The sequence below is a fragment of the Pelecanus crispus genome, chromosome 1 (genome assembly GCF_030463565.1).
Source record: "Pelecanus crispus isolate bPelCri1 chromosome 1, bPelCri1.pri, whole genome shotgun sequence".
In the NCBI taxonomy this organism is placed as follows: domain Eukaryota; kingdom Metazoa; phylum Chordata; class Aves; order Pelecaniformes; family Pelecanidae; genus Pelecanus; species Pelecanus crispus.
Window position 1 is genome coordinate 125,430,219 of NC_134643.1, and position 72,089 is coordinate 125,502,307.

Here is a 72,089-nt window from a genome sequence, read left to right on the forward strand (position 1 = left end):
ATTGTTAAGGCACTCTTACTAAGATGCATATGCATGCACACAGACCAAACACAGAAGAATGCTCTTTTGTGACAACTGATTTGACTATCATTTTGGAAAAATCATCGAAAGAAATTCTCAGTACTTGTAAGATTTAGTATGCATTTAATGAGGGTAGAAAAAATGCTTTTTAAAAAAATGTTTTAAACAATCCATATTTCTAGAGTAAAGATAAGTTGATGTGCTTAACTACATATCAAATAAAATAATTAGTTTGTGTATATTCCTGGCAATTTCATTAGTGTTAGATGCTTTACATTATAAACTAGTTAGCAGAGGTGGTTTGAAATTTGGCTTGCGTAATCCCGCGTCCCTTCACTTGTCTTCATTCCTCTCATGTTAGAACTTGAATGGTTGTCTCTTCAAACACAGCCTGGTCCAAACAGTTCTTTCATAAGACTGTTTTTCCTGTCAGCAAATGTCATATGAGCGCAGCCTTCCGCTTCAGTGGAACCATCCTTCCGCCTCGTTTTGGTAACTTTACCAAAAGGTGGTTCATATATCCCAAAGGAATTTTTCACTTTTGATTCAGCTGTTTCACTGCAGTTGTGACCCGCATGTCTATGGTCACAAAGACTGCCTTTTTTGGATTTTGTACCTGCTGTAGGAAGCCCATGATGCAAATTCTCAGTGGCTTCTGAGAATATGTATTTTTTTTTCAGTCTAATGAGTGTTTTGTTTCTCGGACCTGGAGTTACACATTTACTCCCTGCCTTCTCACTGTTATTTAGCTGTTCATCTGGCTTTTTTAATTCCTTTTCATATTCTCCCACTGCATCTTCCTCCTTATTGTTCTCTTTTACACTGTCACTTAGAGGAGTTTGTTCAGTTTTGATCAGTTTTTTCAGCTCCCGTTTAAGCAAATCTGTCTCCTTTTCTTCTTCTTTCATAAATTCCAAGCAAGAGTATTCTTCCATCAGTAGTCTGCCCTCCCTTAAATACTCTAGAATGAAATATTGTAGGTTTTTAGGAATGTTCTTAAATTGCCTAGGAACATAAAGAGTCATGAAGCATTAATGGGAGCAAGTTTTACTTCCTTATTTCATTGCTTAAGTTGTTACTATTGATGGTATTTCAGTCTTGAGGGTTATGACAATGCTATTTACTAGTAAATATAACAGGATGGGGCCAGATTTAAACAAGATCGTTGTGCCATTGAATCCAGGTAAATATCTTTTTTCTTACCTTTTTCATTGTGTTTAATTTTATTAAATGAATTAGCATGCAATCAGTAATGGCTAAATATAGGGCCAGAAAAGTCATGTACAATGCAACAGAGAAACCACATGAGACCCAACCTCTAATTGTAATTTTCTTGCTTTTAAGTGGAACTTAAATATAGGGATGATTTTCTCTCCCTTAATTGACAACACAGTTGCTTGTTGCGTGGAGCAGAATATACTGCAACTCTAACCTATAAATGAGTTGGCTCCACTTTTTAGCAGAAAAAGGTAGGTGTATAGTGAATGCCTACAGTAAATACATTTGTCTGCTGCAGGGGACAAATTATAAAATGTTCTGTGCTTTGGAGAGACTCAGACTACCTCCAAAATGAGACAGACTCCAAGCTTAAAGGAGAAATATGAAGTTGCAATAATTAAAATAGCTCAATAAGACTTTGATAAGTAACTCTAATATCAGCAGTGGAAGAAAGCCTGAAGAAAGTCCGGCAAACAGTGAGGAGAGAGATTCACAGGCAGAATCAGAAGACCTGTGTTTTCTGTCAATTTTAAAAGGGGATTTCAAAGACAAATGGTGACTTCAGTTATCTGGTGGGTTCCGGAAAGGCTGCAGGCTGAAAAGGCGGAGTACAAAATACAGGAGTTAACGCATTCCAGACTACTAGCTCTGCTACTGATCTAGTAAGTGACCTCAACAACCTGTTTCACCTCTGTATATGCGTGACCTTTAGGTCATGCAATGTCTCCTACCATTTGTGAAGTATTTAGCATGATGGCATTCAGATCTTGGTTCTTTCTACAAGCCTCACTATAATGAAAATAACATGAATATTTTTAGAAAGAAAAACTCAGATAAAGGAATAGATGGATTGCTTTCTTCTGTTCTATAGAATCTCTTCAAAATAAAGGTGTTCATAGATGAGTCCCTTGCATATAACCGTTACATGGGAACACAATCAAGGGCTAAGATTTACATAAAATCTATTTACAGCGATCATTGTGATGAGGAGATACTCCCAGCCCTTGAAGAAGTCCTTTTCCTTTCTCAGCAACAGATCCTGAGCCAGAAATGTATGTTGACATCAGTTACGATGAAGATTCACAACCAACAATTTAAGATCAGTATTTGAGTAGCAAGGAGATAACAAACTGTTAACTGAAGTATACCTTTAGAGATAAAGCACTGACTTTTTACCAACATGACCAGGAACTCCTTTTAGAGGTACAACAGTACCGAGATGCCTTATACTGTGGAGCTGCTCTGCTGTTAGTGCAGCACCGCCAGCAGCTGGATTTCAGCGATGCATAATACATTATTTTGTTGAATTAGTTCCTGTCAGTCAGGTGCCAGCTAATGGCTGTCGGACCCATGTAAATTACCGATACCACCGGTTCATTCAACTTTTGAAAAGATCAAATGAGTTTCTGAGAAAAATGTTACAATATACCTCTACGTGTTCTACTAAAAGTTTCTGGCTTTGGTATCTTCTTGGTTGATTGCTTTTCTGTTCTACATTGGGCATCTGTGTATGTTTCATTTGCTTTAGCTTTTTGGTTCTTATCTTCGGAAAACTTTTTCTCCTACAATTGACAATTAAAAGTAAAAATAATGAGGGAATACTTGTTTAGTGACTTTCAAAAGTACACAGTCAGTGCAATACTTATAAAAAGATTAGTAATTTCTATCACTATTATAGTCTTATTTTTTATCACAATGTTTGTCCTACATATTTCCTGTAATATAATTACATTCACACAAAATCTACACCCTAGAAAGTTAAGATGATGATCAGGCTGTTCAGGCACATTATCGAAACTTACAAATAACACACAGCTTAGGTGAGAGTTTAAACAAGGGATTGGAACCAGATCTTTCATACCTTTGTTAGCCGAATTGGGCTTTTTTCTGTTTCCTGAGTTTGGTACTGTGACAGCAGCAGTGATCTAAACCTCTGTTTATCTACTTGTACTGATCTGTTTATACTATGACCTGTTGAAAAAGGACAATTGTTAGCAATACAGTAGTTTCTGGAATTACATTGTTGGTATAAACAAAAGGTATCTTTGTTGACTGATAACACTGGTATGTAGCCTAGGATTTAAACATTTTTTTTCCACATGTCTTAATGCCCTTTAATAAAGAAACTCTTTGTTCTGCCTGATCTATAAATGCTGAAACTGGAACACAAACATAGCTACCTGGACTTTTGAGCGTTTTCATCAGTGCATCAGTACATCATAAATATACTTAAGTTTAGATTGACAAAGTCCTGTTCAGATAGAACATGCAAAATCAATGAATGTGTCTATACCCTAGAGCCCATGTGGGCTTAATTTGTGTGGTAACATTCTAATGTAAATTTAAGAGGTCTGGGATGAGGCCTCAGCTTTCAGGTTCCTAAATTCAGATCTTACGGAGTATAATAAACATGCTTGCTTTTATGCCTTCTGACTTAGTTACTCACCTTTCTCAATGTTAAGCACTTATGTAAGGCTTTATCGAACCAAACTCTTCAGAGGAAATGCTTAACACTGTTTGAAATATCTATGGTCTTTGAAAAGAGATTCCAAGGGAGTGATTGAATGAGATATTTCAAGAAATAGCTGGATGGCGATGGGATGGGATGGGGAAGATGACTATATTGTTCTTTTATTCTGGTTTTAGAATAATTTTGACGTGAGTACAGTAGCTGAGAAAGTTGCCAGCACAGCAGCAAAAATGTGATCTTACCTACATCAACATTCGACCTTATTCCCAGTTTTTGATCTCTGAAATCCGAGGAAGACTATCCATAAAAATGGCGATTTTCAGATGTTTGCAGTTTGGTGGTAAAAAGGATGTTGATAACTAATTTGAGGATTACTCTTGAAGGAATGGCACTGGTGATGTGGAGGGAATTAGTTTTCCCTTTCGAAAGGGAACCAGTAAGTAGTTCCTTCAGCAGTTTTTTCATCAGAAATCAGCGGAGTGTTCCTCAGATTCAGAACTAGGGGGAGCTGTACCCCTAGATGAGCTGGTGTGACCTTCCCACACCTGAGCAAACTTTGCTCTCATGAAGAGCTTATTAAATTAACGGCTTCATTCAATGAATCAATTTTATTTATGTACATAGAGCTTTCTGATAACCTAAGCAAGCCTACCTCCAGCTATTTATCAGGAGTGTTAAAAAATGCAGCACCACCTTTCTTTTTTTCTTTCCTGCTGGGCAAAAATTTTTGCAAACGCAGAGTAGAAAAGAACTACTTGAAGAAGTAGGTCTTTCTAAGTCTGTTATAGGAAAATTCAAGTCAATAAAAAAAAATTTCCCGAAAAGGAAAAACAATTACCAGTAATTCCAGTTCTAGATTTCTAAATCATCTGTTTCCATTAACTGGCAGAGAATTTACTGGCCCAAAATACCAAAAGATCAGACAACTTTGCTTGGAACCTTTTCATTACAAAATATCAGGTCTCTCTCCAAGTAAGCTCCCTTATCTTGCTTAAAGAAAAGAAGAACTTAAATAGTAAACAGTGATTTAAGTACTGTAATTTAAATAATAATATTGTACAAATCTGTGTCTGAGTAAAAATAAAAAACCCACAGCTGGTTAAGTAATTCCAACTAAAATTGGAATTCAGAGCTTCATAAAAAAACGTGTCTGACTTGGAATGAGAAGTAGGAATTTGTCTTTCTTAATTTCACACTTGAATTACCAACCTTTTCCCTGTAGTTTACTTGTAGTTAAGGCAGAGTAATGGATTTGCAAGGGCAACAAAGAGGAAAGAAATAAGCAACTGGCTATGATAAGACTTTGTACTGATACCATAATTTGAAGAATTCTGTGGGCAATATTTCCAGCAGATATGTTTGCTACCATGTAAATTTTATGTGCTCTTCTGTACCCGTATGAAGAAAGTTCCAGTTCCTCCTTCAGTTTAGGAGCAGGAATATCTGATGAGTATTTTAAAGAGGTACTTAACCCAGGAAAGTCAATGTTCAGATCATTATCCAAAATTAAGGGTGTAAGTTCATTGTGCAGAAAGCTCTCCTTTAGAATACTGACAGAATGTTTATGATCCTGAGTAGGAGGCAAAATAGTAGCAACGTGGGGAAAGTACTTGAAATCTGTTTATTAGTTTCTGTATAAAACACATTTATTAGTAAATTCTAGATACTACATCTAAAGCATATCACAATTAGAAATTTAGAAGTGCTTCAAGAAAACTATCTTCAACTTTTTTGTCCCTGATGAATATAGTGGGCACATGGGCAACATAGCAGTTCTTGTCTCGTATGATTTGTAATTGTTTTTAGCTGCTGCTCCCTCAGTTCAAGGGATGGGATCCACTTCTCTGAACACAGGCGCCTAATGCTATTTGAGATGCCTTTGAGTATTCAAGGTATCTGCGTAAGGCTGGCGATAGTACACAGGACCGCTGGGACACCCGTGTCCTTCTGGAACAACAACTACAAGGCCAGGCAGAATGTGCTAGGGCATCTCAAATGGCACTGGGTGGCCTATAATTAGGCAGCTGAATCCCACACAAGGTAGCTGCTCTTAGAATGGTTGATAGACAAGACTGCATATAATAGATAATTCTCTCTGATACCTGTCTGAACATCCAGGCGAAAGAAATACTCTTTACTAAAGAGCTCTTTCTTCCTTGATAGAATTTTCTATTGTTCTTTTCTATCATTCTGCTATACTATTCTAAATAACATCAACTCTGCGGATAGAATTAATTGAGAGGATATACAATAACCGGCTTGTCCATTTAAATTTACTTATGCTAAAAACCAAAGGACTACTAAGGATAAACATTCTCTTCTCTCAGATAAGGTGACAGTAAGATCATCAGACTGGCCTTTAAACTTCCAAACCTTGTATCTGAAAACCCCTCCTTTCCTTTCACCCCAACAAAATGCAAGCTGCAGAAGCTTCAATAATGGACTTCGAAGCATCTCTGCTATTTGTAAGTTACAGGGTCTAAGGATTTTAAAGATGAGAAAACAGTTTTTAAAGACCCAACTAAAATCCTTATTTTTGCTCATATAAAAGCACTTCATATTAAAACTAGGAACTTGCTACAGGCAGGTTGTTTGTGAGGTGCTTTGAGTTAGTGAGCCATGTTGTGGGAATTCTAGGTCTAGGGTGGCCACTTCTCCAGGCCAAGTCAAAGGGAACAGCCTGAACAACAATTAGTCTGCAAAAGCTTTGTGGACTGATGGCTTCACCTTGTTAAAAAACAAATAGGCAAATAGCTCTCGATGCAAACAGACACATAAAATAGCAGCACTGCTTCAGTGTCACTGTTAGTATACTAAAACTGTGTATACTAAATGCTCTTCATGACAAAATATGGGTTAAATATTAAAAACAGGCCATGTATTTGTATTCATAAAATAAATGAGCAAAACACCGAGCATTTCTCCTTATATTACATGTGCCAGAATATTTTTAGCCCATATGAAAGTACCATGTTGGCTTTCATTTTGGAATATATGTCCCAGTTACAAAACAATGTAAGTTTCACATAATTAAACAACAAAGGAAAATGAATATACGCGTACATTTTTCATGAGGTACTGAATCACCTTTGTCTTTTGGGATTTTAGGCATCCGATTTGCATAGATATTTTTTACATAAAGCTGCCGATCCTTTTCCTAAGAAGAAATAAACACTATTAATCTTCTAATATGCATTAAGAATTACTTTTTACCAACTGAATTTTCCCATATTGGGAGAAAACTGTCAGCAATTTTGCTTTGTACCAGGCCACGTGGTGACTTTGTCATTTACATAAATAGGAATCTGTCATTTTCTTTCATAAGCCAAAACAAAATTCTCCCTTCTTAAGGCTAAGAGGACACCTACATGATCTTTTTCATAACACAATAGTCGAAAGATGAAGCCTTCTCTAACGATTTTTTCATTTGTTGTTCTTAGGTTTTTTTTTTTTCAGACTAAGTAATTTCTGGCTTTACTTCCTTTTTAAAATTTTTTAATTTGCTCAGTGCCCTTGGTTACAAGGTGCTCAGTTCTGGTTTACAACCTGTTGCTTGGGAGAGGACATAAGCTTCACAGGCACACTTTAAAATTTTATTTAGCAAGAGTCCTCTTTCCTTACTGAAATCTATCTTAAACACAGAAGAGAGATTTCAGTAACATGCTCACCATATCAATTCTTAGTGTGAAAAATAGGAGCTGCATTTAATGTGGAGATACAGGTTGATCTGAAAAGGGAATTGTGTGTCTGAATACCTTGAATGGTCTGACTAAGCCAGGTGCCCAAAACTATGATTGTGTAAAAATAAACTGTTTTGGCACAGAAACAGGGTTAATAAGCATGTCTGGTCGCCTTTGTGGTAAAGCAATAGCAGGTTTTCTGAATCTAAATATAACATTAAGAGAACTGGACACATAGAAAACTGTGTGGAAAACACATGAAATATTTTGGAGAAGTGTTAAGATGAGACCTGTACTTTAGAATAATTTGCATTTTGGAACAGTTTTACCTTAGTGTTCTTGGGGCTATAATTATTCCTGTCTCTCAGATCTGCACATATAGGAGGAGATCAGACTCTGGCAGGGAAATAGCACTGCAAGTGCTGCTCAGGAGACTTTGATACAGGGCCTGGGAAGAGCACTGTACTTTTTTCATTTCCCAACAGCTCACTAGGCTTTTGCAGCTGGGCAGCCTGGCTGCTGCCAAATATCAGGAGGAAAGTTTCTGCACCTGATACATAGGTAAGAGGGACAAACAGTGCCCAGTACAGAAATGCAGATCTCCATCAATCCTCAGTAGTTGCCTGTTCTGCCCTTAACAATGTCTGGGAAAACTCCCCACAATGACATCTTTCACAGACATTTGATTCCATTTAGAAAGAGAAGGCTTCCTAGTGGAATCAACAGACGGACTGGTCACTTCATATAGAAATAAAAAAAGTATTTTTTAACTGTGTTACAAACACAGTTTAAATTATTAAAAAGACACAAGGATGTTAATGTTTTCTGGAATATGTTCTCTTTTTCTTGTTACCAACTCATATGACATACCATTCATGGCAGTTTTGTTTCTCTTTCTATTTAGTGTCACTTTTAGGTTTTGCTGTATGTTTGTTTTACAAGCATTCAGTAGTGTTGAACTGGGCATATTTGTCCCAAAAATATTTGTCTTAAAACCAAGCTGGAATTTGAAACAAACTATTGAAATATTTACTTAAGTCCTTTTGTTAAACTGCACTTTTGCAGATCGTAACATTTGGCTCATTTTGATTTGCAAGTGTTTCTAAAAGGGAGCTCATTTAAAGTTAGTAGATGAATGTATTGACCTAGCTCTATCAAAATAGTAACAAGTTGGTGGGGATTATTTGTTCAGGTTGTGATGCATTAATCTGTGTTTCGATTAGTTATTGAACTACTTTGAACTTTTGACAAATAGACCCTACAATAATTTCATCATTTTATATTTTGACTTTTTTTGGTAGACTATAGGCTCAACTAGGAAACAAAAATTCCATTACTAAATAATATAAAAAGGCAAAAGGAATGGATAGCATTAAATATTTGACTCTTCTTGTAGGAACAGAAACCCATTTAAAATCTTGAATACCTTAATTTTTTGGTGAAGAGAGTTAATTTCCATTTGCAAGTTCTTTGTAATTATCCCAACTTCCACAGCTTTTTTGTTCTCATTTGCCAACTGACGACCAAAGGTGCTATTGTTCAACTTCAGCTGCTTTTCTAGGCTCTTGAAAAAATTACATAGTTTACAGTATGGATGTACTCAGCATGACTGTCAAAAATCTCAGTTCTTACCAGATCTAAAAAATAAGCACTCTAATATAATGAAAAGTAAACTTCTAATAATTATATTCTATTTTAAACAATGCATGAAATTATGATGAAGTATCTGAAAAATTACTTCTAAAATGAGCAAAACCTGCTTTAAAACCTAATTTTTCTAAACAAAAAGGTATATTTGGCATTCAAACATGAAAAATAAGCCTGTACATTACCTTTCTGATGGATTAATGCATACAATAATCTTTGAGAAATGCTAAGACATTTCTGTTCACACCAAGATCTATTAACTGTGGCAGCATAAGGAGGCTTAGTGTAAATGAAAACTAGGTAATTTATTGATTACTCTATCAAGTACTTTATCATCAGAATCCAGTGCCATGCACTGAAATTATAGTTACTAAAATTGTAAGGTGGACATCCAATCCTGCAAGCTTTTTATAGCTTCTCACTAGGACTTCTGTAAATAGAAAGTTTTCAAAAGACAGTCTGAATTCAGCTGTTTATATTTTCATTTTCTTTCATGTAATAAATGTACTTCAGACCTAGCTGTTCATACGGTGAAACGCCTCTAAGATTACCTGGCTCTTTATTTAATTCTGTGCATAATGTATCCCATAGAAAATAGAAATTAATTCCTGGACGACAATGGAAATGTCACTCTTCCAGTTTTGTATTAAAAACGGTACTTCTGTCATTTTGTGGAAGGTTCAATAAGAGTAAAGAAGCATGAGATATTAAAAGGAGCTGAATTATCTCCTCTTAAACTCCCACCAGGCTTTTACTACAGTTGCATAATAAAACAACAGTAGAACCAACCCTAAAATCTAGGACACCTGACTGCTGCCTAATTCAGCAGCCGCCCTACAGCTGAGTACAGTGAGTGACAGTAATTAGTGAATAGGAGATGTAGGTATGTCCGTATCGCCCACCAGCACCACATAAAAATAACAGTGCTAGTTCCAGATAAGCTAGCTTTGGTTGTTCAAGGTAGTAGGTCAGCAGCAGCCTGGTGGTCTCCACGAATGACTAATCCTTTGCTTTGCCAGGCTAAATCAGGGTCCATGCTATCGCAGCTAGATGGCCCAAGCAAGCCTGGGTACCCCACGCTGCTGGCAGGGAGCAGAATAGATGCTCTGCTGAAGATTGCTCTCCAGCTGTATGCTGTGCTTCTGACCTAACAGGGTTAAGGCATATGACTTAATTCCTAAAAGATCTTTATTGCCAACCTTAACCCACTCATACACTTCTGCCAGAATTTAAAATATTGGAAGGGGATACTACTGCCATTTTTAGTACCTTACACTCAGGACAGCGCTGGATTAAAAAGAAAGTTCAATGTTATGGGATTGTATCAGGATCATTAATGTGACAAGAAGCAGCTAAAAACTTTCCACTACTCTCACACAGAAACCTCTCCTATTATTGTTCCACAAATACAGTGATATGCACATATTACCTGTATTCTCTCATCATTCACTTCCATTTTTTCTGTAAGGACTGATAACCTGTGACCAAGCTCCTCTCTCTCTGCAAGAGCTTTGTCTTCTGAAAGCACGTGCAAGGCCTGCAAAGCATCTTTAGCTTTTAGCAGCTCTGCTTCAACTTTTCTGAGCTTCCTGGATGTATTTCTCTCGTCCTCCTGAGACATCCTCAGGAGTTTCCTTAAAGCTCTCACCTCATTATAATGACTTGCTAAAAGATCCGGCAAGTTACTTTCTGAATTTTCATATCTACCTATTGCTTTTGAGTGCCGACACTGAAGCTGTTTCAAAACGTGGTTTTCTAAGCTTGATGCTTCTAATTTGTGTTGTAAAGCAAATATTTCATTCTTCAGCTCTTTAATTTTGTGAAGTCTTGCTGATGATATTCGCTGAGCCACTGCATTTTTTTTCTGGGAAATCATACTACTCCGCAGGCTTAAAAATGAAGAATTCTGGTATGGTATCTTCTCAACTGGCAATTTTTTTCCTCCTGCATTCAGACCAAAGTAAACTGACATTGATATATAGCAATCATTTGAGACAGCAAAATCACCGTATGTCTTTACTGCTCACATAAGCTCATATACTGCTCATCCAAGCTACTTAACTGTGGTATATTTGATAAAATGTCCAAGTTCTATACTAAGACTCCAATGTTCAAGTATTTCATAGATAAATCCATTAAACATTTTATATCTCTGTGTGTGCATTTATGTGGCTGCACTGGGCCATAGCTAACTAGCTCTACAGGAGGTCAAGGCTCCCCCCTTTCATTCTCTGAAGCCATTTTCATTCAAAACAGCCATCATGCTCACTTTCCATTAATAAGGGTAACTATGTAGGTGGTGTCTTCTGAGGCAAACAGCAATAATACTCTGGGAATAACTTGGTAAAGTATGTTTATATTAACACATTACTCCAGTATGAATGGGAATAAATTTTCTCTCTGTAAATCATGAGGTTCACTAATGTAGGCATGATATGGGGACCAATGAACCAAACTCACCCCATCTAGAAAGATTACCAAGAGGGAGGACCTACACCTTGAATAGGAAAAAAAAGAACCGCCAACATAGTCATCTACAGGTCTGCAAGAACTCAAAAAACAAGGTGTTCACAATAGCACATGGTTAATTTTTTCTGCAGCTAGGATTTCTAATGGACTTTCTACAATTTTCAAGTCAGCTTTGAATTGAACTACATTTTTAACCCTTACATGCTCATTAGAATAGAACTGTTACGCAGTTGTGTACATGGTTTCTATACAGCAATTGAAAAAAATCTTTATGGGCTAGCATTCTAAGTGTATTACTGCCATTTGGCTTTCTTTATGGCCAGCATCCTAAGTGAATTACTCTCATTTTCCTTTCCTGAAACATAATTAGAATTTGAAAATAGTCAAGACTGTAAATGAGTGTGTTCCCCTTTTTCAGGCATATATTCAATTTCACTATAGCTCTCAAGACATTTCAGGCAGTATTTTGCTAGAAGTTGATTATAGTAATTTATAGATCACATAACATTTTATGTCCTAACCTAAAAAACACCAGAGGAAAAGGACGTATCTTTTCAAGCACTTCTGTTGAATCCAATGGGTGTTCTGCACACAAACTCTTCACAGGAGCAGGCCCTAACCGGAACACCCCGTTGCAGATGGGAAACAACATCAAATCGGCGGTAGGAAAAGTAAAGCAGGGCACTGCCACGCCATGGCCAAGCTGCTTCCATGACCTAAGCCAGAATAGTGGAAGGCTACGGGAAGAGTGTTACCTAGGAAGACAGAGATGCATGGGGCAGTGGCTTCAGTGGGGAAATGGCTCTTCTCTGCCACAGCAGTGCCTGTTCCCCTCTCTCCCCTTTCCTGCTGGCAGCAGCCGCAACAACTTTCCTGTTCTCCACACCTTCAGCCCAGCTCTGCTCCTCCCCTTCTCATGGCAGGGCCTGGAGCCTGGCCTGGGCCCTGACACCCACGTGCCTGGCGTGGAAGGCAGCAAGTTCGAGGAAAGTATGAAGGGGGTCAGTTACACAACCGGGCACAACAGGGCAGACTGATGATAATGGAGGGAAGTTGGAATGGCATGGAGGAGCAGAACCACGCTGTCTGTCCTTTGCTCTTACTCCTAAAACACCCGATGCACTCCACCGTTTCTGGACACGAACCAGATGGTCTTTGTTCTGATGGCCCTGCTGACCGAGGAGAGAAAGCAGGGGCGAGCTGGTAGGACCTCGCTCATACAGAGCCACACAGGGAGAATAGACTATCAAATTCAATGGGATAGCAAAAGAAAAAGATAGAAAGAATCTGAGATTAGGAATCAAGAGGAGGAGAGACTGATTTGGGCAGGGCGGTTATTTTTCTTACACAAGTTTTAAATGGCTTAAGAAGGACTATCATGGATGTTCAAGTAAACTGAGAAGAAATTATAGCCGTCAGTTAGGGTCAGACACATTCAAGACTTTCTGCAGTGAGCAAAATTAACAGATACTGTGAAAAAAACTCACCAGAGGTAAAAAACAAAGCAAATGGAAGTTACGGAAGCATCACACCTGCATGTTCTCTGTAGTATGATTCCACTGTAGGGTGACTACAATATGACCACAAATGTTGTCACACAAATATTTGCAAAGTGAGAACAACCATTACATTACTATTTTATTTTGCCAGAATAGAACAAGAGGATGTAAAAGAAATGGGAAAATACCTTCCTGTAAAAGCTGACAAAAATACTGTAAAATCTATACATGTCTATATAGGGTGAAAATGTAGGTTATAATTGTGTTCCTGGGAAATTGATCATTTCAAGTAGCCATGAACAAGCAAAAGTATCCACTTAAAATATCCAACACAGCTAGTAGCCAATAATGATTCTTCTGCTAAATATATTTTTAAAATATGGTTATTCTTTCTGGTCTGCTAGTTTCATGCCAGTATGACTTCTTGACAGCAGCATATAACTCATATAATAGAAGAGATAATCAGTGGTTCCTCTCTTTTTTTGTTTGACTTGCATCTTCTAGATTTGGTAGACCTAGATGAAATTTTGAAGCTCAGCAGGAAAAGGGTCACTGGTTTTACACGCATTTTTTGATGTGGCATGGTGGGATTTAAGAATGTATGGGTCTAGATATGAAAACATTGCAGACATGAAAAGATTCTTCACTTTTAACATTTATGTAAAGGGAATATATTTGTGCTATAGGGTCATTCCGTTGAAGCACAAACTTAATTTTACATGATACACCATGACTAAGCTGGCCAAAACATGGCTTTTTTGTCAAAACTGACACTTTCGTGAGGACATATAATTTTTTAATAACTTTCCTCAGGAAAGGCTTTTTCAGACTCATCATGTCATGCATGGTCAAAGCCAGAAATTGCAGTATATGTGGGAGAGCCATTTTCAAGTCCTCAGATTAAAACTGAGGAATAAGGATTGCAAAGATGCTCCCACATCTCAGGTGATTATCCTGCCTCTTGGATCGCTGAGTATTGTGGGATAACATAATTGTGAATCCCTATCTCTCTTCCCTCCCTTTCCTAGTGTTTGAAACATGATTTATTATTTTTCTTCACTGAAAAACTGTTTCCCCTGTCTTCCTAATTACAGAAAAAAACCCAAAGAAAGTGAACAGCATATTTCTCAAGGAGTCTCATTTTACTACTACCAGGAAAAAAAGTACCTTTTTTATCATCTTGGGGGAAGATATGCTGTCCTTTTTTCTTCTTTTCGTCTTTTTCCTGTGTTTTCTGCTCTTCAGTTCCTGCTATTTCTAAATGTTTGCTGCTTCTAGCTGTTTCAGAGCAAGTCACTGACAAAGCCCTCAGAATCGTTAGCGTTGAGAATTTTCGCTTCTGTAACCTCTACTGTGTCGCCTACAATCATTACCTCTGCTACAGCTGCTGCTTCTGGTACTTCTGTGCTTTGGGGAATCTTTAGTATCCCTGCTTTTTGTGCCATGTTCTCACTTACTATCTTCTGTTACTAAAATATGGAGGAAACAATCATCTGAGTTCACCACTGTGTTAGGGTATGAAGACGTAAAAGTTGACCTCCGTAACCTATCAGTAATCAGAATATCACTGAGTTGTTTACAGTTAACATAAACAATACTAAACACTATTCACCTATATTAAACAATGGTAAGAAATTATAACTTACCTTTAAAAAAACCCAGTCATTACTCTTTAACCCATTATATAATTGTGTGGTCTGTAGTAAGCAGGTAAGTTTGTTTCCAGAATGAACTGCAATATAAAATACACTAGTGTTTATCTCAGAATTTACTATGATACTGGCATGTGTTTTCTAAAGATCTACAAGGTACTACCATTTAAATGCAAATAGATACCATGGTTTGTTTCCTGTAATGTATAAATTTTCTCCATAATTAATGTAATTTAGAAGAAGTGTAACTGTATTTATGCTCAATACCTACCAAGTGCTGTAATATTAAAAAAATAATTGTTCAAGTCTCTAGAAACTAGATATTTCTAACTGTGTTTTTATGGTATTTTTACCTTTCCATTCATGTTATAAAAATACTATTTAACCATATTTTTCAATAATTAGATCACAAATCAAGTCACAAAATTAACTTATGCATGAAAATAGAAAAAAAAATCTTCGCTGCCACATTAACATTATAGGTAGACAATACAGTGGCACCTAAAGCTGCACAACAGAGTATCTGACTTAGAGACTGAAATAAAGGTTTTCTTAAACTTTTGGGATGTTGTTTATTTATTTTCAGATCAGAATTGTTTGCAAAACCAAAAAAGCTTGCTAAATAAAACCTCACAATGTAATAAAAGTGTCTCTGCATAATTTCAAAAGAAAACATTAGGGAAAACGTCAGTGTTTTTTAAATGAAAACAATTTCTTCACAGTCTAACAGTGCTTAACACCTTTGTTTGCTTTTGAAAATGTTGCAAGACACTTATCTCCATGTCTATGCACCCATATAGCTTGGAAAATACCACCTGCAATGCACTGTTGTTGTCAGAGATATGGTTCTCTGATGGGATGATAATCTAATTTTGTTTGATCGGGTTCTAAGTAATGTTGCTGCTTCCTCTGGAACTGTCTTTTCTCAGTCGTCCAATCTTAAACCAAAATGAACTCTCCTAACGGTCTGGCTTTTTAAAAAAACATATAGTTAGCATAAAATATAGAATGCTGACTAATTTTCTATGTCTTTGTGAATACAAAGACATGCACCTCAATTTTTTTCCCTACTGAGGCTACTGGAGAGTAGAAGAACAGATTATTTCATACTCCTGGCAGCATTATTTAAACACTGTGGTTCTGGTAAAAATTATTTCTTGGGATACAGTTCAATCCACTTCATTTTCTTAATATCACATGAAGACTACTCAGACCATAGTTTTATAGATGCAGAATTCTACCCAGTAGTAGACTAAGTTGTATATTTGGGGGAGTCTAAAAGGGGCATAGCAATTATGTAAGAGAAATTTGAGGGGGGCTAAAATGGTATTTCAGTTCAGATGGATTTTAACAAGTAGCCCTCACTAAAAAAAAGATAAGATATTTTTAGAACATTCTAACTCCTTTGTTGGCATTTTTGCTTTGTGGTGGCATTTTATTTTACATTAAATTAAATTTCTTAAAGGGGAGAGGGGAATCACATAACTCCCAAAGAAAATTGAAAAGTGTAATTTAAGATTGCACAAAATGTTCTAGGTTGAATCAAAACAGTTTTATTAGTCTTCATTCCCTTAATGAACGACTCCTCTTTGCGGAAGACTGAGGAATGCCCAGGGTCCTACTAAATTTGAGCCAGTGCAATAATCCCTGAGATGAGAACTCACATTTTAAGATGAGTATTAGGCAAAGGACAGCTTGGTACATAGATTTGTATTTCCATTTAAATTTGATTTGGCACTGTCAACACTTTCTGGCCAAATTGTCTTTAAATCAAATTAGCTTAAATTAAACTTAAAACTACTGCTTTAATTTGTTTTGATGAGAAGTTGGGGCTGAACCTCACCATCCAGCTTCAAGAGCAGATGTTGGGAAGTAAATAAAATGGAAAAGGAGAATAAAAGACAGAAAAACAAAAAGTGAAGGACAAGAAACAGAGAAATGAAATGGTAGATATTACTATAGAAATGAAGAAACAAAAGCAGTAGCTGAAGGGGGACTGAAATGGACAAACACTAGGAGAACGTATGTTGAAGGAAGAGATGCAGGAACAACAATAATTAGGGCCAAATCTATCTGTCAAAGATGAAAATGCCATTTCAAGCATCCAGAAACTGCAAAACTGTCACGGGGAAGAATTAATTGTAGTCTGTGTGCAAAAACAAAGTAAATGAAGGGGGAGTCCTGGTGGGAGAACACTGTCTGACTTCCCAGACCAGCAAGGTGCAGCAATCTCTTGGCCTCACAGCCGAGCCCTGAGCCCCAGGGGAACCAAGCTGGGTGCCAGGGCCCACCTGCTCACGCAGGAAGGGCGAGAGCATAGCCAGGGCCCTCAGACCTGCCTCCAGGCTCCTCCAAGGGCCCCAAACAGCTCCCTGGTGCGGTCCACACAAACCAGAGCTCCCCCACCACCCTCACGAGCGCAGGGTTCCCCAGGGTGCTGGTGGGGTCCAGCCGCCACCCTGTTCTCCCCAACCGCCTCAGAGGCCTCAAAACCCTGCAGCCCCCCACCCCAATGCCGTGGCAGCCCCCCCCCCCCCGACACCCTGACAGTCAGTGCCCCTCCCCAACAACCAACTCAGCACCTCCACACCCAGCCCCAGGCCCTGACAGCCACCTCGAGGCCCTGGCACTCAGCCCCCCGCCCTGCCACCTAGCCCGACACCGCCCTGCTCTGCTCTCCCTGCCCAGCGCGGGAAAGCAGCCCCTCGCCACAGGGCTCCCCCAGGCATGGGATCCCACCTTCCCCTCAGTAAATCTCCTCCACCCCTCCCCACCTCCACCCTGCCCCGGCCCCACTGCCCACGACGGCGTGCCCCGTCCCCTCCCGGCCTCCCGAGCGTCTCCCCCGCCGCCATTACCGGCCTCCTCGGCCGACAGGCGCGTCGCCGTTGCCATGGGGACGGGCGGCGGCCGCGGGGCACCCTGGGAGCTGTAGTCGCAAGCCGGGGCCGCCGCCTCGCTCGCCCGCCCGCGCCCTTCCCCTCCGCCCCCTTCCCTCGCCCCGCACCCTGCAGAGACGGCTGCCTGTCTGTTTCCACCCTTTTACTTCTGTGCCCCACCGGGGTGCTAATGGGCATTTGACGATGCGGCGTGCAGGCAGGCGGTCCGCCTGCGCCATGAGCTGTAGGCCGCAGAGCCTCATGGTGGCCGTGGAGGCCCGCCGTGTCCCGTCCTGCCCCGTCGTGTGGTGTGATGTGGTGCGGCGTGGCGCGGTGCGCGCCCTCAGAGCGCGCAGCCCAAACCCAGCAGGCTCCAAACTCACGGTCATGGGTTTACACAAAACGTTTTTATGCTGAAAAAGGGGAAAAAAAATCCCATAGGAGGGAAAGCGGCTGGAGCAATATTTTTCTTCAAGGCTGGACACAAGGGGAGTTGTGCCCTGAAGGCCTCACCGGCCAAGCCCTAGGTGGGCCGAGGCTTTGGGCCGCATCCTGTTTTTTCCCTGTGTAGTTCAGTGTGCATTTCAGGTGCGAAGTAGAACAGGAGAGAGAGTTAATTGGCAATTTTGTCCCAGGCCTGACCGTGGACGTTTGATGGTGCAAACATTTACCGCTTTGAGTATTAATTATTAGTATTGCCATACTTGCAAGGCTTATCAGTGCGCTTTGAACCCAATGACCACTGCATCCTCAGTGTGCACTTCTTCAGAGCACTAGTAACCAAATAAATTAATTTGGAAACAGTATGTTCCAAATGGCCAGTCATTTCCATTGAATTTACTAGGCTATACTTACATACAAAATCTCCCAAGAAACAAGCATGTGTAGCAACTTCTGGCAATAATTTAAGGTTTTGCACTAAGGTGGTGGGTTTTTGTTTGTTTTACAGGAAAATACTTTGAAAATACCCGATTCTAACAGGCTTTTCTTTTTGTTGGACCTCCTGTTGCCTCTCAAAAGAAGAAAGAAATGACAGATGGTGAGCTGCAGTAAACAGTGCAAACTATCCATACTGTTACTTTTAGTTTTCAGTGAGGTTTTTCAGGATCCCGCTTCCATACATGGAGTACTGCATTTCCAGCTTCACATAGTGGTTTGCACAGACAAAAAACTTACTTTCAAGAGCATCTTTACTATTGTACATTCAGTTCTATCTAATCAATCCCGGAAAGAAAGTATTATATTCCATTTTAAGTATTTTCAGGATTGGGCACTGCTATATTCAGTCTTAACATTTGATATGTGTGTAAGCAGTTTCTAAAACCTAAGCCAGTTTCACCTCTGACATTGGGTCAGCTTTACTGAGCTCAGTGGCATGTTGCTCACTTACAGCAGAAACAAACTTGGCCCTTAAAATTTGAAAGTAATCTCTTATCATTTAACATTCTTAAAATACCTCTCATGCTCAGAGACCTCCTTGAGGAAATACACGCAGGCAACCACTGAATTGTGACCACCTCTGGGGTAGAAGGTGACAACCAGATGGAAAAACAGCATCCTGGAGAACACAGTAGAATGGGTTATTTTTTGCTGAGTATTCTGGACATTCTCTTACACCTTGTGCCCTGGCAGTTTTCACTGGTGATGCAAAAAGAAGGAGAAAATACAACAATACGTTCTGGATACATCGAATCAGCCAAATCACCCTCCCCAGTATCAGGAAATGTACTGACATATATTTATTTCAGAGAAGTCCCTGAGCGCTGCAGTGTGGATGATGATTTGAATTCTTTGAAGCTGAGAGCGTTTGTAACCGAGGCTTATTTCAATATGATCTCTGCTATAATTACTCCTGCATCTATGCTTCCCTTGCCCTCCCCTTCCTCCTTCCCCTTTTATAATGTAAAATTTGCAGCTACAGCTCCGAAGCGTCCTTGTTGTGGTCAGGGAGAGGGCACAAGCCCTTTTATGCAGGAGGTAGCAGTGACAGTGCTCATGCAAAGGTAAACATTACCCAACAGCTTTGTGATTGCCCCCAGCACTAAGTTGCCTGCTCCCTGTCCCTTCTCCCTTTTCCCTTCCCCCTCTCCCAAATATTTCTCCAGCCCTGTCTCATTGGTGCACTACTCTCCTTTGCCTTTTTTGGACTGCCACCCTGTCAATCTAATGCAATAAGGCCAGGGGCAGGTGCAAACCCCTTGCTATGGCTCCTCTTACTAACCAATCCTCTACTGGCCTCTCGTCCCAAAATACCTAAGAGCCAATGGAGTGGGAAAACCCGGGAGCCCGGGGAGAGGGAGAGGCCAAAGCTGCTGGACTGCTGTGGCGGGGCATCCATTTAAGACTCGGCTTAGCCCAGGAGCTGCCGAGCACTTGGATTCCTCTTGGGACTGTGGTGACTTGTGGATAGCAGGCGTGCTCTGCTGATTCATTTTCATCACTGTCAACATGGTGATCAAAGTCTTCGTAGCCACATCTTCGGGGTCTACAGCGGTAGGTGTCTCATTTAACGTACTCCTGTTTCTGATGGGATCAGTTTGGTAAATTAGCCTAGAAGATCCCAGGACAACCTGAGTTTGCATGGAGAAAAAAACCCACTGGATTTCTTCTAGTCTGCATTGCGCACCTTATTCTTGAAAGCTACTCAAGATGTAGAGAATTCCTATTAATGCAGGCTTGCTTGCATGCAAGGTTTATTTACATATAAATTATCTGTCATTTACTAGATCTACTTCTGTTTGAAAAAGTATATGCAATATATAGTCACTGAAGAAGGAAACGGTGGATATTGTATTTGCACAAAAGCTAAGGTAGATTGTTTACAGTAGAAATTAATGTATTTCTTTTTAAAAGAGACTTTAGGACACTGCTCCTGCAAAAGGGGAACTCTGTCTAAGAAAGAGCCTGGAGCCAACATAAGCTGAATAAAGTTATGCAGAAAAAAACTCTTCCCCAACCCCCTCCCTTTCCCTGGGTTTGGGGTTTTTTTTTTGTTTGTTTTTCCTTGGATTTTTTTTTGGGGGGGGTGTGTCTCTTGAAATGCTATACTGATGATTTTTAGTATTGAGATCTACTGTGGTAGCTGTCAGCATAGTGTATCAGCTGAAGGGAAAGGCATGTGAATAGTAGGGAGGTTGGAAGTCTGTGGGAGGTGGGAACCGGGGAAGGACTGTTGCCTTTTATATCCAGTTCCCAGATGAGCTCAGATTGCAGTTTTCCTTTGGCAGTCACTCACTCCCAGTGACATGGCTAAACAAACTGACTGGTGCTTGCACATAGCTGTAACTACATCTCTGTCTCTCTGACACCAGCTCCGTGTCTTTAAGAAGCTTCCAGAATTGAAAAGCTCCAAAAACACCCCCTGTGCATGAGGCCATCATCTCTAGGAACTGAACCGGGGGTCATTCACTAAAATTCAAATTGGAATATGGCCGAGGAAGTTTGCAGTTCTCTCATCAGCTTCTCTTGCCAGCCTATTGCTAAGCCTGACGCTCTAAATTTACTATTGACATTTTAGCGTTCCTTTTTTTATAAGAAACCTCAGATGCAAGGGAAAAAAGGAAGAGGGGGTTGGAAACTGTGGGTTTGGTACTTTGTAATCTAGCAGTTACTGCTCAAGTAGCTTTATAAATTGCCATGTGCTGTGCATTGGCAGTCTTTTTGCTCCTGTTTGGTCTCTCCTGTTTGGTCTCCTTTGGTTGACCAAGGAAGAGTTGTCCCCATCTCCTTTGCTACTCGTCCATTTTCTGGGGAAAGTTGTGACCGTGACTGAAATCCCAGAGCAGACATTCAGTAAGTGTGCATGTTGGGGCTGTCATATCTTGTGTGCCTCGGGCACGAGCTGTTGCCATTCCAGCAATGGGATTGGGGCTGTAGTTCGGCAAGGCGGTTGTACGAGTGCTTTGATTAAACACTGACATTCAGAGATCACTTATGCAGTTAAAACTAAGCGTATCATATATTTAGCACTACGTGAACCAAGATCTTTCCTCTGCTATACACATTCCTTGTATCTCCTCCCAGCTAGCAGCTATAAGTAACTCCTTTCCTCTTGGACTGCAGTGAAGGGATGTATACGCTACACTGAGCAACATGCAAGCTTTATCCAGCCGTATCCAGCCATTTTGAGCTGTTAAGCATTGCTATTGTGGGTTATTACTGCTAAGAAAGATAGCTAATGCCAGTGAACTGTAATAGGTTTTAAGCTTATTAATGCCAATCTCCATTGTATGTTAGCAGCCCACAAAAGCTGTTAGTGAGATCCCAGACATATACTGGAAGGAAGGGTGTGGCATCTTTACGCCACAACATGCCTCTGTATTTCCTCCTTTCTGGTGTGTTGGGTGTTATGTATAGCTGTAGCAATCTCAGAGGGTGGCATGTGTTCAGATTACTGATACATAATTGCAACGCCAAGTAAACACAATGATGAGCTGGAGTAGTTTTTCACATTTACTGATTAAAATGGATGGATGGTATCCTTTCAATGAACCTCTAATGAGTTTTGGTATTTATAAAATAAAACTCATTCATGCAAGGAGCCAGCACAAACCCCATTATATCACTAAAATCCTATTAAAAACAAATTTTGTATCAGTCTTGTACAGCTTTTCCTGAGAAGAATTAATTTAATTCCTAAAGAGCTTAAATTGGAAGTCTAAATTGTCCTAGTAGCACTGGTGGTGTCTTCAACATGGCTGATCTCCATCAAATGCACGTTGTTCATTTTGAATTTCAAAATAAGATGGGCCAGCCTCCTCTGGTGTAAATCAGCAGAGGATCATTGGTAATGAATGAAAACTGTTTCTATTCTATGTACTACAGTCACACTACTAATTGCAGCTGGTTATCATGTTAATAAATACTTTTTAAAAGTGAATGCAGTGAACCCAGTAACATTCTTGTGCTCTGGATCAGATGCTTGAATGATATAATCCACTGTGGCTCTAGAGAAAATATGCAGTCTGTATTTTTCCCCTCAATGATTCAGAAATTTATTTGAAATTACTTCAGCTTTATTATCTCTGCTCCAAACTTATCTGATATTGAACTATTCACTAAGGCAAGCAGAAATGGAGACACTTAAAAGTATTAAATGCTTGGCTTGAAGCACGCAGCAAAAAAATAAAATAATTTTGTTACTAGCCACATAGGTGTTTAGAAATGGGTAGTATCCTGCAAGGTTCTAAGGTACCAGGAATCATGGGAGAAAGGGGGTTTGTGTCTTACACAGAGGATGTCTTCCAAAGTCTTGCTTACTGCTGCTCATGGTTAGGGCACTTCTAAAATCCTTTTATTCCCAGCGTTTTTGGTGACATTTTATGAACTTGCCTATTTTCAGATCTGTAGGTCTCAGAAAGACAAAGGAAAATGTAGACTATTTGAGTTATGTCCTCTAAAATACAGGGTAGGGGTTTGTCATCCGTGACTCTGAATCTAGCCATACGTAAACCTGAGCTCAAATTTCAAAACAATTTCAAGTCAAAGCAGATGTTAGAGTGTGATAAATAAGAATAATTATCAGGAATAGGTTGTCCATGTGGTGTTAGAAGCAGAAGCTGCAGCAACTCAGCCTACCAACGTTAATGTTCCTCTTGCTGTAAGTTGTTGACTATGTACTGTTTGCTTCTGCCATAGGCAGCTGGTCAACATGAATGCTCTGTATTGTGAGGATATAGATGATAATATTTAATTATGCATCAGGTGAAACTAATATTATCCGTAGCTCTTACACTCTAGCTAGATGATATTTATTTAAAATAGTTTTTTCTTATTTTAAGGGACTAGCAGCCAGGGGTGGTGGAACTTAAACTTTGTTGGAAGGGAAAATGACATTGATGAAATAATATACCGCTCACCACCACTTTCCAGGGAATCTATACCCAAGTAATCTGAATTCTTCCCATGCCATCAGACACAAGTGAGGGCACAAACAAGCTCCTGCAATCTCATCCATTCTGGGAAAAGCTTTGCATGCCCTCTGTGTTGCTACGCCCTAGAAGATTTCCCTCTGTGAGTGCTGTTTGCTGGAGAGATTCTTTTGGTTGCCCAGCTACCTACTGCCAGCCACAGCAGAGGCTTGCTTTATGGTTTCATACTTAGTATGTGTCCCAAGTCTTTTGCTCTGCCTAAACCTTAGTAATTGTAAGCCTTAAGACATAATACATCTTCTGCATAGTTTATTGTTGTTATCATAATGAGAAACATCTTGCCTTTTCCTTATGCAGGCACAATTGCATGTAACTTTTTATTTTTCCTCAGCATTCATTTTTCACACAACCCTCTCCTAATTTTTGCTTTCAGTCCTGGTGCTGTCTGAGCCTCCTGTGTATTATGAACCTCAAGCTGAAGAAAAATTGTTTATCCAGGTTTAGTTCTACAAGTTATAGCTACAGCCGTAAGCAAGGGAGCACAGAATCTATAGCTCAGTTTCCATTATCTCCTCAGAGGTGCTATCTGTCTGGGGCACTAGCTATTCCAGGAGCCATATCTACTTCAGTGCCTGTGGCCAAAGAGACAAGCTGACGCTGAAACTGCAGCTGACAGCACTTGAGTACACTGGCTTTCAGAGCATGTGGTGAAACTCTTAGTACTGGCTCATGCAGATTTTATTAACCATTTTTACAAACATTATCCTGCCACTTCCTCCAATGAAGTGTCCCTCAAGCAAAGCTTTCTGCTGCCTGAATGTGTTCTGCAAATAACTGTGCAGCTATGTAGCCATTAAGAAAATGACCTCTGTTTAAAAAGTGAAAATAAGAATATAAATAAGCACCTTTGAGATCTGTCAACTACATGGCTTTTGAACACTTTGGATTAGTGTTTCCATTCCAAGTGAGGTACTGGTTTTAGCTCACCATAAATGTCTGTTGTTGTCATAAAAATGTACAGCATTTTATGTTTGTTATTTTTAATAAGCAAGCATAGGTGTATAGATAGATACTTCCTTATTTAAACAAGAAAAAGAAATTTTGTCCTTAATCATGAAAATTCATTCATCCAATATAATAGGCTATCTCTACTTCAGCTTTGCAGGTTTATTAGATGATACAAATGCATAATCCGTGAATTATTTCTCATCTCATTGTCTGTCTCAGACTGATTTACGCTAGCTTGGTGTCACTTTAAATTCAGTTGTTCAGATGTCTGACTTGTGGAAGACATGGTTTCAACTCATATGGTGGCTCGTATGTAAAAATTACCTTGATACATCATTCTAGCTACTGTTGATGTAGGACACTAACTGGCTGCATGGAATAGCATAACTGGGAGAAGAAAGTCATGTCTGGAACGTGATGGTGCTAGATAGTAATTTAGTTGTCTGTGACTGAAGAGCAGGGTGAGAGAATTTGTACAGATCAGTCCAAACAGTGCTTGCTTCAAATGCTGCAGTACTTGTAGGGCTAAAGTTTGGCCTCAGAGCTCTTAGAAAATTTAGACATCTACAAAATGGGGAAGTTCTTTAAATGTTGCTTAGGAGTAGCATTCTGTTAGTAGAGGAGTATAGTCAGTATTACTTCTGCAAAGTAAAAGGAGAAGTTATAAGGTTGTTGCCTGCATCCTAGATGTATACAGCACTAGCATCAAAGGGCTAGCTTTGACTTTTAGCTGTCACAGAAGCTGTGTATAGCATGCTTTATTTGTATGTAATACATTCTTCTTGGTTCAACTGGAACATCATTCTGTAATGTGGGAAATATTCAAGCACAGGAGTTAAGCTGTACTGGATCTTCATCAAGCTTTCATTCATATTTAATTATGCCTAGCATTAAAGAACAGGGACAACGAGAAACACGTGGCTTGTGGAAAGCTAAATGTCATATGTAATGAGTAGGAAAAAGGAGACTGTTACATGTTGGAGAGAATATGTGCATTCTCAGACCTGTGCTCACTTTAGGCAGGATTAGCTTAGGTATCTGTACACCACACTCACAGAGCTGGGAACAGAGTAGGAGGCTTCCTGCTGAGCCTTGTTCTGAGATGGAGGTATCACTGCTTCCAGGGAGGAAAGAAAGAAGCTGGGCGGGGGGCGTGGGGGAGAAGTAATGGCAGCAGTCTGGGTGCTGAGAAGCACTGTTGAATCTCAGCTTCAAAAAGTTTCGGGGCAACTGGGGTAGCAAATCCAGCTTGACCTACTTGCATTAGTTCTGTTTGTAATAGCAATTCCTTTTAGAAAAGCATTTTCATTTTAAAGGAGGAATTATGTTTTTCCTCTTTTCTAACCAGATCAAAAAGAAACAGCAAGAAGTAGTGGGCTTTTTAGAGGCCAACAAGATTGACTTTCAGCAAATGGACATAGCAGGCGATGAAGACAACAGGAAATGGATGAGAGAGAATGTCCCAGGTGAAAAAAAGCCTCAAAATGGAATTCCCCTCCCTCCACAGATCTTCAACGAGGAGCGGTATTGTGGGGTAAGAAGATGTTTGGAAATTTAAATACTTTCAGAGAGTCTTCTTTCACAGAAAGTGACTCTTCCGTTAGTAGGAAGTATCCTCAAACAAACTCCTTAAAAGAAGCTGAGATTCACTTTGGAAGAACAGTTCTTAGAAAGCATTTTTTATGCACAGAAAGGCAATGAAGCTAAAGATTATTCCTTTTTAAGAGAAAAACACACATGGAGGGGAAACTGACTAGAGAAACTCTGCTTAACAGGCTGCATGGATTATCCCCTGCAGACCCAGAGCCTATGCAGGACCCAGAGCTCACTGCAAGGCATCGAGTTTGCTGCCTATGGGGAGCTCTGTGTTTTCCTCTCACATTCTCCTACCTCCTGCTGAGTAGCTCACTCACAAGTTGCCCTGCTGTTGGCTCTCTGCCTGCACTCTCACTTCAGCTCCTGAAGACCAAAGGCACTAGTGTCTAGGTGATACTATGGCTTCTTCACACAATAGCTCAGGATAACCAAATGTAGACTATGAAGACAGCTGAGCTGCACTTGGAGTAGTAAATGCTCAATTATGTGGTTTGACAATACCAAGCTACTCAAGACTAGTGGAATTCCTAGCAAGGCTGATCTAGTATCTCTATCGGTATTGCACTTTGCTTCTTGAACTTTCAGTTAATTTTGCATGGTGAGTATTGATATTTTGTTTGTTTGACACAGACTCATCTGGGCTGCTAGGAAGTCAAGTAAATGTCTGAGGCACCAGGGGCTGTGAAAAGGAACCTTTCTTTTCCATTATATTATAAAAATAAATAGGTATTATAGTTGACTGGAATAGTTCTAGTATGTGGTTTGAATTATTGAAATTATATTGCTTAGTCAATAAATATCCCACACTTCATAACAGAAATTGTAATGCTCATCAGATATTTTTATATTTTCATATATGCTTGTAACAGGTTATTTCTCTTGAGAGAGTTTGTTCAAATCAGTGATAGATAATCATAGAATCATAGAATGCTTTGGGTTGGAAGGGACCTTTAGAGGTCATCTAGCCCAACCCCCCTGCAGTGAGCAGGGACAGCTTTAACCAGATCAGGTTGCTCAGAGCCCCATCCAACCTGACCTTGAATGTTGCCAAGGATGGGGCCTCTACCACCTCTCTGGGCAACCTGTTGCAGTGCTTCACCACCCTCATTGTAAAAAATTTCTTTCTTATGTCTAGTCTAAATCTATTCTTCTTTAGTTTAAATCCATTATTCCTTGTCCTGTCACAACAGGCTTTGTTAAAAAGGTTCTCCCCATCTTTCCTGTAGCCCCCCTTTAAGTACTGGAAGGTCGCAATAAGGTCTCCTCGCAGTCTTCTCTTCTCTAGGCTGAACAATCCCAACTCTCTCAGCCTGGCCTCACAGGAGAGGTGCTCCAGCCCTCGGATCATTTTGGTGGCCCTCTTCTGGACCCACTCCAGCAGGTCCATGTCCTTCTTGTGCTGAGGGCCCCAGAGCTGGACGCAGTACTGCAGGTGAGGTCTCCCCAGAGCAGAGTAGAGAGGCAGAATCACCTCCCTCGACCGCTGGCCATGCTTCTTTTGATGCAGCCCAGGATACGGTTGGCTTTCTGGGCTGCAAGTGCACATTGCCGGCTCATGTCCAGCTTTTCATCCACCAGTACCCCCAAGTCCTTCTCCTCAGGGCTGCTCTCAATCCCTTCATCCCCCAACCTGTACTGATACCAGGGGTTGCCCCATCCCAGGTGCAGGACCTTGCACTTGGCCTTTTTGAACCTCATGAGGTTCACACAGGCCCACCTCTCCAGCTTGTCCAGGTCCCTCTGGATGACATCTCGTCCTCCTGGTGTGTCAATGGCATCACTCAGCTTGGTGTCATCTGCAAACTTGCTGGGGGTGCACTCGATCCCACTGTCTATGTCATTGATGAAGATGTTAAATAGCACCGGTCCCAGTACAGACCCCTGAGGGACCCCACTTGTCACCGATCTCCATGTGGACATCGAGCCATTGACCATGACCCTCTGGATGCAACCATCCAACCAATTCCTTATCCATCAAACAGTCCACCCATCAAACCCATATCTCTCCAATTTAGAGAGAAGGATGTTGTGGGGGACTGTGTTGAAGGCTTTACAGAAATCCAAGTAGATGACATCTATTGCTTTTCCCTTGTCCACTGATGCAGTTACTCCTTCATAGAAAGCCACTAGGTTGGTCAGGCAGGACTTGCCCTTGGTGAAGCCGTGCTGGCTGTCTCAAATCACCTCCCTGTCCTCCATGTACTTGAGCATATCTTCTAGGAGGATCTGTTCCATGATCTTCCCAGGCACAGAGGTGAGGCTGACAGGTCAGTAGTTCCCAGGGTCCTCCTTTCTTCCCTTTTTAAAAATGGGCGCAACATTCCCCTTTTTCCAGTCAGCAGGGACTTCACCTGACTGCCATGACTTTTCAGATATCATGGAGAGTGGCTTGGCAACTACATGAGCCAATTCCCTCAGGACTCTGGGACGCATCTCATCAGGTCCCATAGACTTGTGTACACTGAGGTTTTTCAGGTGGTCTCGAACCTGATCTTCCCTTACAGTGGGAGGGGCTTTACCCCCCTGGTCCCCATCTTTTGGTCCAATGATTCGGGAGGGGTGAGGAGAGAGGTTGCCGGTGAAGACCGAGGCAAAGAAGTTGTTGAGTACCTCAGCCTTCTCCTCGTCCATTGATACAAGTTTGCCTTTCTTGTTCATCAAGGGGGGTACGCTTTCTTTAACCTTCCTTTTCTGGTTGATATACCTGTAGAAGCCCTTCTTGTTATTCTTTACGTCGCTTGCCAAATTCAGCTCCATCCTCGCCTTGGCCTTCCTGACCTCCTCCCTACACAACCGGGCCGTTTCCCTGTATTCCCCCCAGGACACCTGTCCCTGCTTCCACTGCCTGTGCAGTTCCCTCTTACTCTTTAGTTTGACCAGCAGGTCTCGAACCAGCCATGCTGGTCTCTTCCCATCCTTGCCTGATTTTTTACACTTGGGGACTGATAGCTCTTGTGCTCTATGGAAGGTGTCCTTAAAGATCTGCCAACTCTGTTCCGTTCCCCTGTCCCTGAGGACCGTCTCCCAGGGGGTCCTTCTGACTAACTCCTTGAAGAGCTGGAAGTTTGCTTTCCTAAAATTTAGGGTCCTGACTGTACTCCTCGCTTTTCCCATGTCCCTCAGGAGCATGAACTCCACCAACGCGTGATCACTGCAGCCCAAGCTGCCTGCAGTCTTGACATCACCGATGAGCTCAGTTACATTGGTGACCATCAGATCCAGTATCGCGTCCCCTCGGGTAGGTGTATCTATTACCTGGCTTAGGAAGTTGTCGTCTATGCATTCCAGGAATCTCCTGGATTGCCTACAGCTCGCCGTGTTGCTTTTCCAGCAAATGTCGGGGTGGTTGAAGTCCCCCAGCAGGACAAGAGTCTGCAAGTGCGAAGCCTCCTGGAGCTGGAGGAAGAAGGCTTCATCAGCAGGCTCCCCTTGATCAGGAGGCCTGTAGTAGACACCAACCACAAGGTTCCCTTTGTTGCCTCTGTCTCCGACTCTTACCCATAAGCTTTTGACCTGCTCATGGCTGTTCTTCAGGGACAGCTCTTCACACTGTATTGATTTCTTTATGTGTACTTTTCTGTACCAGCATGAATATTAGGATTGTGAATCAAAAGAGATATCTGAGACAGTTTTTTCCCCATAGTCTCGATGGAAATGCATAGTCTGGAAAGTGCTCTATGATCGCTGAAATGAACTTGCAAAGTACTGTGAAACGCAGATCACATAGAATCATAGAATGCTTTGGGTTGTAAGGGACCTTTAAAGGTCATCTAGTCCAATGCCCCACCTGCAATGAGCAGGGACATCTTCAACTAGATCAGGTTGCTCGAGCCCCGTCCAACCTGTCCTTGAATGTTTCCAGGGATGGGGCATCTACCACCTCTCTGGGCAACCTGTTCCAGTGTTTCACCACCCTCATTGTAAAAAATGTCTTCCTTATATCCAGTCTAAATCTACCCTCTTTTAGTTTAAAACCATTACGCCTTGTCCTATTGCAACAGAGCCTGCTAAATGGTTTGTCCCCATCTTTTTTATAAGCCCCCTTTAAGTACTGAAAGGCAGCAATAAGGTCTCCCTGCAGCCTTCTCTTCTCCAGGCTGAACAACCCCAACTCTCTCAGCCTGTCCTTGTAGGAGAGGTGCTCCAGCCCTTGGATCATTTTTGTGGCCCTCCTCTGGACCCACTCCAACAGGTCCATGTCTGTCCTGTGCTGAGGGCTCCAGCGCTGGACGCAGTGCTCCAGGTGGGGTCTCGCCAGAGCAGAGTAAGGGGGCAGAATCACCTCCCTCGACCTGCTGGCCACGCTTCTTTTGATGCAGCCCAGGATTCGGTTGGCCTTCTGGGCTGCGAGCGCACATTGTCAGCTCATGTCCAGCTAGGGAACCCAGTTTTAAGTTACTCCACAAATCCAGTGTGAACTACTGAAAACATTGTTTTGAGAGAGAAGGGATTTACATACCACTAAGTTTTCAGAATTAACTTCAGCGCTCTCAGAGCAAAAGTTGTTAGTATGAGTAATGGAGTGCAATTGTTTCGTCATTTTCTCATAGGAATCTTAAAAGAGAACTTGGTAGGTTAGAGTTCATGTGCATTTCAACATTCAGTCTGCACCAATAAAAAGTATAATTTGATATATCTTACTCTGGATTTTGTGGCAGCCAATGTTGCAATAAATATTTCTGATATTCCTTGGAGAGTTTATATAGTGAATTAAAGAGTAATTGCATTACAAAGTGTTGCAGCTGCTCAGCCTTGCCAGTAAATGATAAATATACCATTTTTACTCGATGTCTGAAGCTATTTCAGGAAGCCAAATAATCTATATCTTGAAATAATTTAAGCTAAGGAAGAGTCCTTTGCAAAGACACCTCCATGTGGAAAGGGGTCCAGAAAGCAGTTGCAGCTACTGATTTAAAAACTATATCAAATTTACAATTAGTCTAAAATCTGCAGAATTCTAATGTACCCAGCTCTCAAAGCTCATAGCTAATGATCCCAGTGGGTGCATAAAAATATTAATTTATAGCATCATTATTTCCAAATAAATAAGGCAAGGAGATCCATATCAGTACATAAGCCTTACCCTTCTCCTCAGGGGAAGGTGCCTTAAGGGAGCTGCACAGTGAGTGTGAAGTGGGATTATGTGGGCTGGTTGAGAACATGGCCCAGGGCTGCCAGACTGGTGCAAAATTCCTCCAAGTGACACGATGTCTTCTGCAACATGTCTACAATATAAAGCTGGGGATTTGCGTTCTAATTCTTTCCCGCATGACCTGTGCAGGTCCAACAGACCCATCGTTCTGAAATCCAGAACTGTTTTACGCTGTTTAAGGTTTACGTGATATATCTTAACTCTTCCCCTGTGTCCCACTTCCTTTATCCTCAACCACTTTATTGAAAATACGGCTGAGAATTGCAGAGGTCCGAGTCATGAACTCCAGTCCAGTATCCTGAATTCATGAAAGTCCCTTTAAAATGTGTTGCTCTTGTTAGTCTTCTTGTTAGTCTTGTACAGTCTTCAAGGGCCTCAGTCTTGTGGCATCTAGAAACCCTTGAATTTGTAGCCTGGGTATATGCAGCTAGTTTATACCCATTTCCTGGTATACCAAAATCACCCTTTAGCTTAAACAGCTCTAGTCCAATGTATTTGTAAATGGGAATGATAGATCTTCTTTTAATCTTTATTTTGCTATGTTAAACAAGTCAAGTTCCTTACACTTCTTTTTTTGTAAGATATTTTCTTTTTCTCATTCCTACTAATTTTTTTCTTTCCTCATTCCCAGGTAGTCCTTTGTTTTTAGGTCAAACTTGTTACATTTCATTTCTGCTCATTCTCCTTTCTGAGATCACTCTTTTCCCTCACTTCCCTTCCTATTGATTGTCCAGTATGTTTGGCTCCCATTCACACATATGCATGTGTATACACATTAGCAGCATGCTGGCCTGGGAGCACTGGCCTTGGGGAGATGAAAATTCAAGACAAAAGACTTCCTTCCTCATGCTGAGAAAAAGGGATTTGGGGAGAGACATGACAACCTTCAAATATTGTAAGGGCTGCAGCAGAGGAATTCATTATTTGTCTGAATTCAGTATTGACCCTGCTTTGAGCAGGAGGTTGGACTAGATGGTCTCCTGAGGTCTCTTCCCACCTGAATTATCCTGTGGTTCTAGGATTTTATAAAATATGTTCTGCTCCACACCCACTGGAGGTGGGACAAGATGTAATGAGCAAAAAATGCAGCAAAGTAAGTTTAAGTCAGACATCAGAAAAAAATGTGTAATGTTCAGGAGATTGTCTCATTATCTCATTAAAGGTCATTACCAATGGACAGGAGAAACACCTATCAGGAATAGTGTAGTGGTTCCTGCTTTGGAGAAATGCTCCTTTGAGATCTTCTCCAATCCCGTCATCTGCAGTTCAGTGAAATTTTGGGGGTGGGGGTAAGGAAAGAGGGGATTCTGCGGACAGGTGAGGAGGCTTCCTTTTCATGCTGGAATAGACTGACATAATGAGCAAGTAAATGCAGTCCTGTTGCTAATCTGCTTTTCTGCTGATACATAAAAGTATCTGCATCTTCTGTCTGACCCTGAAGAGCTGCTTGATTTCCTATCTTGTACTGTACAATGGAGGTTTCTTATGGATGCATTTATGAAAATACACCAACTGTGAGCAGGTTTTCCACAAGGTCAGAGAAGCTTAAAGCTGTCTTACAAATAGTGTGAATCTTATTTTTCTTTCAGATCTTCAGTATTGCCCCTTGAAGAAACAGATTAGAAATGGATTCATTTTGTATGCGTGGCTATAGCACCAATTTCAAGTATCCATTCTAATCCATCAGTGTTGGCAATTATGTTCTTATTTGATCTTTTTCTTAAGCTGCTTTTTTGCTCATGTCTAGACAGACGTCTGCATCTGTGTCACTTTCTAAATATATTGAGCACTCTGTTGCTCTTGTCTTTGCTTTTGCTTAACAAAAAAACCCACTAGAAAACTAGGAAAGAAATGGAATGTAAACTTCTGTTTTTCTCTGTAAGCTGAAATCTATGCTTTTCTCTGCTTCCATGGATTAAAATACCCATGTACATATTTTTTTCAGGAATGTCTGAATTATTAAGTAAGACTTTTATTTGATGCTTCATATAACTGCTAAAGTCAAATATCCAGAAATCACAGGGAGGTCTGGAGGTCTGTAGTCCAGCCTGCTGTTCAAAGCAGGGATAGCTTTAAAGTTAGCTTATGTTGCTTGGGGCTTTGGCCATCTGAGTTTCAAAAGTCTCCAAGGATGGTGTTTCCATGCCCTCTCTGTGCGCTCTGACCTGGTGCCGTACCACTCATGGGGGAAGAACTTTCTGCTGATGTACAATTGGAGTTTGCTGTTTTGCTGTCTGACATTTCCACAGTGGTCATACAAAGGATGACAGCGTAAAGTGTGCATGTGCATATGCACTTACATCATAAAGAAAAAGTCATGGAGTATTTTTTTTTTAAATACGTTTCACTGTATTTTTCGAAGACTAGTTCCAAAGACAAATGACACCACTACCCTCCACCTAGACCATTTATGTCTTCTCATACAGATATAATGTTAGTGCTTACCTGAAATAAATTGTTACTGTGCATTTTTCTTTCTGCCTGGCTTGGGAACAGTTATCTTCGGTCATTCAGCGAATGGAGATGTGAACAAGTCAGCATTAGGAAAGCAAGAGTGCAAATATACAATACAAAAACTATTCCAAGATCACTGTAGTCATGCTTTTACCCCATGCTAAATACCTAATAGCTTGCTCCTCAGTGTAAGCAAGGTAAGTGACCTTCCATTTACTGCGAGATACCACACTTAGAGTGGGATGTCATTGTACACTACCAGTTGCCAAGGAATACCTGATAAGATAGAAGGCTGTATCCTCTTCCGATAAGGAGTTCATCTGGTCACTCACACGTCTTGCTTGTGCCCTCAGGTCTGCTTATCTACAAGGCTATATATTCCTGGAGATTTTTAGTGCACTTGCTGTCTGCTGGTTTTCCTCTGGGGAGGACTTAACAAGGCATAAAAAATATCAAGTCCACTTCATGGCCCTTCCTTGTTATAGTCTTCTCTTTGTTTCCGAGCAATTGACAGGTTGTGCCGTAGTTTACTTAAGCTGCTTTATGAGTATGTGGTATGCAGGAGGACACAAGTTTTCTGTGTTTGTATGGCCTGTCCAAGCCCCATGTCAAATTCCAGCCCTTCAAATTGCAGAAAATCCTCATGTTCTTGTATGCTGTATTGTTCCTAAGTTTATGGGTTAGACTTCAGACACTGGCTTTCTTAAATATATAGGGCAGACCTGGGTTAGATAAGAAGGACAACCCCACAGCAACGTGAAAACAGCAAAGAGATGGTTTGAGAAATTGGTGGCCTGGAGCAGCAGCAGGTATTCTGCCTGGTCTGGCCAAAATGTGATCTCGGGCTTCTCCCAGACGGGGCAGTTCCCACTGCCTGTAGCTAGGTCTGTGCGAAAGCCAATCCAAGCTTATCCAAGTCCCTTAGATAAATCAGTGAGATGGGCTGTCATTTATCCTGTCTGTTAAGCTATGTTGCCTCTTCCAAACTGGACTGAAATGTCATTGATTCCAGTCTTGTTGACATTAAGGTGACTTCTAAACCACCCACTTCAGCCTTTCCCTAGGATTACCCTTGGCCAATAATTCATTCTCTGGAAATACTAAAGGAGCTCAATAAAACAACACAGGTCCTAACCCAGCTTTAGAAACAAGTCTCAAGGATGATTCAGCACCTTATTATTTACAGGCTTCTATTTTTGGAGTTATTTGGGATGAGAGGGAGGATGATAACATGGTCAAGGCAGTAGTGTAGGACGCAGCAGACATCTTTCAGTCCTCTGTCTTACACAGAGCTGCTGTGTGATTGTGGGCCGGTCACTTGTGACCAGAGTTTCTGCTGAGATCTTAAATACATGGTGGTTTTTACTTGTGTAAGATGTGAGTCATGACCTTCCCAGTAACAAACGAGTGATAGCAGAGCTTCCTTAATTGATAGGAAAGTTGTACAGGTGAATACAGTAAAGACCATGCAAGTTCTAGACAGTAGGATAGGAGCCATCCCTCATGTCTTTTCAGTTATATTCATACTGAAGAGAAAACAAGCATTTAACATAATGATTTATAACTTCAGTTCACATGTGGACAAGACATTTTGGCTGGTACATATATGCCAGAAGGAACAACACAGTCCTTTGCTAAGTTTGTCTGAAAAGTAACTGCATTTTCTAACCAGAGTGCCTTTCTTGAAAATAAACAGTTTCCTCATTATCATTTCACTTGTGCCATTATGTTGACTGCTGCCTTTTATTTGGCATAAAGCTGTCCAGGGTTTTGAGGGCCTATTTTGTGTCCTTACTCACAGCAAGTTTTATTTTAACATTTAAACGGCAATAGCTTTGCTTTGGTGTGTACAGCTGAGGCACATTAAAATGAGTTGTTTAATTTTATCTGATTCTGACATAGATGTGATATAATTAAAAGTGTAAGGATCTGGAGAGATTTGCCCATTTGTTCGTTTTGCCAGTCAGTGTGAAACTCCCTTTATTTGAGTTTTCTTCCTGGGGCTTAGATAATGTAGGCGCTTGTACAAATGCACAGTCATTCTCATCAATATAAGAAAGATTTGCCTGGGCTATTCTCTTCCTCCCATGCTTTCTGTTTGATTTTTGTTACCAATTCTCTGTTGTTTGTTTGTTCCTTTTTTAGGATTTTGAATCCTTTTTCTCTGCTAAAGAAGAAAATATTATATATTCATTCCTGGGTCTTGCTCCTCCTCCAGGCACTAAGGTATGCACAAAGGTCCTTCCATGGGGGCTATTTATTCGATTTTAATAAAAGATGAAGATAGGCGGTGACTCAGCATGTCAAATAAGGGGCAGTGACAAGCATTACATCCGATGCTGGTGCAGCAAAGTGTTCTTAAGGGAAAAAAAAAGTGTCTGGTTCAGTAAATACTAGAAAATACTTCTCTTTTCCCTTCTTTCACTGCAGGCTTGTTACCATGCCTCCAGCTGATGATTTTTGTTGTTGTTGTTGATGCAAAGCAGTATTTTATCATGTTCAGCTTTTAAATAATGCAGAGCTTTCTAATGCAGTTTGTAGTTGTGTTAATGACAATAAACAGTCACTTCCCCCTGACTGCACCAAACCTTGCGCAAACAGGGTTTGTACTGGCCACCAGCAGAGGGGCTGGGGTGTGGACCCCTTCCATCCTCTGTGTGTACATGCGCACTGGCACGATGGGGCTTGCTCCCTCTGCCTTGAGGAGGTAACTTAAAGACGTCACAAAGTCCCTTTGGCAAGTCTACCAGTTGTTCTCCATCCGCTGTATTTTGACAATATACTAATATATTTCTGGCAAAGGCAAAAGATGTTTCTTTGTTTGGGTTTTTTTTTTTCTTTTTCTTTTCTTTTTACAGAAAGCAATGTGTTTTATTTTTAACAGAGTCTTCTTCTAATTAGAAGTTTTATAACTGAGAGCATTATAGTTCTCTTACCCTGAGATCATGTTAGATGATAATCAGATGTTGCCATCTTTAACGTGGGTGATTCAACAAAAGAAATGAATCAAGAGTGTGATGAGCCAGAGTGACAGCAGAGAACTGCTGCATTGTGGTGACCTGCCTGAAGAACTGCCCTGGAGCATGAGACCTGCCTTCTGGTCCAACTCTGCTGCCAACTCAACTGTGTAGCAACTTTGAGTGAAACACTGTTGTAAATGTCTCTATTCTTCCTCTTCTGTAAAAGCAGGGAGAAAAAGGAGCCTTTGCTAAGTGCTTTGAGAGCTACAGATGAAGAGATACCCAGGGGAGAGGCACAGTTGCTATAAATGTCTTTGACACTGAGTCTCTGTGTGATAAGGAGCAAGTGATTTAAACTTTCTGCTTTAGCTGTGCCATCTCCCACCAAGGGAAATAAAAATTACTTGCCTACCTCACAAGGGTCTTGTGAGAATTCATTTAATTAACATCCACAAAGCCATGAAAGGCTTAAAGGACTGCAGGTATTATGTATTAGAATCATTATAAAAGATATGTGGAGAATCAATGAGATAAAGAAAATTGCATTTTTCCATCTTCCCACTTCATATATTATCTGCTCTTTCATGCAAGGTTCTGTTAGATAGCATGTCTATGAAGCAAAGTAGCAATTTTTTAGAATTCATTCATTCCCAGCTGTCAGCAGAGGCTATTACAGTTTCTGCTTCGTGACAACTTTGTAAATGTTGAAAATAGTATGTTTGGTACATTCTGCTGGGCAGATAAGCGTTAGTGCTATTGGTAGCAAGCAACTATGGTTTATGCTGATTAACTGCTGCATTGGTGGTGGTGGCAATTGTTTCAGTCCAGCAAGTGGAAATAAGTGAGAGTGTTTTTAAAAAATCCATGTAAAGAGTGGAAGTATATTTACATTGTCTCCCTTTTAGAATCTGTTCCTGCATTTGAGAGACATGTATACAAGTGTTTTAGCATTTATTGCGGAGGTGTTTCTCAGCATCTTTACTGCATGACAGTCTGGCTGTGCTTTGTCATCCAAATAACCTTGCTGCACTGCTTCTGCTTTCCTTTCATTAGGCTGTCAACTCAACCTTAGCATGAAGTACAATGGATGGCTTGTGATACTGATTTCCAGCAGCATAAATCTGGAATAATAAGTCAGGTGTGGAAGAGGTGGTGATGATGACACATATGACAGGGTTTCCTACTAATATCTTCTTAAATAATTGTATTTTTTTTTCTGGAATATGGTCATAATTTACAAAAGAAGCAAACTATAAAGCATGGAAACGCCACAAAACAGTCAGTAAGCATTCGCTTTCTAGGAGTTTTTACCTCACTGAGACATTACAAAGATTAATGAGGCTGATACATGTTTTATACTCTTGCCTCAGAAGATTCTCTTTCCTGTTCCATCCATCTTTTCCACCATCTTTTGGTGCATATTGCACCAGCAGCAGAGAAACTCTTTAATGACCATGATGCTGTTTCACAACACAGTCCACTAGGATTGTGACCCAGGACTGTTCTGAGCCTATTTTCTAGAGCAAATGGAGGAACTTTTTGCTATTCCCTCAACAAATTATAACTTCACAGCAAAATACTTGTAGTTAAATTCTTTTGCCACATCAGCCTGCTGAGTGCAAAATACATGTTTCAGTCCTGCATATTCTCATTTTTGTAGCCCTGACTTCTCTCTGGGTTAGGTGGCTACAACTTGTCACCAGACCTACTTGTCCAGCGTCTACATTGAAGTGTTACTGCTAGGCATTGGAGCTCTGATGGTGCTGGAGCTCTGATGGTGCCAGAGCCTAATGTGCAAGCTGATCTACAGTTACAGGGTGAGTCTGATATGTCTAGGACGCATCAAAGTTGTCACCAAGGTGTAGAATGAGTCTAAGACTCATGTAAAGAAGCTCTGAATACACACAGATATAAAGGAGATCCTTCTCAGATCTGCAGCAGACATGCAAAGTAGTATTTACACACTTCCTCTTACTTACAAAAAAGTTGTAATTGTTTCAGTAGGAAATAGCAAAACAATGTCAAAGTTAACCAGGCTGGCTGGAAACAGACTGAGGGGCAGCTCCCTAAGCAGGCACCTACCCCTCCCTGCAGCCAGCTGAGTTCGGACCTCTGCTAAGGGTTCTGGTCAGGTCAGGTACCACTGTACAAATGGCCAGTTGCTGTGTCCATCGCCGTGTTCCCAGATGCAAGACAATCAAGTATTTAGATGCCTGGATGGCATATGGAAACTTCTGTGGATCTTGGTGGAAAGGGCAAAGCTCTAAATGCTAACTATTCGCTTAGATCACTGTGGGAGTCTGGCAAAGATCTTCAACTTTTTTTCCAGTATACCAAGTACGTTTTTATCCCTAAAGGGTGCTATGTGGCCATAAAACTCAGTGACATTACAGGAAATCAATACATATTTTTGGTACTTCAGAAAGGGTCAATTAGCTCGCATCATCCTCTCTCTCCTGTTACCTCCCCATCACACAGGTTACCATGTTTTCTAAAGCATCATTTAACAGGGATGAGTGGCACAGTTTTATGTGCCTAAGAGAAGAAGCTGGCATAATGTTTGCGTTAACAAATTATTTAGTCTATTAATATGAAATACTTTCTCAGTTGAAGGACTACCTGGCCTAGAATACTTCTAACTTCTAAACATGTTTCATGGCAGGCTAGGATTTAGAGGACAGCTGTGCTTTATGCCTGACCCAAAGATCACTGAATTTAGTGGTAGATTTCTGAATGATCCCATTTAATCTTGGATTAGTGGCATGAACAGTGATGTGTCAATAGCATACATGTGTACATTTGAGCTATAATCAATGTAGTTTGTATGTCTAGAGTCAGGTGTGTCAGTCTCAGCTGCCCCCAAAGTTGTGTACATTTCTTTTTAAAGCCCCCATCACTTTTATGCTTAGTCTGAGACTATTCTCAATCTTCTCAAAAATGCTCTGAAATATTGGTAATGTGTGAACAGCCCATTAAAAGCTCCGTCTGCACCGCTTGTTTTCTAAAATGGCACAGGTGAATTGTTTTGTCAATGAGATGCCTGTTATTTAAACTAAGGTGACAAACAGTATGCTGTATTACTACACCTTCTGAGTGTCTTAGCAAGGGTTGAATGCAGGCAATTACTTGCTTTTTATTTTCAGGGACAATAACTTTTTTGAGAACTTTGTCAACAGCCATGGAATACTGCTTCTGTTTCCCAGAAGTCCAGAGAGTCAGTAGCTTGTAGCAAGGTCATTTAGGTTTGCAATTGCTTTGTGAACTCAGTGAAGCTGATTTATTGAGCTGAGGGTCTGTTTTCAAATCTTCTATATACTTAAATCCTTAATCTTAGTATTCTTGGTCTTAATATCCATAACTTTGATATCCCAACATCTGTAGATACTTGAGCTTTAGTCTTTTAGTTGAAGAAGTCTTCTAATAAGACTGCTTTGAATTACAAATTTACAGTATGTGCATTTTATTTAAAGAGAAAATGACCTGCCAGCCAATCTTTATAAATGGTACTTCATTTTAAATTAGTTAAAAATTAAATTTTGTGTTTCTATGGAGAGTTAGTATAATGATGATATTCCAAACACCACAGTTCTCCATATAATTAACAAGAACTCTGTATGTGTGTGTGCGCGTGTGTGTGCACGTGTGTTCTGATAACACACTGCTTCTAGAGTTTAGTTCTTCCAGCTACAACTTTTTTGTGCCTTATGCTCTGAGTAAGTATGATTCATCTGAGATATTTTACACAATAGGTGAATTTTAATTAGAATGCCATCTTCAGTCTTTATGTATTTTATGTCTGCCAAAAAATATCAAGTACATAGATTTTAAAAGGAAATGTTAATATACATGCTGAAAATAAATATCTGACCAATTTAGTTTTCATTAACACTATCCTTTTCAATTTAGGAACTGCTACAAAGAAAGTGTCAGTAAGGAAGTTATCATTTGCTTAAGAAAACAATGTGTTAACACAATATTGCACAAGAGAATTTCAATATATGTCTGTGTTGCTACATATTTTAATCTTCATATATTTTGTTAGCTTGTGGGGGGAAAGTAAAAGATAAATTAAGCCAAACAAATGTCTCTGTATATCTGTTTTTAATAACAATGCCACCAGCATCAGAGTGCAGTGAGCCCACAGTTTTATGTGTGCTGGAAGTGAGGCAATTTTGCCAGAAAAAGAAGTAGTCTTTTCTCCTTCCTCTTTCCTCTGGCTCCTTCTGCTTGGTCCCAGCTGCTCATTCCTTTCCCCAAGCATCCCCCACATGCTGGCAAAAACTTTGACGCAGCTGTGTAATGGAGTGTGCAAATTGTGTGAGATAGAAATGTTTTTCTTATTAAAGCTTTAATCTTTATCAGCCTCCTGCTCCAGTTCACCATGCAGCCCTGGAAAGGCTTTTGCTGCCAGGAGGGCAGGGGCAGTGTAGTGCTGGGAAGGACTGCAGGATGGGCAGTGCTTGCTGCTTATACTTTTTTTGCTGTTGCTGTTTTTCGTTGTGGAGAGGAAGGGCAGCTTATGAGCCTATGTGCCTACTCTCTTTTTATTACAAGCTCCTTACATATACAACATATTTTCTGTGATTCAGGAGAAAATTGCCAAAAGGGTGCCAAATCTTACAGACAGTGAAGTTTCGGGAAAAAGATAAGACTGCAGAAGTATTTTGTCCATCTTCACTCTGTCATGTCATCTGCTTCCAAACATGCCTAACATCCTTTCTATCGCTTTTGTCCCCATCCGGCAGAGCATCTCAGCAGGAGGGCAAGTCTTATATTGCACACCATATCACGGGACAAAGATCCCTAAGTCAGCACTCACCCGAGTCTGCTCTGGGGCTAAAAGCCAGACAGCTATGCTAGTGTCATGCTTCTGCAGGCTAAAAGCACGCTGGATGAAGAAATCATATGTGATGAGGACACTGGAGGAGGACTTGCAAAGCTTAAAGGACAGGAGATCATGACTGGGGCCTTTTGTTTTACTGGAGAGACAAATGAAATTAGTGGAAAAGCAGAAAAACCAAACCGACCAGATGGATGAGTTGTAAGGGCTTGGTCACAGGAATGAGAAAGGAGATTGTCTTCTGATCAGGGACGTGCTCCTCTGCCCAAAGTGTGTAAGACTTAGGATGACACAGGACAGGACCTCCCCTGAGCCCAATTCTCTGTTGCTGGAGGCAACCACACCAGGTAACACCTCTCAGAAGTGGTCAAATTCCCTTTTAATGAATTAGGTCCTTTGCCTCCGCTTCTCTACTAGAAAGCTCTTCCAAGATTTCACACTGCTGATGATTAGAATTTTTATTTACAGCCAGTTTGTACTTATTTTGCATCTACCTCTGTTCTTCCTTATCCTATCCCTCCCTGATGTTTGCTCTGATCTATTTTTAGAGAGCCATCATATCCCCTCACAGCATTACATTCAACAGATTAAAGTAATGAAGCTGTTTTTGTCACCCTTTCATAAGACAGGCTCTCCACTCCCTCAGATATTTCTGTAGCCTCACTCTGCACCTGTTCCAGCCTGAATTTCTCTTTCTTGAGCCTGAGTGACTGGAACGGTACGGATCCAGAGGAGTTTTTGCCCTGGCCTTATACAATGACATTAATGTTTGCTTTCTGCTCCACCAGCTATGCCTGATCTCACACATCTGAGGATCACATTTATTACCTCTTTCACTGTCTCATGACATCCATGGCTCAGTTATTCTGTGATTATTTTAATACATCCATCTTTTTCTTCTTTGATGACCATCAGCTAACAAGCTCCCAAAGTGCAGTAGAAACATCTGTTTCTAATCTCTGTCCCAGACCTACCCGTCCCAAATAATATGACTTTGTACTTCATGCTATTTCATTTCATCCTATTTCTGTTGCTCCACTCGAGACAATACAGGTCTCCTTTTATCTGACACAGCATGAGATCCAGTGTGACCTTCACAGCTACCTAGCTGAAAGTACAACAGGACTTAAAATAAAGAGCCTTCTAGGAGGTGCTTGTTCATGGTGCTGGAATAGATTTGATAGATTGGTGCATGCATTGAGGAACAGCTTCCTGATGATTTTAAACAAGAAATTTAAGAGACTGTATATGAAATCCTTTATTACTTCTGTTTTAAAGTAGCTTCTTGATGAAGTTTAATTGGAATGCGTGCTGGTGAAAAAGGCTTTTTTTTCTGAAGCTAGAATGTGCCATCAGCATGAGCATCAGTTTCTATTAAACTTTCCACAGAAAAGTTCGAGAATCTGCTATGCTCTGAAGAGGGGGAAGTCCTTGAATTCATGTTTTCCCTAGACAAACCCCATACCTTTGCCAACAGACCAACATGCCAACAGGCGTTCCTTTCACAGGAAAATGTCCAAAAGGGTATATTTTCATTTGAGTGCTGAAGCAAAATTAGAAAAACTGTGAAGTCAAGAGTGTTATAGAAATGAATTGTTGGTTATGTGCCCTGAGGCTAACAATGACTTCTCCTTTGCTGCCAGGAGACTGAAAAGTCTGATGCCACAGATGAAACTGAGGCACACACAGAAGACAAGGCAGATGAAGGGGCTCATGAAGAGGCTCAGTCTGCTCAGTCACCATCAGAAGATCAACAGGTAATTTTTTCCTTTTTCTTTATGTGATATGAGGGTTTTGCCTGTGCTAAGCACATGAAACATAAACCCACAGGCTCTCCTAGTGTGCCTCAGGGTGGGAAGACTGACTGCAGTGTGATCCTGCTTGTCTTTTGGATGCATTTTCTTTGACATTATGGTGATATGAAACCTAGATAAAACTCCAGGGAACTTTGCTCTGAATCTTGAACAACAGCAGTTGTCTTTATTTAACACTTTCCTTTTGCCACTTGTTACCATAAGCTTTTTCTTTTAATGCTCATTTGGAATCACACTCTAGTTACGGAGAATAATTTAGGACTAGTGGAAAAATTTGATGCTAACAATGGCCAGCATCTGCAGTGCTCATAAATCTAGTTATTAATGTTCATTGTCATGTACCAGTATTGATGGCTGTTGCAGCAAGCCAGATCTGACAATGTCTTCTCCAGGCTGTGTAGCAGCCCCTGGGCAATGCAGAAATGGAGACTGTTGTTATCCTTTCTGCCTGCACCATGGTCTGATATTACAGTCACATGGACAGGTCTGAAACCGCAGCGCTAAAGGTTCTTGGAAGAAGCCATCTGAATTCCTTCAGTTCCCTAGTATAATATAGAAACATAGAATTGTTTAGGTTGGAAAAGACCTTTAAGATCACCCAGTCCAACCATTAACCTAATACTACCAAGTCCACCACTAAACCAGTTAAGGGTAGAGTAATAATTTCATGTTTCCTGGCTTGGTGGCTGGATTATTTTTAATGAAAGTAAAAACTAGGAATCATTAAGGTTGGAAAGGATCTCTAAGATCATCAGCCCAACCATCAACCCAACACCACCATGCCCACTAAACCATGTCCCAAAGTGCCACGTCTACACGTTTTTTGAACACCTCCAGGGATGGTGACTCCACCCCCTCTCTGGGCAGCCTGTTCTAATGCTTGACTACCCTTTCCATGAAGTAATTTTTCCTAACATCCAATCTGAATCTCCCCTGGCACAACTTGAGGCCACTTCCTCTCATCCTATCAGTAGCTACTTGGGAGAAGAGCCCAGCACCCACCTCGCTACAACCTCCTTTCAGGTAGTTGTAGAGTGCGATAAGGTCTCCCCTCAGCCTCCTCTTCTCCAGACTAAACAACCCCAGTTCCCTCAGCCACTATTCATAAGGGCTGTGCTCTAGACCCTTCACCAGCTTTGTTGCCCTTCTCTGAACACACTCCAGCACCTCAATGTCTTTCTTGTATTGAGGGGCCCAAAACTGGACACAGTATTCCAGGTGCGGCCTCACCAGTGCCGAGTACAGGGGGACAATCACCTCCCTGCTCCTGCTGGCCACACTATTCCTGATACAAGCTAGTATCAGGCTAACTAACTGCATATCCTGCGGTTAGTTAACATTGGTAAAGTGCTTGTGGTTGAAAGGGAGATGGATCCTGCAAAAAGGGACCATTCTGTTGTGTGCTAGTGTCTTCCTCAGTGGGGTGTTTATGTCACTGGCCAGGTCCTAGACCCAGTAGAGGCTAAGTAGAAATGGATCCTGTGTCTGGAGATAGGGATCCAGCTGCTTTATTTCTCCTGCTGCTCTGACAGTTTGGCATTGAGGGATGGGTGTATCTTGATGTTGCAGTGTCAGGTGATTCTCTTCCCAGAGGGGCAGGCCTACTGCTGGATCAAACACTTAAACTTGTTGGGTTTTTTTGTGGTTTGGAGATCAGATGGTCCCAGTGGAATATCTGTCACAAATGCATCATGTCTTTCACTGAAGACCAGAACAAATGTGTTTTGGGTTTTTTTTCCATCTAGCTACAATGTTTTTCCAGAGGAAGCACCTCTCTGTAAGCCTTTCCCCATTACCCTTTTTAACAATGACTGAACCGGTCATTGTTACTCTGGAGAAGCACCCTTTTACACAGCCTCATGCAAGTCTCAGGCATTGGGAAGTCCCATTTCAAATTTCAAAATGGTGATGAGGAGAGACAGTCATCAGTGGGAACTGAAATTTCTCCTTAAATTGTATCCAAGCACTTTTCATGTCTCTATGAATTTCAGCCAGTACATGAGTGCCATCAAATACCTTTTTCCTTGGCTCTTAAGAGAAGCCCAGCATAAAACTGCAGTGCATCTCCTGGCTGGATTAGGTTACTTGTCATTCTGGCTGGCAGTCTGCTCTAATGTTTTTCAAATGAGAACAGAATGCTGGAACACGTCTGCAAATGTGTCAAGCAGCTGTGTATGAGAGGTTTTATAAAGACATAATGCAATACCACTCCTATACAGCAAGCATCTTGCTCCATTTCTCACAGAATGGATTGAAGCTGTAAGTGGAAAATATATTCTCCTTTAGTTTTACAGGGAGTGGAGTGGCAGAGAGAGCACCAGGCAAGATAGTGTGTATGAAGAGATCTTTCTATGGTTATGAGGGCATAAACTATGGTTAGTCTTACAAATCCTCCCCTTTCACCTGCACAGTCCTGGCAGTGTCAAAATGTCCTTACGTGGTCTTACATAAGGAGGAGGAAAAGCCTTCCTGAAATTGTCTAACTCTGATACCTACCTTCATCATGCCATGTGTATATGAGCTCCTAGGGGAAGAAAAAAAGCACTGTTTCTGTTCCTGTCTCACTCATTTTTAGAGACGGTACTCACCACTGCAGGCAGGAAGGTACCAGTGACTCGTGCTGGGGATGCACAAAAAACATTTTTCACCCTGTTCCACCACCCACTTCCCACGTCACCTAGGACAAATCACTTTAGTGACATGGCATCTGTCCTCCTTGCCACAGTTCATCCCAATGCTCACTTCTGTTCGGATGGCATGAATCATTCAGTAGAAATTCTGGTACTCTCATTCACTACAGACAGCACACAAAGGACAAGTTTAGTTGAGAAGAATAACTTTGAGGCAGCTACAGTGAGATGAATTCCACCTTTTGTCTCTATATCTCATTTCACCCTTATAAAAGAAAGCTAGAATAACATTTCCTTACCTGGCCAGGGTTTTATGAAGTTAAATACATTTAATTACTACCAGATTGCCACTGATCTATCTCCACTGGATGTTAGCACCTAAAGGATACATGTAGTATTAACACAGTATTTTCAGTATTTCCCTCTCTTCCTTTCATTCTGCAGCCCGGCACATCTTGTATGACTGCTTGACCACACTGAATGGATGTTTTCTGTGTGCTCTCCCCCTCCATATCTTGTTTTCTACTAGCTTATTAAGAGCTGGTCTCTGTATACTGAGTTCTGAAGGGTGACCTTTTTATCAGCAGCCCACTGTTTTTTGCAGCCAAACAGTTCCATCTTTTGAAGAGTAGTCAGGTCCCTTTTGGAGTGTCAACTTACTTTTTTTGACAAAACCTCAAATCAAAATGCCATAATTTAAACATCACAGTTTTATGTTCTGCTTCTGAATTAATATACCAGTGGGAATCTGGTATTGGCATTTTGGCCTTATTTAGCACTAGATTCAAACCAGCTTAAAAATGTCTCTCTGATGCAGGGTGTAAGCCAGCCAGCTTTTCTCCAGTGACTTTGCAGGAGAAATGCCAGTGCTATGGAAAAATTCTGGAAGAGTCTTGGCGAGGTAAAGACACCTCAGTCTTTGCCAATGATCGTAAGATAGATAACAAAATAAACTGTGACTGTCTCAATTGTGGAGCTGCATGGAGGGTCCCAGATTTCAAAAGGCTCCTCCAGTGCCCCAGTAGCAGGAATGGCAGCTGATGGTCAATGTGGGTATGCGTGGAGGCCGCAGCCCTCCCCTACTGCTTCTGCTGCCCTTGCTGGGAGATGCCAGAGTCCAGAAGCTCCGGCTCCAGCAAGAGACCACAACCCTCTGAAAAACAAATCTCTTGATTAAGCAGCTGCCTCCTGAAAGCAGCAGGGATAAGCGTGCAGTGCGACAGGTTGTTCTTCACACACTTCACATTAGACTGCCTAGGCTTCAGCAGCTCCAGCCCCTCATTCACACAAGCATCCAGGAAAGCCCTGAGCAGATGTCGAAATAGAAAGTCCCTTACACAGATCCAGTAGTAAGTAACAGAAATGCTTTCAGCCTGGCTCACCAAGAGAAAACTGCACTAAGATTTCTTTAGATTATGAAATTTTTTTTCACCTTAAACCTGTTGCAGACTTTCCTTCCCTAATCACTTCATCAAGCTTATCTTTGACTTCTTCCTAATCTTTTTTTCATTCCTAATCCCCATCCTCTGATGGAGAAGGTTGAGGAACCGTTTTGTTTGGATATAGTGTCCCTTTTTCTTGCTTTGTCTGTCCCTTTGTTTCTGAGGTTTTTGAGGAGAAGACTGTGACCTCCTATGCACGTGGCACAGCAAGGGCTTTGTGGGTCATCATTTTTGTTTATTTGTACTACCTGATCTTAACTTTAGATTTTAGCTTGGGGGTTAGAATATTTTTTAATTGGTGTCCCAGTTAAATCAGTTTGCAGTAGAGATTAGGCTCACTTCAGGGCAGAATTATTTTAGAAACATGTTCAAAAATCATATTATAATGCAAGTTTGTATCCTGTCTCAGCAATTCCCCAGGCCATATATAAACCCTGGCACTGCAGCTCACTTCCTTATCTCAACTCGTTCTGTGCAAACTTGTATCAACTGCTCATGCCTTCTGCATGGTACTATTCCATTTGCCCTTTCTCTTTGGGATTTTGTGTAAGATTAGCTCTTCTCTCCAATAACCAGATTGCCATCTAACATTAAATTCTATTCACTGTACATTTATATTTTTTCTCTTTTATCTCTCTTCTCTTCATCACTTTTGCTCAATCTACAGTCTAAAACCAGCTTGTATTATTTCTTATTCCCCAGTACTGTTGAGCCAAGGCATCTGTTCCAGCCTACAACAGTTAACAGAATTGCAAACCAGATTCTGAGTGATGATATATAACATAGAGAGGACTCTGTGTAATTCTGATTTAACTTTCATTTTGCACACCAGCTAACTACAAAAAAAAAAAAAAGAAAGAAAAAAAAACCACCTGAAAAATCAAACAAAACCCTAGCTCTAATGCTTTGCTTGTCAATGAAGCAGATTTGATTGGAAGTAACTCAGAAAAAGGGAGCTGTATTTAATGATTTTATAGACCTTTTTCAAAGTAAAAGCTTAGCTTAAATGTGCTTTGTGAGTTAATCTGGAGGACATTATCTCACAATAAATCTACTGAATTCCATATAATTTTCCTAAATTCAGTGTTTAATTTCTGCGGTGTTTTGCCTGTATGACCTCTGATATTCTTTCATTGATCTATCTTTTAAACATTTTCTTTTGTATCTCTTATCTAGGAAAGCAAGGAAGAAAATGCAGCAACAGGGGTATAGTATATTTGGACATTTTGCTTTCATCTTTTACTTGTGTGCATTTAATTTCTTTTCAGTCTCATTGCTTCACTCAAAAGATAGTAAATTCTCATTCATGAAACTAAATATACTAGTATTATATTCTGCTAGAGAAAATTATTGGTCATATCATAGTCTTATTGTTTGGGAGAAAAGATAGGCCTTTAATCCTTAGAAACTGCAAATGGAAGAGAAACTGTCTTTCACAGATTCTTTAATAAAATTTGCCATGAACTCCCAAGACAACTATATCTTTCACAATCGCTAACTGACACCATGCTGATTATATTTTCAGTGTTGTGAGTGTGAAAGAGTCATTCTGACAATTTAGGCACTTCTGCCTATAAAGGAAATACTTTCCTTGCCAGAATTTGTAAGACCCAGGTGCAAATCCTTATACACTTTTCTGCTTCGCCCAGCATTGCAAGTTTAAGCCTTGAATATTTCTTCAGTGTTCCCAGTAAAACTAATGATTACTTTAGGCTATTTTCCGCTACAAACCTGCAATTAATAAGAGGACACACTCACATCTTCCCACTTCCAAACTTCAATACATGCATATATACATGTGTATATATACACATGCCCTCTGTGTGAGTTATGCATTGTGGACGTGGCAGCTGAAATGGAGCTCCTGGGCCCATGGGCAAAGCGTGGGGGCTCCTGGTGAGGCTGGTGAGGGCTGTTAAGGCTGGTTAGTGCACCCTGGCACCACTAACTAATGCTTCAAGCAAGAAAAATACCCATTTTTTTCTGTAAAAGGTAATTGAATTTTGAACTGAAGTTGTTAATATCTGAAAGACGTTGCTTGTCTGTGGGCTTGCCTGGCCCTGTTTCAAAGAATGCTAATGAAAGGCACCTTTCCTGGGGGAAGATGCCAAATGAGGCAATATTTGGCAGGAGAACTTCTAATCCAGCTGACCTGTGCAGACGTTCGTGTTACGTTTCTGGTTTTGCAGGGATGATCCCTTAGTGCGGTGGTTTTCCCTGTAAAACAATGATTCAGACTAGGAATCCGATTACAACAGGTCCATTCCCAAGCTAATGTTTAAGCAGGTTTTTACTTCAGTGACTCAGATGTGACTCTCATACAGACAGTATGTGTCTGAGAGGAAAACCTAAGGTCTGTGCCACTCATATACTACCTGCAGTCCTGACTGAAAACTAATCATGTATTCTTTGATTGGTTGATTACGCCAGGAAGAAATTCCCATAATTTTTGTAGTCTAGGTAGTATATGAAAGTATGACATTTTGAGATAAAGCTTGTTTATACACACAGATGGAGTGCCTTTGAACAAGAGTTTGCTGGAAGAGAAGGAGCAGAGAAGCCTACAATGCCATTTGCAGTTGTTTTTCAGAGCAGGAATACACTTTAAAGCTTCATTTACTAGCTCTTAAAAGACAATAAACACAGATTATTGTCTGTGTTACATAAATGCTGGCTTTCAGATAACTGTTCATTTGGTTGACTGAAAGAAAGGGCTATTGCCTTTAAATTGTGCCGTTTCTTTATAAAGAGAGAAATAAGAAATTTTGAAACAGAAACAAGGCTGTATTATCTGACTCCAAATTATTTTTAGATTATTCAGAAGTCTAGTTCCTGTGCCATGAATCTTGACTTGTTTACCGCTCCAAGCAAACATATAATTAAAAATACTAAACTTTTGGTCATATTTACATATATCCCATATTCCCATTTTGATCCTGAACATCTATTTGCAGCTTAACCATGTACTGTGTTCTAAGCTCTCTAAGAAGAGGGCTCCTGTATTCCAGCACTTGCCTATTAACTCCACAAAGCTAGAGCCCTGGCATGTTAAGATTAAAAGCTCTATACATTACTCCCCTGTTCTATTTTTTAAGCTTTAATAATATTGCATTTACTAGAAACATAACAGTTGCAGGCAGAGCTCTGCATTTCAAGACTGTTTATTTTTCCTTCATTTTCTACATTATAACTACAACTATTTTCTATAAAAAAAGGAAGAAGAAGAAAAGCAGGAAGAGGAAGAAGAAAAGGAAGAGGTGGAGGAGCAAGAAGAGTCTTAGTACACTTCCCTATGACATACTCTTTCTTGAACAGGTTTTCAGGTAACTATTAAGATACCCAGCACAGTTTCTAAATGTTCTTGAAGTAACATAAAATTGAAAATTGTGTACGTATTGTTGTGATATGCAATGACAAGACTGGAAAGAATGTACCGACACCAAAAAAGCTATTATGTGTTTGACACATAATGTTTAGTCAGAAATATTGCCCTTAATGAGTCTGTTAGTTTTCCCCATTTCTGTGCCACCAATGAAGCTGACTTTCCTACACAGGAAGCTGAATTTCCTGTCTCTGTAATCCCTAAAATCCACCAGATACTGCAGGCCCCTTGAGCCATTCCCCATCGCTCTTACAACCTTCACCTCCCTGCCAGGCTTCTGACATCTACTTTGGGCTTATTCCTTAGCATCTTCCCATGGTACCCCCTAGCTCTCTGCTGTGACCCCTAAGTATGAACAATGCAAAGTCAGCATGCTAGGTGTGTAGTGCATGAGTAGTCAGTACATATGCACAAAGTGCCCAAGTGCTGGGCCAAACGTACCCTTAACTGTTAGATGCATTGTGGCTTCTCTTTCATCTGGGATAGGAATTTGTCCCTCTCCTCTCTTACTCAGCTACTGATTTCACTGAAACTTCTAAGAGCTTCATGTCTCAAATGAAGCCCTTTCTCAAATTCAGTTAAAATGTTAAAAAAAAAAAAAAAATACTGGGGAAGGGAGAGGAGCCTAACCAGAAATATGACCAGAAAAATTACTCTGATTTCCTTAGGAACTAGGCCAAATGTGACTTTAAAACCTCAAACCAGGAGGCATCTGGGAGGCAGAATTTGTGCCTGTATAGGTGTATGTTTTGTCAGCATGTGATTTCAAATTTAATTTTTGGCTTTTCTTCTTCCTACTACTGTTTCTTCTCCTCTGCATGGAAATAAAGATCAAACAGTCACTTGTTAGGGAAAAAAGGTTAACCTACAAGAAAGTTGGAATTTCCAGCAGATTTTTCCTTGGGTGGTGGGACACCCTTCTGACTGCAGACACAGGGTGTGATATGCTCTTTCTAGAACTAGGGGGATTCCCAGCTAACTCTTCCTCTGAGGTAGTTGCCATAGGTTTTACCAACCGTACACTGATATGGAGACACAGTGCTTCAACAGGACAGAAAATCTATCACTTATTTCATGCTACTTCTCCCAAATCTGGGTTCCTCTGTTGCATGGGAATTAATTCATCCCAATGTTGTCCAATGTTCAGACATGTAAAATCGCAGAAGGAGTGCTAAGTTCTAATCTAGTTTTCCTTATTTTTGTTCAGGAAGCACAAGTTGGAGCAGCCCCGCCAAAGAAAATAAAATCACTCTCTCAAGCAAACCATCACTATGTTTCATGTCTGTAGATATATGAACATATAAATACATAACAGAACAAAGACACCACTCTGTCCTACCTGTGGCCTTTATATATATATTTGGTATTCCAGTTGCTTGTTAACATGGGTCTTCTTATATCTGACTGATGATATTTCAGTTGATTGTTATATGTTGGAATAGTATTGTCCATGTCGCATTTTAGATTGTAAGCTACTCAGGGCAGGAACCATGTTTTTCTCCATGTTTATCTACTGCCAAACACATTGCTGCCACTCAGCACATAACTGCACTCACACAAGTGATGTATTCAGAGAAAAATTCAGCACTGAAAACTGTAAAGAGGCTTCCTGTATACAAGCTATGTGAGTCACTTCTCCCTCAGCTGGCTTTTGAAAATGATTGAGATTTCCATTGTACAGCAGTTTAAATAAATGCATTTTCCGTCATATCTGTTCTTTGTCTGCAAAAGCATTAATTTAACTCTAGCAAGCTGCGCTAAGATCTGTAAGGCTAAGTTTTCCCCATCATTGTGGTTGTAGGCTATACAAAGTCCTTCACCTTGCCTTATGTTCCTGCTGATGTTTCTGGTGTTGTGTATAAGACCCCAACCATGAGGATACACAATCTGCTTCAATGCTTCTTTCCTTCAATGGAAAGAGATGTCCCAGTCCCTTCTACTGAAGCCTTGTCGGTCTTCATGGATACATCTCTATTCACTGGGCCAGGGAGGCAGAGAAAATTAATCCACGTTCATGCTGTAACTGGTGGTTAGAAGTTCACTGAGGAAGATGGAGCTTGGATTTCAGTCACTTGTCCAATTACTTTTTATGAGATTTATAAAAACTGCTTGTAGAGGAATGGAGGAGATAAGAAATGCTTATTGCCAAAGTAGCCCATAGCTTCACAGACAAAACAATCTCCAAAGGAACCACAAGTTTATGTTTAACTCTGATGAAGAACAGGCTGGCTTTTCAAGCTGAGATCTCTTACACTGTGAGTGCTTAAAAAATAACTGAACAAATAAAGTGGAAGAAAAATTTGTGGAGGTTTTCTGAATGTCCTGAGTGGGTACATATTTTTGTTCAGGATACATCTAAAGCTGCAATTGTTGGGATGGGGAAGCAGTGCTCTCTCTGTCTGCACTGTTCTTACGCTTCTAGGTGATGCTGAGCTCAGAGCTGGCAGGTCCAGCTGAGGGAAGGACATTGGAGACCTCATTTACAGCTCACCAAAATCATCAGCTCAACATGCAGCAGCAGCCAAGACCCAGGAAAATGCTGGGCACCATCAGGAAGACGGCAAGACTTTGCTGCCATATAAAGCCTTGCTGAGCTGACATCTTGAGCACTTTGTGCACTCTGGTCTCTGCATCTCAGGGAAGACGTAGTGGCTAAGAAGAGGTACAGAGAAAACAACAATTAGAGAGGATGAAACAGCTGCTCAATAAGGAGACTGAAAAGACTCTTCAATTTGGAGAGGAAGCCAAGGCATTTACAAAAATCATAAAGGCAGTAAGATGAATGCAGAACTGTTAAGCAAAAAATCCTACAATACTGTAATGAAAATTAGTATACACAGTACACACACTGAAATTAGTAGATCAAAGCCGTAAGACGAATGCAGAACTGATAGGCAAAAAATCCTGCAATGCTATAATGAAAATTAGTATACACAGTTAGTGCACACACTGAAATGAGTAGATCAGCTTAAAAGAGAGTACTTTTTATATGCTGGGTTGGGAACTTCTGGAATTTGTTGTCACAGGATGTTATGGAGACCAGAATGTCAACAGGCTCAAGAAGGTATTGGGCAATGTCAGGAACAGGAGGCTCATGAGTGGATACTACAGCCTGGGATGTGTCCACCAATATCCCTCATCCAAGGAATTGTGGGTGCTGGGGACTCGGGGCACAAGAAACTGAATGCAGCGGACTTGGTCTCCCTAAATAGCATTGCCCATTTCCACTTTCAAAGACACAGTACCGGGTTAGGTGAGCCACTGATCTGACCATTTCTTATGTTCCTGCAGGTGATTAGTCTTCCTGGGGAAAATGCTCCCCATTTCACCAGCAGCCGAATTGGGGTGCCAGTCATCGCTGCAGTAGTTCTGAGCAAAAAGCTGGTCTTTTGGGAGTATGGTAGACAGAATGAAAACAGACCTGTTAATCACTTCGGAAATGCAGTAAATCCAACACAGTGAGCGTGTGTTGTGCAACAGTGGGCATGTTTCTGGTAGTGTTGACGTGTCCCTGGGCAATCGGGGCTTTGTACTGCTGATGAACCACAAGTGCCACTTTTCCCCCCACCTGTATGCAGAAGGTACAAAGAGCCTGAGTGTACTCAATAGATCAAGCAGGCCCAAAGGCTTTGGGCTTGAAACAAAAACACCACACCTTGCATATTCAGGTATTACTTGTTACGGCAGGTATCTTCTCGAGGGGGTATAACGTGGAAAGCCTTCCAGGGAATGTGAGGAATGCTAAGCCTCCCGTACAGGAGCGACACACTCCCCTGGTCTTCAGCTGGTGACTAAGGTTATGCTCAGTGCATAGTCAAAAACAGACGGGATAGCGGATGGTCGCACTCACAACACAGCTCTTTGGTGCGTTCCTTGGGATAATGCTCTTTAGCATGTGCTGATCATCTTTTCTGCCAGAAGAAAAGGAGGTTGTGAGTATGCAAAGGATAAACTGAAAGCTGACTGCTGCTCGGTGATTTTAGCCTTAACACTAATTCTGCTTACATAAGCTTAATACTTTCTGCAGTAATTTAGTGCAACTAGGAAAAGAATTAAGTCTTTTCTAACTACAGTACAGTAGCATAAATACGTGAACTATTGACTTAAATACGTTTGAAAGCATACTGTCTGCATTTTCATATCACTTATTTTTTACTGGGAGAAAGCAACTGCCGTCGTTTAACAGGGCACGCCTGGTACATGGTGTTTCACATGCTTCAGGAAACCGTGGATGCAAAATCATCCCGGTGCACCACAGTTAAATACAAAACAGCGTGCTGCTTTTTGTGACACTTTGGTATGTAAAGTATTTTCCTTGGATGAATGATGCTAGAAACTTCTAGTATACTGAAATGTCGTGGTTTAGCCCCAGCCAGCAACTAAGCACCACGCAGCTGCTCGCTCACTCCCCCTACCCCGATGGGATAGGGGAGAGAATTGGAGGAGTAAGAGTGGAAAAAAACCCACTCCTGGGTTGAGATAAGAACAGTTTCATAATTGAAATAAGGTAAAATGATAATAATATAATAATGATAATAATAATAATAACAATATACAAAGCAAGCGATGCACAATGCAATTGCTCACCACCCGCCGACCGATACCCAGACAGTTCCCGAGCAGTGATCGCTGCTCCCTGGCCACCCCCCCCCAGTTTATATAGTGAGCATGACGTCATATGGTATGGAATAGTCCTTTGGTCAGTTTGGATCAACTCTTCTGGCTGTGTCCCCTCCCAGTTTCTTGTGCGCCTGGCAGAGCATGGGAAGCTGAAAAGTCCTTGACTAGCATAAGCAGTACTCAGCAACAACTAAAAACATCAGCGTGTTATCAACATTCTTCTCCTACTAAATCCAAACCACAGCACTATGCCAGCTACTAGGAAGAAAATTAACTCTGTCCCAGCCAAAACCAGGACAAAATTAGAAAGGCTTCAAGCTATGCTTCTGCAGATCCATATATGTCATAGGATGGCGGCTGTTTGCACTTCAAAATGATTGATCGTTAAGTTTAGCAGACTGCTGAAGTATAAAAGAAGTGACTGCAAGTATCATCACAAAGCAACTAAGTAGATAGGACTAGTCAATGGCTTGTTTTCTAGGAAAATAAATATTAGGAGCTTCATTCTGTTGCTAGTAATAAAGGGTTTTGAATAACAGGTCCAGGAGGTAACCTGGGCCATGTTGTCTCTTGCATGAGAGCACTTCTGAGGCAGCAAATTGTGTTAGAGTTTTTCTCCTAAGAAAGGTCTAAGGGAAATTAATCAGAGAGAAATTAAACTGTTCAGTAATTTTGCCAATACAGCACTAGCCCCCAGTCAGTGTTTCTGGTCACCTTTCCAGCCACCTCATCTGTTCACCTGCCTTCCAAATAGTAAGACTTGCTAATAGTCTTCTGTTTACTGCTAGAATATCAGTGTTAAAGGAGATAAGACTATTTATCTCCATCCTTTGACAACTTCAGGAGGCTGGATATACGCTTGACAAACAATCTGGGAAGCTGAAAATTCAAGATAGCAATTTCCTCAGAAGGCAGATTGGAAGTTTGTGGTTTGATGTCAAATATCTTGAAGAATGCTTGCTGTTCCTCCAATTGCAAAGCCATTGCTGTGCATACAGCAAACAGAGGAGACTGATTTTCAGCTGAGACTCTCATTCTTAATGAGTTACTACTGTCTCCCTTTTGCTAATGGGGACATAAGGTGCAGAGGTAGGATGACATGCTTAAGACCACAGATCAAGGGCACTGGAGTCCAAATTAGATGTGGACTACCTGCTGTGCATTCCCCTGCTTCAGAACATACCAACCATGGTTTTGCATGTGGTGATGGCTTTCTGTCACTAAATATTTTGAATCGCTTATGTTGGAAAAGACCCTTAAGATCACTGAGTCCAACCATAAACCCAACACTGTCAGCTCCACAGCTAAACCATGTCCTGAAGTGCCATGTCTGCACGTCATTTATATACTTCCAGGGATAGAAGTAGGAGGGAACCATGGAGTCCTTATCTCAGAGGGATGAAGGATGAATCTCTGAGAACACCTGGAGCTGCTTTACAGTGACCACAGCTTCTCTGAGGAACAGTACCTTTCTCTTTCAGGATGTTTGACTTGTGAGGAATAAAGTTGTCACCAGGTTTAAGAGAAGTTGAGTTTTGATGCCAGCCTGTCCAAAACCATTTTTGACCACAGACTATTCAGTTAACTTCCTTGCACCTTACTTTCCCCTATGAAAGAGAGAAAATACTTGTTGAAAATTTAAAGTAATAAAATCAAAGTATCAGTGCACTGATGAAAAGATGAAAGTATAACTGCATCTTCTTTCTTTGATAAGCTTTTGCTTCTGAGTTGTCCACTCCACATTAAGAAGTTAATTTCTACTTTTTTTTCCATCATATCGATATCTGACAGCTATCAAAACCACCTTCTCCTTTATATTATATCTTCACTGCTTTCTTACCTAACTCTACTATTAAGCAGCCTACAGAAGAAATGGCTGAAAAAATGGTCACCTTTCCCCCTTTGTTGCTCACTGGCCTAGATCAGAATTGCACTTGCAAAATGGTTCTTTGGGGATTCCTCTTAAAAAATATCAAGTATGCCAGCGTCGCCATTCTCTCAGAGTTTAACAAGCATGTATCTACACACACCTATGTCACAAGCTGTCCTCCAAAATATGTTTATGTTTATAGTCGTTTGATCGAAGTCAGATTCATATGGCTTACTAAGCAATATATTTTGAAGCTGAACAGAACGTACCTGCGTTTCCTACTTCATTGAAAAAGTTTAGAACATATATCTGAAATTGCAGAAGCTGCTTCTTTATGTAAGTAGAAAAGGATGTCACACAGAGTGCCTTCATGTTAGCTAGCTGTGATTTTGCTGATAGGTGTGGAAAAAAAGCATTAGCATCTCTACTTTTTCAGCAGGAAAATGTAACCCCAGAAAAGGAAGCCTGGAGGCAGAAAACAATGCAAGAACCTAGAAGAACTTTTATTTTTTTTCTTAACTGCTAGCACCTGAGTGGGGCCTGGCAGATCAAACTGAAGAGAAACCTTGTCTGGGATGGTGGGCCTGTCTGGTGACCCACCTCACGCTGACACACACCCCGTGCAGAAGCCCCGCAGCTGTGTGTTGCGCTGGCTGCTTTCCCCTCTCCTGAGTCACTGGCTCAGCGCCTGACCGGCGAGACGGAGCAAGTCCCCATGCACGCCCCAGACCTGCTGCCCCCACCCTGGCGCAGCAGAAGGGGACCCCTGTGGAGGGTCAACCTCCTCAGTCCTGTCAGATGGCTGGGAGGTACCCACGGCTGGAGGGGGACCCCTGGAAGCCTTCCTCCCATCACGGACACTCTGCACTGGCAGCTGGTGAAGCACGCTGCTTTCAGTGTTAGAATAAAAACTATCCTGTCGCTCCTGCAGGCAGCTCTGGAGAGCAACGCTCAGTAGTTTAAGCTGACTTGATGGTGGCCCAGGCTGGGCACTCAAGACCTGTTCTCCTCGTTGGGCTGGGTGTGCTGCCTGTCCTTGGAAGGGTTGTTGCGGCAGGGGAGTCACGGTGGGCATGAGAGATTACTTCAGAGATAGATATTGGGATACAGTGGAGCCGGGAGGGAACAAAGGTAGGGGTGAGGACAGCTGTCAAAGCCAGAGCAGCTGACTCTCAGCTGACTCCCCACGCAGAGCAATAGCTGTGGAGCTAGCAGCAAAGCACAACGCTTTCTGCTCCGCTGACTTTAAGGATGGGATGCTGGACAGATGCTGTTTTTCTGTTGGTTCCAATTTCCAGCTTTCTGGGGAAATTTTTTATTCCTTTTTGACCTTCAAGCTTTACAACGTTTGAGCAGTAAGGCTGGAAGAGAGTTTATGTAGTTTTTCTTAATAGCGGCTTACCTTGCCGGAGGAGCATTTGTGCGCAAGTGCGTGACAAAATCTACCCCCAGCACCCACCAGCTCCTGGTGGGGCAGAGCAGAGGCTGCAGGTGAGCACAGAGCCAGAGCAGCACACTGAATGATGGTGAAGCCTGCTATTGCTGCCCTTAGCCTTCAAAATCACATTACCCTGATAAAGTTAGCAGTCTCAGGGCTTGCCAGGCAGCACAACGCACACAAGCTGGCTTCTTTCTTGCTCCCCAGCCTGTATTTCTCCTCCCCTCACCATGGAGATTTTTCTTCTTCTTTTTTTCTTTTTTTTTTTTTTTTCTATTTTAACAAAAGTGAATCACGTCCACAATAAGCTCCAAAGAAACAAATAAAGCAGATTCATCCTCCTCCAGCATCCCTCGGGGCAGGGAGACAATAAGCCCCACAGAGGCAGCCCCAGCTGACATGCTGGGCACAGCAACTGGCAGGCAGCAGGGCTGTGCGTGGGGCTGTGGGGTTGCAAATGGGAAGGACTGGGCTGCTGGTGGTGCTTCTCCTGGGCTCCCAAAAAAAGGGTGCTGTTCCAGCCCTTACATCTAACTTAGCAGCAGCATCTTGGGTGTGAAAACTTGGCACTAACTCAGTGATGTTTCTTACGCGGTCTGGTGTGGAGGGAAGGAAAAGCAAGAAAAGTGAGAAAGAAAAGGGGACCAAAAATCTGCTTTGAGCTAAGAATCATCTTCTGGTCATTGCACATGAGCGATTCCCAGCAGTCAGCGATGGAGCATGGTGTGTTAGAGGAGTGTTGGCTTTCTATGGGCTCCAGTGCTTTTCCATACGGGTCATAGCATTGCTGGATTTTAATGACGTGGTGTGCTGCATTAATATCGGCTACATCCAATGTAAATGGGTCTGGGACTGGCATCCATGTGCTCCTAATCAGATTTTGATGAAAGCTAGAGGCAGTAAAAGAAAATTATGTTCAGCTTCTGGTCAGCCTCGGGCTGGTTTCAGGGCAGCCACCGGCATGGCCCATTGCGGACAAATGCAGGAGCTGGAGGAAGCGTCTCTGGCAGGACCTTGGGGGCTTGGGTGGCCAGAATCTGGATGGGAGTCACCCAGCCGTGCCGACCATGTTGGGGTGGGTGATTTAGTGCCCGGCTGTTGCTGGAGGTGGTGAGGACGCCTCCGCCTGACACCCAGCACTGTGAGAGGAGAAGGCGGTGGGGAAGGAGGGGCAGGGTTGTGCCTAGGGTAGCAAAGACCTCCAAGCATGGGTCCCGGGGACCGTGTTTAACCAGTGGCCACAGCACAGGATGCATGTGCTGATGAAGTTTGGCACTGGTGAGGAGTTGGGAAGCATTGCCGGTGTGGAGGAGAACAGGATGGTGGCCCAGAAAGAAGTGAAAGGCCTCGAAGGACAGAAGTGAGACAAAAGTTGGTGGTATGGAGTACCAGCATCATGAGCTTTGTGGGCAAATAAGAATTTTTGCTACAAGCTGAGAGCCTGTCCTCCTGGGATTGGCACAGGAGGAGAAAGGCTTGTGTGCATGGGTTTGTCTCCAAGCCATGAGGAGCTGTAATGTGATGCAGTGGTGGCAAAGATAAATGTGATGAGTAGATAGATGTGCTAAGGAGCTATTTTCAGAGGCAAAGGGAATACCGAGTAATGTAGCAAAGCACAGCAGTGGCACCTCCTTTGGGGCAGGTACTGTGTAATGCTTGAACTCCTGGTCAAAAAGGATGAATTCACACTGCTGCTCCAGGTATCAGGGGCTTGCACTGTCTAATTTACAAGGGGAGGCAACAGGACCTTGATTGGTGTAGTCCAGCAAAATTTCCAAATTTCCAAATTTGGAACTCCAAAAAATGGTGGCTATTGATAGTTGTCTTGTGCTTGGGAACAGAGAAAACACAAAGCTGGAGAAGGAACTTACTCCAGAAGAAGGGGAAATAATGTCTCTTCAGCAGATGCACATTGCACATTGTATGTTAAATTTCATGCATGAAAAATAAAGCAAGGAGAGAATATGGCTGATCATACAACAGTGTACGCTGAACGTACAGGACAGGCTGCCCGGCATGCTGAGAAACAGGATCAGAGCAGGAATATTTCCAGGATCTGGAAACATTTCTCACCTGAAGAGAGGAAGCAGCTGGTGAGGCAGGGAATGACAGGTCCCCTTCACACTGATGCATGGCTTTTCCCTGGGGTGACACCACTGAGACTTTGCAGGACTTTGCAAGGAAGCTGGGAACTTCCCTCGAGAAAGTGGCTGCTGTTAGCAACCAGGGTTTCACTGGTGGAAATCTGCTGTCTAGGGATGTCTGTAGTATATTAGAGGTAGCTGAAGAGAGTGAATTCAACCGGTGCTATATATCCTTAGCAAAGTATTCTGCACTCCTGCTCTTAGCGGTACATTTTTAACCTGTAGTGGTCTTTGCCTGACTGTTACTATTCCTAATGTCAGCATCAATATCTTCTCTCAAGTGACTCATGCTAAAAACACAGGTATTTTGGTGCATGGTGTCTTAAGGGTGTATGTTGAAGTCTTGTCCGGTACTATTCAAACATCACGAGGGCCTGGCAGACACTTGATCCCCCTTGGCGTCAGCAGGCGGGACTCAGAGTGCTGAGATAATCCCCTGGGAGGTGATGAAGCCTCTTTGGGTTACAGACAAGCCCACCCAATAGTCACCCGCTGGGTGCATCTGAGTCCCGAAAGCTGGCAGCAGGGCTTATCGACATGCCATAGATGAAGGTAAGAGACCTCTAAAGGGTGGCCTGTCAGGCTGTATTTTTCATTTCCAAATTAGATGTGAAGCTGATGGTAGAAACTCAGCAAGTGCTTCTTCCTCACTTGGTGCCGTCACCCAGCGGGGTGGCACCTGGGTAGCAGGTCCTGCCCCAGAATGGGGAGAAGCAGCTCCAGGGGCGATAGCTGCCGAGTCCCTTTCTCAGTCTCCTGCGCCACAACAGCGAGTGCCTCTGCGAATGTAAAGCCGTCTTCTGCTCACTTGCAAGAAGTCAACGGTACTTCCTTGTCCTGGTTTTGGCTAGGATAGAGTTAATTTTCTTCCTAGTAGCTGGCATAGTGCTGCGTTTTGGATTTAGTTTGAGAATAACTTTGATAACACGCTGGTGGTTTAGTTGTTGCTAGTGTTTACACTAGTCAAGGACTTTTTCAGCTTCCCATGCTCTGCCAGGTGCACAAGAAACTGGGAGGGGGAACAGCCAAGGTAGTTAATTCAAGCTGGCCAAAGGGCTATTCCATACCATATGACATCATGCTCAGTATATAAGCTGGGGGGGGTTGGCTGGGGGGCAGCGATCGCTGCTCGGGAGCTGGCTGGGCATCGGTTGGCGGGTGGTGAGCAATTGCATTGTGCATCACTTGCTTTGTATATTATTATTATTATCCCTTCCTTTTCTGTCCTATTAAACTATCTTTATCTCAACTCAGGGGGTTTACTTTTTTTTCTGATTCTCTCCCCCATCCCACTGGGGAGAGGGAGAGTGAGTGAACAGCTGTGTGGTGTTTAGCTGCCTGCCAGGTTAAACCACAACACTCCTATAAACCAAGGTTTTATGCTTATTTTTCTAAATTTTACCCACTGAGGGAGCATGGGGTGTAACGGGAAGGAAGCTGGCTCGTTTGTCACCTGTTGAAATTAGGCACTGTCGCAGATGTGTGCATAGAAGGAAGCAGCCTTGGAAATATTGGTGCAATGTGGCATTAAGAGATGACTTAGCAGGCAGATGGCTTCACTCTTGAAGAGTGACTTGTTGCTTATGTTTGATTAAGCCTTTGCCAAGCAAGTAGCTTTTGCAGGATGCGTCTGGGGTGCTCATGACCACTTGCTTTCACACGATGCCATCTGACCTCACAGGCGGCAGGGGAGGGTTATGCTCACCAAGCGCTCATCAGATGCCGCCATTGAGGGTGCTCAGTTGCTAATGTCTCAAATTTGGCTAATGGAAAATCACTTGTGAATTGTGTGTCACCCAGTAAACTCTTCCTAACCCCAGCAAGACTAGTAATATTTCAATAAGACGCTGTGCTTGTTGACATATTCAAACACCCCACCCCACTGGTGTGCCAGTTACGTTGCGGTCAAAGGTGGCCGGGCACCAGAGGGCAAGAGCCCTGTAGAAGAAATTGTTTGCAAATGGTATACCAAGGGAGCAGGGGGAGGTTTTTGTGTCTTGGTGACATGGCTCACTCGCAGAAAAATCCCCAGCTGCCTTTTGGGAAAAAATAATGACTCCAGCAATTGTTTTCCATGAGTCAGATGATGTTTTTTTATATGAGTAATTTCCTCTAAAGAAGTTTAATTAAAAAAAAAGTGTTTCACAAAAGCAAAGTTCAAAGACCTCCTCAAATTTTGCTTGCAATTTTGTTAAAAGGAACCATTTCCTCTTTCCTTTGTGTGTGGGGGTCTGGAGATACCCTCTGCAGCAGGAAACTGCCCAAAAGGGAACCCAAAAGAAGTGTGGGGCATGTTCTGCCTTGTGGGGTATTGCACAGCCGGGACAGAGCGGGGAGCAGAGCTGGGGCATGAGAGCTGCCAAATGCAGCCCCATGGCGCTTCCACAGCTCAGCAGTGGAAGACGACCACCTGACAGGGAATTCGGGATTCCCGGAGCCTGTTGGCTGCTCCCCGCCACCCGATTGCAGGAGCTGCCCTGCCCTGCCCTGCTGCCTGCCCCACTGCCCGCTGGCCACCCCCAGGTAAGTCTCTGTGCGCCCAGATGCAAAGTTTAGCCCAGCATTGGTGAATTACTGGATTTGCTGTCGTTTCAGCCTGGATGATAGTGCTACTTATCTCTATTTGTCATGGTACCATTATTTAACAATAAATTATCTTGGAAGCTGTTTGTCTGGTGCCTGTTGCTGTATCATGAACCCTTAACTTGCTGGGGCTGCCCCGAACCTTTGGTCTGTCTGTCTTGATTTTGTAGCTGACCATAACGTTGTGAAAGCTTGCTGCCTAATGTGCGAAATTTTGAGGGGGGCCAAGGGAAATAAGGAAGTAGACGGATAGGCGTTGTCTCGTGTGGGGTAGGCATGGATTGTGAAACAGCTGACTTGCAGAGTGGGGTGGAAAGTGATAGAGATGGTTCTAAAAGGTCACTTCATATTAATGTGCTGTGTACTATGTACATTGCAGAGGGCATGGGTTAATGTTCAAAATATAGCAGAAAAGTGCAGTGTGTACCTATTTAAAGCTGCTGAGCTATCTAGTTTTGAAATGTTTGGTCGTTAAAAATCTTCTTAGACATCTAAGAAAGTACATCAGCTTCTTTTTTTTTTTACCCCAGGAGTCTTTTTCTACAGTAACAAGTAGCAAGCCTTCATGATTATCTCCAGGAGCACAAGAAGTGCAACACTATGTACTTAGAAATTTGGGGGAGGATGAAAATGAAGGCATCCCAGTTCGATGCTTTAAGTGGAAACCTTATGCTAACTGAGCTAGAGATGCTGCAGTCTCCAATTGCTTAGAGATTTGATAGTTTAATATTTGAAGCCTAATACTGACAATTCGGATATATACATTTCTCTCAGGCATTCATCATGCACTGCTATGCCACCGTACATTTTTCTTGCGTTTTATTTGTTTTTAATTTCCCTGCGATGACTGTGCAGACCCCCGGGCGCGGAGGCAGCGAAGCTGCTGTGGGTGCCCCATGGCAGAAATGTGGGTTGTGAGGGACGAAATGGCTGAACATTTGTCTCAAAGCTTGCCCACATGAAGCTAACAGAGTCTTGCAGGCAAGATCTCACCTGCTCGCAAGGACGGCAGCAAGGCCATGGTAACATCCTGCTCGGTGTAGATAACTGGCTGTGGGCGTGTGCACGCACGTGGTAGGCGCATGAGACTTTGGGCATGGGAGGGGGGCTCAGAGACGTGGAATACGTGCCGTCGCCCTGGGCAAGCATGGCGCAAAGGAGTTCTGCGCAAGGGTGGAGTTGTTGCGTCAGGAACGCATCCTATAAAAGACCCCTACCCCAGACCCCGTCAGTGATCGCCCACCACTGAAGACCCCAGAAGCATGGACCCCCAGGATGCCACGGATCCATGGTGGTGTCTATTTGTGCTCTTCTATCCTGAACTCTTGCTTAATTTTCCATCTTGCCTTCCTTCCTTTTCTATCGCTGTTTCTCTCTCCTCCGAGTGGTTAATAAATGGGTGGACTTACAACATCTGACCTCATTTGTGTCTCAATCTCGCTCGAAGGGATCAAACCTGAAATGAGATGTTGGTCTAGCCACCCCTAGCCTCCCAGACTCGTCTGAGGTTGGTTAGAATGCAAAGGGGCCTTCCTCTCATCCAAATCGGATCCTAAGACGGGTTCATCTGCCCGACCACAGCTTTTCCATGCTCGAGTGGGTGCTGGAAAGGAGGCTGGTGGTAATCCTAGTGTTGTCATGTTTTTGAGCCTGGGGACCAGAGTGGGAAAACAGGAGTTTTACATAATTACACTGAGAGTTTTAAATAATACTGGCAGAAGGGGTCTGTGTCCTTAGCGTCAGTGCGCAGGTGAATGCTCTTGATGGGCAGAGCTGCACTTTGTGGAGCTGCAGGCTGAACCAAATGGACAATATCCATTTGCCTAGTAAAATGCCATGGGATATGTTTTGCAGTGGTTAGCATGAGGACTGCTTCCAGATAGAAAGATTTTTTGCTTTCTTAATTACAATTCCATTTCCTGAATCCCCAAAACCAGGGATTTAATGGCAAGAGGAAACAAGGACGGGTACATTTATTGCTCATCTATGTTTTGCTGTGCTGTATTAAAGATTAATAAGCTTCAAACTTGCGGGCAGCCTGTTTTCCTGGCCTGACCCATGCAAAAGGGGAGCTTGTGGGGGTGCTGACACCACCATGTCTGGGTGCACACAACACGTCCTGATCCGGGGCAGATCACGGTTTCGTTCTCTTGGAAAAAGGAGAGTTGAGAAGGGGAATATAAACTAGAGATAAGATAAAATGCTTATAAGAAGAGCAAGTTGAAAATATCTGCTTTTTTTTTTTTTTTAAATATCCTTTTCATGATTACAAAGTGCCATTCATAAAAAGTACCTGGCAAGCGAGCAATGAGAAATAAATATATAAATACTCAGCTGGACACTGTGTATGCTCCCATGATGTCCACATCTTCAAGCTCGTCTTCAATGTGGCAGAGTGACAGAGGGCTAAGGCTAAACACACAAGTCATAGAATCATAGAATCATAGAATCATCTAGGTTGGAAAAGACCTTTAAGATCATCCAGTCCAACCATTAACCTACACTACCAAGCCCACTCTAGACTAATCAAGGGTAGACCAGACTAAACCATATCCCGAAGTGCCACATCTACCCGTTTTTTAAACGCCTCCAGGGATGGTGACTCCACCACCTCTCTGGGCAGCCTGTTCCAATGCCTGACCACCCTTTCTGTAAAGAAATTTTTCCTAATTTCCAGTCTAAACCTCCCCTGGCGCAGCTTAAGCCCATTTCCTCTTGTCCTATCGCTAGCTACTTGGGAGAAGAGACCAACACCCACCTCACTACAACCTCCTGTCAGGCAGTTGTAGAGAGCGATAAGGTCTCCCCTCAGCCTCCTCTTTTCCAGGCTAAACAACCCCAGTTCCCTCAGCCGCTCCTCATAAGACTTGTTCTCCAGACCCTTCACCAGCTTCGTTGCCCGCCTCTGAACACGCTCCAGCACCTCAATGTCTTTCTTGTATTGAGGGGCCCAAAACTGGACACAGTATTCCAGGTGCGGCCTCACCAGTGCCGAGTACAGGGGGACAATCACCTCCCTGCTCCTGCTGGCCACACTATTCCTGATACAAGCCAGGATGCTGTTGGCCTTCTTGGCCACCTGGGCACACTGCTGGCTCATGTTCAGCCGGCTATCTACTAACACCCCCAGGTCCTTTTCGGCCAGGCAGCTTTCCAGCCACTCCTCCCCAAGCCTGTAGCGTTGCATGGGGTTGTTGTGACCGAAGTGCAGGACCCGGCACTTGGCCTTGTTGAACCTCATACAGTTGGCCACGGCCCATCGATCCAGTCTGTCCAGGTCCCTCTGCAGGGCCATCCTACCCTCGAGCAGATCGACACTCCCACCCAATTTGGTGTCGTCTGCAAACTTACTGAGGGTGCACTCGATCCCCTCATCCAGATCATTGATAAAGATATTGAACAAGACTGGCCCTAAAACAGAGCCCTGGGGAACACCGCTCGTGACCGGCCGCCAACTGGACTTAACACCATTTATCACTACTCTCTGGGCTCGGCCACCCAACCAGTTCTTTACCCAGCGAAGAGTATGCCTGTCTAAGCCGTGAGCTGCCAGCTTCCCGAGGAGGATATTATGCGAGACGGTGTCAAAAGCTTTGCTAAAGTCGAGGTAGATGACATCCACAGCCTTTCCATCATCTACCAGGCGGGTCACCAGGTCATAGAAGGAGATCAGGTTGGTCAAGCAGGACCTGCCTTTTGTGAACCCATGCTGGCTGGGCCTGATCCCCTGGTTGACCTGTACTTGCCTGTGGAGTTCGCTCAAGATGAACCTCTCCATAATCTTCCCCGGCACCGAGGTCAGGCTGACAGGCCTGTAGTTCCCCGGGTCCTCCTTCCGGCCCTTCTTGTAGATGGGCGTCACATTGGCAAGCCTCCAGTCATCAGGGACCTCCCCTGTTAACCAGGACTGTTGATAGATGATGGAAAGTGGCTTGGCAAGCTCCTCTGCCAGCTCCCTCAGTACTCTTGGGTGGATCCCATCCGGCCCCATAGACTTGTGAGCGTCCAGGTGGCATAGTAGGTCATTAACTGCTTCCTCCTGGACTATGAGGGCTCCATTCTGGTCCCTATCCCTATCCTCTTGCTCAAGGGCCTGAGTACCCTGGGGATGACCGGTCTGGCTAAGTCGTGGCAATCCTGGCTGCGGAGAGACCTGAGCTCCAAGGCTGCCATCAGGCAGAGCCAAGCCATGGCTGCCGAGGGGGCAGAGGACGAGGAGCGGGGCTTTTCAGCTTGGCATTTGAGCAGAGTCTGCTCCCTGTCCCACTGGCTACTTGTTTTCTTTAGTGACTCTAAAATACACTCAACGTGCCCCTTATCAAAGGTGAGTGCTGTGAGCGACCAACCTAGCCAACAAAAATAAGGGAGATTCCCATCCCAACCAGGCATGCCTTCAGAGAAAGGAGTGCTTTAGCGGCAGGTGAGGGACGGACCGAGGGCACCCATTGGCATGGGGGGCTCCAGTGCTGCAGCTCCCGGTGATCCTGGGGGAGCTACTTCCCACTGGCTGGGAGCAGGGAGCCGCACCCTCTGCTCTGCAGGCTGGGTTCTCATCCACAAGTTCTCCTCACGTGCCAAATAAGCCCTCAAACAACAAAGAAGAAAAGTTGGAAGCTGTCCATAGACGGAGACACAAAGTGTGAATTATCTCTCCCTGAGGGGAGACCTTATCGCTCTCTACAACTACCTGAAAGGAGGTTGCAGTGAGGTGGGTGTTGGTCTCTTCTCCCAAGTAGCTACTGATAGGATGAGAGGAAATGGCCTCAAGCTGTGTCAGGGGAGGTTTAGGTTGGAAATTAGGAAAAATTTCTTTACGGAAAGGGTAGTCAAGCATTGGAACAGGCTGCCCAGAGAGGTGGTGGAGTCACCATCCCTGGAGGTGTTCAAAAAATGTGTAGACCTGGCACTTTGGGACGTGGTTTAGTGGGTGTCGTGGTTTAGCCTCAGCCAGCAACTAAGCACCACGCAGCCGCTCGCTCACTCCCCCTACCCCGATGGGATGGGGGAGAGAATCGGAGGAGTAAGAGTGAGAAACACTCCTGGGTTGAGATAAGAACAGTTTCATAATTGAAATAAAGTAAAATAGTAATGCTAATAGTAACAGTATAATAATGATAATAATAATAATGATACACGAAGCAAGTGATGCACAATGCAATTGCTCACCACCCGCTGACCGATACCCAGACAGTTCCTGAGCAGTGATCGCTGCTCCCTGGCCACCCCCCACCCAGTTTATATAGTGAGCATGACGTCATATGGTATGGAATAGCCCTTTGGGCAGTTTGGATCAACTCTTCTGGCTGTGCCCCCTCCCAGTTTCTTGTGCGCCTGGCAGAGCATGGGAAGCTGAAAAAGTCCTTGACTAGCATAAGCAGTACTCAGCAACAACTAAAAACATCAGCATGTTATCAACATTCTTCTCCTACTAAATCCAAACCACAGCACTATGCCTGCTGCTAGGAAGAAAATTAACTCTATCCCAGCTGAAACCAGGACAGTATCCACCCCTTATTCTATACCATCTATGTCATGCACAGGCCCTCCCCTTTCCAATATGTTCTAATTAATCACCACCGCTTTCCCTATCTTGATATACACACAGATATCATTCCCTTCGTCTATGGCCCATCCCTCTAAAATGTCCATTGAGTTCATTTAGCCCATGACTTTGGGTTCCATCTGTCATCACAGTCTTTCAGAGCAGGAGAGGTGGTATGCAGTGTTGGACTGTTGCATGCTGAAGTCAGTTCTCATTCCAACATGGTTTCATCAAAGTTCATTTTCATTAAGCTGGGCAATTCTTACTGCAATACCATTGATGCGTCATATAGCAATCATAATATATAGTATTATATACTTAATGTTAACCTACTATATTATTATATTAACATGCAGTTAAGAGATAACATATAGTTAAGAGATAACATACAGTATTATAAAGCAATTAATATTATACAATTCAGTTCATTGGCTATTTTCACCCAAAATCAAATTCCCTTGAGGTACATATTGGGCTTCCCCATCCTTTCGCATCACCCACCAAGTGCACCCAGGTCCTTGAGCAAAAGCAATCCCACGAATGGGTTTGCCTTTGCCAGAGGGGGAAGTAACCCAGACTGTCTTCCCCAGCATATTTTTCATGTGCACTACAGGAACTTTATCTCCTTCTACAGTACGTAGAAGTTTTGATTGGGCAGGGCCAGCTCGATTGGCAGATCCCCTGGTGTTGACTAACCAGGTGGCTTTTGCTAAATGCGTATCCCAATGTTTAAACGTCCCACCACCCATTGCTCTCAGGGTAGTCTTTAACAGTCCATTGTATCGCTCAATTTTCCCGGAGGCTGGTGCATGGTAAGGGATGTGATACACCCACTCAATGCCGTGCTCTTTGGCCCAGGTGTCTATGAGGTTGTTTCGGAAATGAGTCCCATTGTCTGACTCAATTCTTTCTGGGGTGCCATGTCGCCACAGGACTTGCTTTTCAAGGCCCAGGATGGTGTTCCGGGCGGTGGCATGGGGCACGGGATATGTTTCCAACCATCCAGTGGTTGCTTCCACCATGGTGAGCACATAGCGCTTGCCTTGGCGGGTCTGTGGGAGCGTGATGTAATCAATCTGCCAGGCCTCCCCATATTTATATTTCAGCCATCGTTCACTATACCCGAGGGGCTTGAACTGCTTGGCTTGCTTGATTGCAGCGCATGTTTCACACTCATGAATAACCTGTGCAATACTGTCCATAGTTAAGTCCACCCCTCAATCACGAGCCCATTTATACGTTGCATCCCTTCCTTGATGGCCTGAGGCGTCATGGGCCCACCGAGCTATAAATAATTCACCCTTATGTTGCCAGTCCAAATCCACCTGAGCCACTTCAATCTTAGCAGCCTGATCTACTTGCTGGTTGTTTTGATGTTCTTCAGTGGCCCGACTCTTAGGTACATGAGCATCTACATGACGAACTTTTACAACCAGGTTCTCTACCCGGGCAGCAATATCTTGCCACAATGCGGCAGCCCAGATGGGTTTGCCTCTGCGCTGCCAGTTGCTCTGCTTCCATTGCTGCAGCCACCCCCACAGGGCATTTGCCACCATCCATGAGTCAGTATAGAGATAAAGGACTGGCCACTTTTCTCTTTCAGCAATATCTAAAGCCAGCTGGATGGCTTTCACCTCTGCAAACTGACTCGACTCCCCTTCTCCTTCAGCAGTTTCTGCGACTTGTCGTATAGGACTCCATACAGCAGCTTTCCACCTCCGATGCTTTCCCACGAGACGACAGGACCCATCAGTGAACAGGGCATATTGCTTTTCATTTTCTGGCAATTTATTATACAGTGGGGCCTCTTCAGCATGTGTCACCTCCTCCTCTGGTGATATTCTAAGGTTTTTTCCTTCTGGCCAGTCCACGATCACTTCCAAGATTCCTGGGCGACTGGGGTTTCCTATTCGAGCCCGTTGTGTGATCAATGCAACCCACTTACTCCATGTAGCATCAGTTGCATGATGTGTAGAGGGGACCCTCCCTTTGAACATCCAGCCCAACACTGGCAGTCGGGGTGCCAGCAGGAGCTGTGCTTCAGTACCAACCACTTCTGAAGCAGCTCGAACCCCTTCATATGCTGCCAGTATCTCCTTCTCAGTTGGAGTATAGTGGGCTTCGGATCCTCTGTATCCCCGACTCCAAAACCCTAGGGGTCGACCTCAAGTCTCCCCTGGTGCTTTCTGCCAGAGGCTCCAGGTAGGGCCATTCTCCCCGGCTGCAGTGTAGAGCACATTTTTAATATCCTGCCCTGCCCGGACTGGCCCAAGGGCTACTGCATGAACCTCCTCACGTTTAATTTGTGCAAAGGTTTGTTGTTGCTCAGGGCCCCATTTGAATTCGTTCTTCTTCCGGGTCACTTGATAGAGAGGGCTTACGATCTGGCTGTAATTTGGAATATGCATTCTCCAAAACCCCACAACGCCTAAGAAAGCTTGTGTTTCCTTTTTGCTAGTTGGTGGGGACATAGCTGTTATTTTGTTGATCACATCCATTGGGATCTGACGACGTCCATCTTGCCATTTTATTCCTAAAAACTGGATCTCCTGTGCAGGCCCCTTGACCTTACTCTGTTTTATGGCAAAACCAGCCTTCAGAAGGATTTGGACTATTTTCTTTCCCTTCTCAAAAACGTCTTCTGCTGTGTTGCCCCACACAATGATGTCATCAATGTACTGCAGATGTTCTGGAGCTTCACCCTGTTCCAGTGCTGTCTGGATCAGTCCATGGCAAATGGTGGGGCTGTGCTTCCACCCCTGGGGCAGTCGGTTCCAGGTGTACTGAACACCCCTCCAGGTAAAAGCAAACTGGGGCCTGCACTCTGCTGCCAAAGGGATGGAGAAAAATGCATTAGCAATATCAATTGTGGCATACCACTTAGCTGCCTTTGACTCCAGTTCATATTGAAGTTCCAGCATGTCTGGCACGGCAGCACTCAGCGGCGGTGTAACTTCGTTCAGGCCACGATAGTCCACTGTTAGTCTCCACTCCCCATTAGACTTTCGCACTGGCCATATGGGACTGTTAAAGGGTGAGCGAGTCTTGCTGGTCACTCCCTGGCTCTCCAGTCAACGAATCAGGTTATGGATGGGAATCAGGGAGTCTCAGTTGGTGCGATATTGCCACCTGTGCACAGTTGTGGTAGCAATCGGCACCTGTTTTTCCTCAACCTTCAGCAACCCTACAATCGAAGGGTCCTCTGAGAG

General features: G+C 42.5%; 2 protein-coding genes across 2 annotated transcripts; one reads left to right on the forward strand and one right to left on the reverse strand.

Annotated features, from left to right (window-relative positions):
- Positions 1 to 308: 308 nt before the first annotated feature.
- LCA5L (lebercilin LCA5 like) lies at positions 309 to 14,416 on the reverse strand. The gene is given in 7 exon segments (XM_075713312.1): positions 309 to 982; positions 2,669 to 2,801; positions 3,101 to 3,210; positions 6,773 to 6,866; positions 8,816 to 8,953; positions 10,466 to 10,977; positions 14,172 to 14,416. Coding segments are annotated over 6 exon segments (1,596 nt in total). The 5' UTR covers positions 10,913 to 10,977; positions 14,172 to 14,416.
- A 5,567-nt stretch (positions 14,417 to 19,983) lies between these two features.
- On the forward strand, positions 19,984 to 50,582 carry SH3BGR (SH3 domain binding glutamate rich protein). Its single transcript, XM_075709445.1, has 6 exons — positions 19,984 to 20,028; positions 25,762 to 25,947; positions 35,761 to 35,841; positions 43,059 to 43,172; positions 48,478 to 48,507; positions 50,517 to 50,582. The coding sequence occupies exons 1-6, from the start codon at positions 19,984 to 19,986 to the stop codon at positions 50,580 to 50,582; spliced, it is 522 nt and encodes a 173-aa protein (XP_075565560.1).
- Positions 50,583 to 72,089: the final 21,507 nt, after the last annotated feature.

Excerpts from the sequence above, each read along its gene's own strand:
- SH3BGR (XM_075709445.1), top strand. The coding sequence starts at position 19,984 with ATGGTGATCAAAGTCTTCGTAGCCACATCTTCGGGGTCTACAGCG. Across the intron at positions 35,842-43,058 it reads CTCCTCCTCCAGGCACTAAG|GAGACTGAAAAGTCTGATGC; the intron begins GTATGCACAAAG and ends CTTTGCTGCCAG. Across the intron at positions 43,173-48,477 it reads CACCATCAGAAGATCAACAG|GAAAGCAAGGAAGAAAATGC; the intron begins GTAATTTTTTCC and ends TCTCTTATCTAG.